Source organism: Lathyrus oleraceus, chromosome 4 (genome assembly GCF_024323335.1).
Source record: "Lathyrus oleraceus cultivar Zhongwan6 chromosome 4, CAAS_Psat_ZW6_1.0, whole genome shotgun sequence".
Classification (NCBI taxonomy): Eukaryota; Viridiplantae; Streptophyta; class Magnoliopsida; order Fabales; family Fabaceae; genus Lathyrus; species Lathyrus oleraceus.
This window is the reverse complement of record NC_066582.1, coordinates 32246743-32318831: the sequence shown is the minus strand read 5'-3', so window position 1 is coordinate 32318831 and position 72089 is coordinate 32246743. Positions and strand designations below refer to the sequence as shown.

General features: G+C 34.9%; 2 protein-coding genes across 2 annotated transcripts; one reads left to right on the top strand and one right to left on the bottom strand.

Annotated features, from left to right (window-relative positions):
• Window positions 1–39941: 39941 nt before the first annotated feature.
• On the bottom strand, window positions 39942–40343 carry LOC127135849 (uncharacterized). The gene has a single exon (XM_051062480.1). It carries the CDS (start codon window positions 40341–40343, stop codon window positions 39942–39944), a length of 402 nt encoding a protein of 133 aa, XP_050918437.1.
• Window positions 40344–58376: 18033 nt separating this feature from the next.
• On the top strand, window positions 58377–59924 carry LOC127138623 (GATA transcription factor 21). The gene is made up of 3 exons (XM_051065105.1): window positions 58377–58672; window positions 58759–59172; window positions 59288–59924. The coding sequence occupies exons 1-3, from the start codon at window positions 58496–58498 to the stop codon at window positions 59651–59653; spliced, it is 957 nt and encodes a 318-aa protein (XP_050921062.1). The 5' UTR covers window positions 58377–58495; the 3' UTR covers window positions 59654–59924.
• The last annotated feature ends 12165 nt before the right edge of the window (window positions 59925–72089 follow it).

Sequence of the window (72089 nt, the reverse complement as noted above, 5' to 3'; positions counted from 1 at the left end):
GACGGGATCCACGCTCTAAAAGAAAGAAAAGGTTGCTAAAACAAACATCACACACACACACTGAAACAAAAAAGGTGGGGGAAGAGGAAGAGGGCTCGCTAGGACATCGCATCCTATGCCTACGTATCTCGCCTGGAACGAGAATCAGAGCTGCCGTAGTTCGGCTCACACACGCCAAACAAGACACACGCACAAAATGGCAAACATGGGACCCGAATGCCAATCGCTGGACTTACATCAGCTTCCGAACCAAACACACCCACACCGGAAACCAGATGCCACTTGATGGACTTATACCGGACTCCAAGCACACAACAAGAGGATACGGAATGCCAATGGCTGGGCTTACATCCGTCTCCTACACACACAAGAAGAAACAAGCAACAAGTTACTAAGGAGTCGGGAACTCGAGCCTAGCAACTGTCAAACAAACACATAAAAAGAAGAAAAGGTCGCCCGGAGAGGCCTCGCGCGGTCTCCTGCCTACGTACCTCATCTGGTATGAGGATCAGGGCGACGTAGTTCCCCTGGACGGGAAAGAAATTCTAACCAGATACAAAGGGAGACACACTACTAGGGAGCTGTACTCGAGCCTAGATGTTATCATGCATCATTGCCCTATGTTATGGTTTCTATCCTAACTTGCACAGGTAGCAAGCTAAACCTAAACAGGCAAAACAATCAAAGCATGCAAACATGATCAAACATTCGCAATTAGCACACACTATATCCAGACAAGGTGGGCTCAATCAAGGGTTAAGTTGCAAAAGTAACATAACTATGTCAGGTGATGTTAGCTCTTAACCCTGACATTGAGAGTCAGGGTGAAGCCAGATGAAATGGAAGTGAGGGGTGTGCCTCACAGCTCTTATCCCTGGCCAGGGAGAGCTTCAGACAAAGGAGTGTGGGTTCAGAAAGTGGGAACCCTTCTACACTCATGACTCTGACTCAACTGATCTTGGGTTAATGTCCCAATGCATCAACACAGTGGTGTGAGCAGAGGGACGACTCAACAAGAATAGCAGGGGATGGATTGCACATCCCTTGGGTTCTGCCAATTGCCTTAATCAAGGTCTTTTCCTGCTTGGGGACAAAGTTAAACAATCACAAACATCGCCTCTTAAGGAGGACTTCAGACAGTTGCCTGGCTAAATAACAAGCCAGGTCTTCCAGACTACATGGAGAAAATAAATTCTACCTCAATTGGTTTATACAATCAAGCAGCAGCACATCAAGTTCTCAAAGAACTATTAGCAACTATTGTACCTGAAATCAATCAAATACAGTCAGTATACCAATCACAAAGTCAAAACAAACAGCATAAGAACCAACAGACAATGTATAATCAGACAATGCACTATGCAAAGCACAATCAACTCAAGTGAGCCAAGCATCCTACAAAATAAACCAAGTTAGTTCATAACAAGCATATAAACCAAACTCAATCAACTTGCATTAATCTCCTTAAAGCATTTGCTTCTTCAACCTGAAAATCACATTCAAACATGAGAAACAAGACCACTAGGACAAGCCTAGGGTCCAAAGGAGGTGAAAAATTCAAAACAGCAAGTGAAAATTAATCAAAACCAAGATTTATCAAGCAAAAAGAGAATCCAATTGGTCTCACATCAAAACTATGCACCAAATCCATTTCATATACAAAACATGTCAAACTATGCACTTTGGAATCACATTAGAGGAAACAGAATGATCACAATCAAATCAATATCAAAACAGCTCAATAAATTCCACGAAAATTCAACCCTAAACAGAACACATTGAATGAGTAGCATATCAAATTTCATGCTATTTGGACTAGTGGAAGTAGGGAAATTAAAATCAGGAAGTCATGGTATGCAAATACAACTTCAAATAAGGCCACAAATCATGTGTCAACTTTAGGCAAGTGTAAAACAGAAATGGCATGAGATAAATGGACCACACCAGAGCCAAAATGAAATTAAACATGTTAATAATCAATCCACAAAGTTTCAGCTTCATGTGATAAGGCATGGGAATTTCACCAGTCATGTAAGTTGATCACTCAAGAACATCCCAAAAATGACTAAACAGCAAAGAAAATTATCAATCAAATAGGAAATGGATCAAAAAATCCTACAAAAAATCATGGTTAAACCTAACATACAGATGGAATCACATGCAAAAATTCAGGGCAAATGGCATTCAATAAGCATGGAAACAAAATTCAAGAAGTGGACATAACATAGTGTGACACACATTGTCACACTCAACTTGATCACATCATATCTATCAATCCAGAAACTCAAAATTAGCAAACTATACATCAAAATCACCAGGAAAGAGTCAAGAATGTGCATATAAAATTTCAAACATTTTGGATAAGGCATCATTATTTTATGATCAAAAGGATGAGCATGATGCACAAAGGACACATTCAAACAATCCCTAGGCATTTAATTTTTCCACACGTGCACAAAAATATTAAAAATCACCATAAAAAAGTACACATCACAAGGAGAATGGTGAAAAAAATCTCATCAAACTTGGATTATTTTTGAAGGAGTTATGAATTTTTAAAAATGAATGATCAAAGTGAAACAAAAATTGAAAAAAGAAATGAAATAAAATGAATTAATATTCAGCAATGGCATTTTTGTAATAATCTGGCAGCGAGAATGAAACGCTGCGTTTCATTTTACTGCATGGCAGCGTGTGATTGGCTCTAAGGCGCGGTAAACAGAATTCAAACGCGAAGCATGGCAAAACAAGATCAAAACGCTTCCTGGACACGAGTTCTTCATCATTCAAAGTGTTCATCACCAGAAAATCCACATGAACAAATTTTCACTAAAATTATCATGCCATATATCAAAATGACCGGCGTTAAACCTAGATCACAAAACTAACAAGCATTCGACCTAACTCTAACCATGCTTCACGGATCGAGCGAAAATAGTTTCACCTTCCAATGTTCAAATCCAAATATCTCATTCAATTCAGCATGGAAATCAAAACCACAAGTTGCAACGTGCTCTACAAACTTAGATCTACACAAGCCATATCATGATTTTAGCAATTATTGAAATCGAAATCTAACCTTTGAAGATAGCAGCTGTTGAATTTGGTGAATTCGAGGTCTCTAATGCCAAAACAGATGATGCTTGATGATGTAGAAGCTGAACGAAGTATGTATTGTAGCTCAACTATGCTCCAGATTGAAGAATCCTCAAGATGCCATGGATGAGTGAGATTTCAACAGTTCCAATTCCTCAATGCTTTGGCCACGATTTGGTGAAACAGATGTACACAAAGTCCTGCAGAAGAGAGATCACACAAGAAACAGCAAAAAGAATGAAGCAATTCAATGGAAAATGGCGAAAAAGTGTGAAGAAGTTTGAAGAAAATTGAGAGGTTTTTGGATGAAAAGTTTGTTAGATCTGAGAAATGAAATGTGATTAGGAGTTTCTGTTATGATTAGAGACTTTATACCATGTGCTAATCCAGTTAATAATCATGATTAAGCAAATTGGAAGTGATTAAGCAAAATGAATTTCCATGAGTTGGCCAAAATGCCCTTTTCACAATGTAGCCAATGCAACAGTATAAAACCAGTTCAAGCAAGTCATATTTGATGTTTATGATGTGTTGGAAAAGGTTTTGTATGCAAATGCCTTGTATTTTGAAAATTGACCTTTTTCCCCACCAATTTTTAAATGGTTCACTTGAAAAATGACATTTTTATGTGAAGGTTTTCAATGAAATGTAATGATGCAACGTGATAGTACATGTCAAATGTGGTTTGCTCAAAGAAAGATCACCCAATTTGGCCTTTCCATTCAAAAGTTATGCCACTTTGAAAATCAACTTTTTCTGAAAATGATTTGATCATAACTTGCCAACCACACATGAGAAATTCATGTTCTTGGACTTTTTGGAAAGGTGAGAGCAAGATCTACAACTTTCATGTTGAACACAATTTCATTTGAAGCATTTTTGGACACGTAATTTTGAGGTGAAAAACTTTCCATTTTTGGCAGTTTCCAATTACACGTCACTTTCTATTTTTGGAAAGTTTTCATCTGACTTTATTTTCTTCATTCTTGATGTTTGAAATGTCAAATGAAATTTTGTTTAGACATGAATGAAGTGTATCTAACCCTCTCCCACCTCCAAATCCATCAATTCAGGCATAGTTGACCACAGTTGACCTTTCTGACTGATAGATGAATCTGGCTATGCACTGATCAAATTGAGCCTCAAATTCCTGATGAAATGGCTCAACGATGAAACCCTAGCTTCCATAAGCTCAATACAATCATGAAATGATCCCCATACCCATTGAAAACCCCATCTCCTTGCCAAGCCCTGACTGGCCCAATGCAGATGATTAGGGTTGACCAGAGGTCAAAACCCTAATCTCAAGGTATCTGATCAAGCATGATGAATCTCTTGGTGACGACAAGACCATGATGATGATGATGTATCATTTCAACCACAACGAAGCTCAATCTCCTTGAGAATCAAAAACCCTAATTTTAATCACACACCCTCAGATGATTAGTGATCAGTCCAAAGAACCCTCAGCTTGCATATCTCAACCTCTTTATCTTCTGATCAAGACTTAGGAGGATGACTTGCTTAATGTAGCCATATGATATGCAACATGCTAATGACCAAAAAATGCAAAGCTAATTCCAAGAGAGGAGGGCAAATTTTGAGGTGTTACACTTGCTTCACACATACACAACCCCACTATCTGGTATTTTATCCGTATTTTGCAAAACACCATCTTTGGAAGAGCCAACAACAACAAGGTCAACGCGAAAGAATTATTCTTCCTACACTGCATCTTTTCAGCCGATACAAAGGTAAACGCCGCCTCTTTCTTACTTCACCATATCCGTACCCTTTGTGCTCGAGGCAGTCAACCTTTTGTGATTGGAGGATTAATAACCACCATCGCACTCGGTTTAAATCTAGGGGACCGACTTCAGAATTTGCAATCTTTGCCACCCCTGTTTCTGGATATCAGTTATTGTCGCTCTAGCCGCTTAATCAAAAATAGGGTAGGCGGGAAGTATTATCTTATGGTGAATAACCACGAAGTCCCAAGCGTCGTTATGCCCAACATTGCACTCACCGATGTTACTAACCCCAACAGATTCATCTACGATTTGAATGCTCCCGAACCTACCATGCCTACACAAGCAAACCCGCCCCCAGACGAGTTTGATGAAATGGAGCAAGGTGATCAAGGTCCTGAACAACATTCGGTCCCACATAATCCTTCTGATAATGTGGCTGGTCCATCCTCCCGACGTCGTCGAAGAAGAAGGCCTGCAACAAATGATGACATCATGGATGCTATTGAACATCAAGCCCAACGGCTTGATGCCATGCATGCGCAGAATAACGAAGTAATGCAACTGATGCGCCAGATGCAACAACAACAACAAGAGAGGAATGCAATAACCGACCAGAGGTTCACTGACTTGCTTAACAGGTTTGATGACTTGGCAGTACGTGAACGATCACCAGGTCCGAGAACAAGAGGACGCAGGCAGAATTGAGTTTGAGTACCATTTTTATTTATTTTTCCTTTTTTTCGCTTTTTTTGAAACATTGGGGACAATGTTTCATTTAAGTGCAGGGGGGAACTTTGTTTCAGTTATGTTTATTTCCCTTTCAAGTATGTTATTTCCCTTGCAATAATAAAGATTTTTTTTTTTTTAAAGTCAAGTCCCTAGTGTGAAATTTTTATTATCTATTCTCCTCAATTTTCTTGAGCCATAACAAAATTCAACACACTCAATAAGTATAAAGGTTGCCTATTTTATAAAACTTGAATGAAATTAAGACAAAATTATTACCACCACAAACACTCTAAAAACCTCAGCATGTAGATCAGTCTAAGTACCTATTATACCAATTCCATGAACTTTTAGTTCTATAGTAACCCCGAGTAGTTTATACGAGAAGTTTGCACCATCTTAATAGCAAACTACGTGGAGAGCCGATGAATACAAGTGAATGATTCCCAAAACAACATATTAAAAATCAGGAAATGCACTAATTAAGTTAGGTGATCCTTACCCGATCATTTAATCCAAAGGTTGCGGACCCTACAAAAACATAGTATGAACGATCCATTGTGAGTTGGTTCAGCGGTTTTTGGTGCTGAACTTGGTAGGGCGGACTACGGTCTGATCCCCCGCAATTTGCAGTAGACTAAATAAAGAAGTTATCCAACTTATGTACCAGAACTTCTAACTAAAAGGGGATCAGAATCGCTAACCGGTTACTCCACTATGTGCGCGAAAAGATAAAGGGCTTAATGTGATTTCGCTAGAATGAAAACGGGTGAAATAAGAGTATTAGAACTAGGCTAGCTATAATAGCATGACTCGAACTGGTTTGCATAAGGTGGGGTTATCTAGTGTTGTTACGGTAGTTTTTGATGTTAAGATTAAACTTAGGTTATTTCTAAACGAGATTTACTTGCAACCTATTACGAAGTGATGTGTGTTTGGAAATTTCATCTGGCTAATAAAAAAAATCGATTTATACATTGTTTCTTGCTTGAGGACAAGCAAAAGTCTAAGTGTGGGGGAGTTTGATAACATGAAACTATATCACATTTTTAGACTTGATTTAATTAAATTATATCGTTATTTGAGTCAATTTATTTTATATTATTCGATATTACTCGGTATTTTCTTATTATTTATTTCAGGTATCATTATTTAAAGCGTGTGTGAAAAAGAAAGAAAAGGGGTGCAAAAAGAGGGTTTTCTAGGAAAAGCAGCAAGCTGAAGCACCAAAGCCCAAAGCCCAGCCCACATTTGGAACAAAGGAGATGGCTGTCACGACCGCCACGAGAACGTGCCGAGCGTCATGCCCCAAAACCTAGTGTTACGACCGTAACACATAGTGTGACGGACGTCACACATTTCCACCCTATATTTTAGGCTTTACGTGCGTAACGGAGTGGATGGTTTCCCCTAAAATTCCTCTTGCACTCGTTGACGCCTTGGAACCATACTGAAGATACTTTTGAGGAAATGGTTATTTTTATTGGTGAATAAAAATAGACCTCACAAAGGCCAATTGAAGCTCTCTCTTCTGCGTGCAATATTTTTCCAGCTTTCTAATTTTCCAGCACTCTAAATTTTCAAGCATTTTATTTTATTTTCTTTTCTAGTTTAATTTCCGAAGCATACAGTTTATTTTCTCACGATAGTTTCTACACCGGAAACTATTGTGTAATTTTTACTGGATCTAACCTTACGTCAGATCATAGTATTTTATTTCCTTGTTTTTACTTTCCTATCTGATCGAGAATTGTGAAGAACAAATCCAACCGACTTGTGGTGGAGTGTTCGAGCACCGAAGCATAGGAGATAAAACCCGGATCTCTAGTATTTTTCCAGGTTCATTAATTAATTGGTTTATTGTTTTACATATGCTTTGTTCCGCTGTTTATATATATATTGTTTGTTTGATATGGCCGTATTTATGCATGATTATTGTTTATGCATGTTTAGTATGTCCGGCTAATTAATTTAGATATCGGTATGTAAAGTAAGCGGAATAAAGGAATCAAAATTGAGTTGGTTTAAGTTTATTTCAAAATATAGTCACTCTTTTTCTGGTCTCAATTTACAAAGTTAATACCAAAGTTTTTGTACGAGAGTAAAAGACATAAAGAAGTTAAAATCAATAGAACGACGGTTTGAGTTTTTAACTGGATATTGTAAATTGAACATTAACTTTAAATCAGGGCGAAAGCAATTTTTAAGGTAAATTAAATTCTAATCATTTTCAAAAAGTATTTTTAAAGGTTAAATGTGAGGACGAGAGTTAAGCATTTAAGTTTAATCATATAATCTAAGTCAACAGAGCGAGAGTTTGAGACGAGGGTGTTTAAACGGTTAGTATTTTCTCAAAAGGAGTTTCCTTAGATTCTACCATTTTCAAAAGTGATTTTAGATTTAACGAAATAGTGAGAGCGCACGTTAAAATATAAAGTCATAGTCTAATTCAACAGAGCGAGAGTTTGAGGAAAAGACTTTTAATTAATAGTGTCTACTGAAAAGACTTATTTTAAAATTAAGAAAAAGACCAACGAAGATTTGATTCCCTAATTACGACGAACTACATGCCAATATCCGTGTTATTTGATATTTAATCTAGATCCAAAATTAGTTTTACTTTTCCCCCTAATCATTAAAGTATCATCCGCCTTAGCTTTACGCAGTAACCCTAGAAAAACGGTAGATCGATTCATTAAGTCCCTGTGGGATCGATATCTTTTAAAACTACGCGATTAGACTGTGCACTTGCAGTTAGTACCGCCGTTAAACTCATAAAGTCGCGATCAATTCCTCCACGAGACCCACCGGCTATACCTACCAACCCCTAGTGGTGGTATAAGCCTGAATTACATTGTGTTTACCATTCCGGTGCTCCCGGACATGACGTGGAAAATTGCGACCCCTTGAAGACCAAGGTTCAAGACCTTGTGAGATGTGGCATTCTGTGTTTCAAGGACGTAGGTCCTAATGTGAAGAAGAACCCATTGCCCGAGTATGGGAAATCTGTCAACATGGTCCAGGGCTGCCCTGGCAAGTACAAGGTCAAGTATGTCAGTCATATTCGACAATCTCTGGTCGAGATGCATAGATTGTTGTGTGATTATAGTCATTATGAGCATGACCATGATAGATGCCGAATTTGTTCTGTTAATCAAAGAGGTTGTCGCCAAGTGCGCAAAGATGTTCAAGAAATGCTGGATGAAGGAGTCATTGAGATCCTTCAAAACAGAAATGTTGACGAAGATGCTGATGAAGTCAACGTAATTTCTCCACTATTCTGGATCCCCGAGCCTGTTATCATCAAGTATGATGGTAGCAAGCAAAAGGCTTCTCCTGCTTTAACCATTAAGCTAGCTGGCCCTATACCGTATTCTTTTGAGAAGGCGGTCCCATATCGCTACAGTGATGTAGCATTGAAGAATGGGAAAGAGGTGCCCCTGCCCTCTTCATCTATTGTTAATATTGCCGACGTCAGCGGCCTGACTCGCAGCGGTCGTGTTTTCTCGGCTCCACCAAAGTCGCAAGCTGATGTTCGAAGGAATGATACTGCTGATTATGCTGAACGCCCGGTTGGGAATGCTGTGAACGCACCGGATCCGACACTTGTTGTTAAACCTGCCTCTACGTTGAAAACTTCTGTCTCTGTTGGCCCGAGTGGCAATGCGAAAGAAGAGTGTGATGAGATGCTGAGGCTCATCAAGAGAAGTGAGTACAACATTGTAGATCAGCTTCTACAGACGCCATCCAAAATCTCTGTACTATCCTTGCTGATAAATTCAGAACCACACCGAGAAGCTCTGCAGAAGGTGTTGGATGTGGCGTATGTGGATCACGACGTCACGATTAAACAATTCGACAGTATTGTTGCAAACATCACCGCTTGTAACAATTAAGGTTTTTGTGATGCTGATCTCCCCGAGGAGGGAAGAGACCACAACCTGGCATTACACATATGTATGAGCTGCAAAGATGACGCCATGTCCAATATGTTGGTGGACACTGGATCATCATTGAATGTGTTGCCGAAGTCCACTCTTGCAAAGTTATCATATCAGGGGCCTCCCATGAGGCAGAGTGGAGTAATTGTGAAAGCTTTCGATGGGTCTCGCAAAACTGTGATTGGAGAGGTTGATCTCCCAGTCAAAATCGGACCAAGTGATTTCCAGATTACCTTCCAGGTTATGGATATTCACCCATCGTATAGTTGTCTCTTAGGCAGACCATGGATTCACGAGGCAGGCGCCGTGACATCCACCCTACACCAGAAACGGAAGTTTGTGAAGAATAAGAAGCTGGTGGTGGTAGGGGGAGAAAAGGCTCTCCTAGTGAGCCATTTGTCTTCCTTCTCTTATATAGATGTTAAGGATGAAGTTGGAACTCTATTCCAAGCTTTATCTATTGTTGAGCCTATTAAGAAGGGAACTTCTTCGTTTGCTTCCTATAAAGATGCAAAGTTGGCCATTGAGCATGGTGCAACTGCTGGATTGGGGAAAATGATTGAGCTGGAAGACAACAAATCCCGAGCTGGAATAGGCTATTCTTCTGGTGTCTTCAACAAGCAAGGGCTATTCAAGAGTGGTGGATTCATCCACACCGGTCAAGATGAAAAGGCTGCTGCCATTCTGGAAGAAGATGAAGAGGATTCTGGCAACTTCATCATCCCTGGAGGGATCTGCAATAATTGGGTCGCTGTTGATATTCCAACAGTTATCCATAAGTCAAAGTAATGTTCATTGTGTTTGAAAACCCTTCTCCCATGCCAAAAGGAGAAGGGATGACATTGTTGGCGCATAAATACAATGATATTTTTATTCAATAAATTCATGTTAAATGTTTGTTTTTCCAATTATTTTCCCTTTTCGCTTTTGCATGAAATTGGTGATCACATAAAACCCAAAAAATAAGAATTAAATCAATCTTTTCATCTGCATAATGATTTGCCTTGTTTGAATTCTAAAATCTTTTATATCCAAAATCGTTATGCAAGTTGATCATACCCATTGAACATAATGATCCAACACCATCTCCCAACTTTGAATTCCCTGTATTTGAGGCGGAAGAAGATGATGTTGAAGAGATTCCTGACGAGATTACCCGTCTACTTGAGCATGAAGAAAAGATCATTCAGCCGCATCTTGAGAATCTGGAAACAGTCAACTTGGAAGTGAAGATTGGGGCACTCCTGGAAGAATTTATTAAGAAGGGGTTGATTGAGTTGCTACGAGAATATGTCGACGTCTTTGCCTGGTCATATGAAGACATGCCTGGTCTAGATACTGATATCGTGCAACATTTCCTGCCTTTGAAGCCTGAGTGCGTGCCTGTGAAGCAGAAGCTCAGAAGAACTCATCCTGATATGGCAGTGAAGATCAAAGAGGAAGTTCAGAAGCAAATAGATGTGGGGTTTCTGGTGACTTTTACATATCCTCAATGGGTGGCCAATATTGTGCCCGTGCCTAAGAAAGATGGAAAAGTCCGAATGTGTGTGGACTATAGAGACTTGAATAAGGCTAGTCCGTAAGATGATTTCCCTCTACCACATATTGATATGTTGGTAGATAATACAACTAAATTCAACGTCTTCTCATTTATGGACGGATTTTCTGGATATGATCAGATCAAAATGGCACCCGAGGATATGGAGAAGACAACATTCATCACACCTTGGGGAACATTCTGTTATCGAGTGATGCCCTTCGGTTTAAAGAACGCCGGAGCCACGTATCAACGAGCTATGACTACCTTGTTCCATGATATGATGCACAAGGAGATCGAGGTATATGTTGATGATATGATTGCAAAGTCAAGAACGGAAATTAAACATGTAGAGCACTTGTTGAAGCTTTTTCAACGTTTGAGGAAGTATAAGCTTCGTCGGAATCCTAACAAGTGTACATTTGGAGTCCGTTCCGACAAATTATTGCGCTTTATTGTCAGCGAAAGAGGTATTGAGGTTGATCCTGCAAAGGTCAAAGCAATACAAGAGATGCCTGCGCCCAAAACTGAGAAGCAAGTCTGAGGTTTTCTTGGTCGCTTGAATTATATTTCCAGATTTATATCCCACATGACTGCCACATGTGCGCCAATATTCAAGCTCCTCCGGAAAGATCAGTCTCATGATTGGACCGAGGATTGCCAAAAGGCCTTTGACAGTATTAAAGAATATTTGTCTGAGCCTCCGATTCCGTCTCCGCCTGTGGAAGGAAGACCATTGATTATGTATCTAACAGTTCTTGAAGACTCGATGGGTTGTGTTCTTGGTCAGCAAGATGAGTCAGGGAAGAAAGAGTATGATATCTATTACCTGAGTAAGAAGTTCACTGATTGTGAGTCTCGATCCTCGATGCTTGAGAAGACATGATGTGCTTTGGCTTGGGCTGCTAAGCGCTTACGCCAATATATGCTGAATCATACAACTTGCTTGATATCCAAAATGGATCCAATCAAGTATATATTTGAGAAGCCTACTTTAACTGGGAGGATTGTCCATTGGCAGATGCTGTTGTCTGAGTATGATATTGAGTATCGAGCTCAGAAGGCGATTAAGGGTAGTATCTTGGCTGACCACTTGGCACATCAACCAATTGAGGATTATCAGTCAGTTCAGTATGATTTCCCAGATGAGGAGATTCCGTATTTGAAAATGAAAGATTGTGATGAGCCTACGCTCGATGAAGGGCCAGAACCTGGTTCCAGATGGAGCATGGTGTTTGATGGTGCTGTAAATCAATATGGAAATGGAATTGGGGCAGTGATTATTACTCCTCAGGGCACACATTTTCCTTTTACAACAAGGCTAACTTTCAAATGCACGAATAATATGGCAGAGTATGAGTGTATTATGGGATTGGAAGAATGTATTGATCTTAGGATCAAGCATCTTGATGTTTATGGTGATTCGGCCCTCGTTGTTAATCAGATTAAGGGTGAATAGGAAACGAATCAGCCTGGCCTCATCCCATATAGAGATTATGCGAGGAGGATTTCAACGTTCTTTATTGAGGTTGGCTTCCATCATATTCCTCGAGATGAGAATCGAATGGCAGATGCTCTTGCTACACTTGCTTCGATGATTGTGGTTAGACTTTGGAATGAAGTTCCCAATATCACTGTGATGCGCTTGGACAGACCAGCTCATGTATTTGCAGTAGAGGAGGTGCAAGATGATAAGCCATGGTATTATGATATCAAGTGCTTTCTTCAGAGCCAGATTTACCTGCCTGGGGCATCTGTGAAAGATAGGAAGACTTTGAGGAGATTGTCTGGCAGTTTCTACCTCAATGGCGATGTGCTTTATAAGAGAAATTTTGACATGGTTCTGCTCAGATGCGTGGATAGACACGAAGCAGACTTGTTAATGACTGAGGTCCATGAGGGTTCATTTGGTACTCATTCCAATGGACATGCCATGGCTAGAAAGATGTTGAGAGCAGGCTACTATTGGCTGACAATGGAGTCTGACTGCTGCAAATATGTGAAGAAATGCCACAAGTGTCAGATCTATACGGATATGATTCATATTCCCCCGACACTTCTGAATTTGATTTCGTCACCATGGCCCTTCTCCATGTGGGGAATTGACATGATTGGCATGATAGAGCCAAAAGCGTCCAATGGTCACAGATTTATTCTCGTAGCAATTGATTACTTCACCAAATGGGTTGGAGCGGCGTCGTATGCGAACGTGACCAGGTAGGTGGTTGTGAAATTTATCAAGAATCAACTCATATGCCGTTATGGTGTTCCAGATAAGATCATTACTAATAATGGATCTAACGTGAACAACAAGATGATGAAAGAGTTGTGTAGTAAGTTCAAGATAGCACATCATAATTCTTCTCCTTACAGACCCAAGATGAATGGGGATGTTGAAGCTGCTAATAAGAATATCAAGAAGATTATCCAGAAGATGGTTGTTACGTACAAAGATTGGCATGAGATGCTGCCATTTGCTTTGCATGGATACCGTACATCTATCCTCACTTCAACAGGGGCAACCCCTTTCTCTCTTGTTTACGGCATGGAGGTTGTACTCCCAGTAGAGGTGGAGATCCCATCAATGAGAGTCTTGATGGAAGCCAAGTTGACTGATGCTGAATGGGTTCAGAGTCGTTATGACCAATTGAACTTGATAGAAGAGAAGAGATTGACTGCCATGTGCCACGGTCAGTTATATCGGCAAAGGATAAAGAAAGCCTTTGATAAGAAGTCCAAGCCTCGTGTGTTCCAAGAAGGTGATCTTGTGCTCAAGAAAGTCTTGTCTTTCGCGCCCGATTCCAGGGGCAAGTGGACTCCAAACTATGAAGGTCCATACGTTGTTAAGAGAGCCTTTTTAGGCGGTGCTTTGATACTTACAACTATGGATGGGGAGGATTTCACTCGTCCTGTGAATTCAGATGCAGTCAAGAAATACTTCGCCTAAAAATAAAAACAAAATAGCTCGCTAAGTTGAAAACCCGAAAGGGCGGCTTAGGCAAAAATGAGCGTCTCGGTGGATTGAAAACCCGAAAGGGCGATCCAGGCAAAAGTTAGAGACATAAAAATGAATATGTATCCCGCTAGATTAAGTACCTCACCCAAGGGAAATCTAGGCAAAAATAAGGGATTTGGCAAGTAACTGCATCCTGACAAGACTTTGTTCTACAAACTGTCATCTGTCAGAGATTCTCGCTCAGTCATAGTCAACTGAAGCTTCAAATACATCGGATTCGGAGTTGGTGGAGGAATGGTCATTATGTTCAATGTAGCCTTTTCCAATATATATCACCAATTTCAAATTTGTAAAGATCTATGGAGTCTTGCCATTTGCAGACTACCATTCCATCAAATAAATTTGAGCTTTTATTCAATTATTTGCACTCTTATTTGTTTCTATTCAACAAATGTTTTGCATGTTTTAATTGAGAAATATCATTGTTTTAAATAAATAAAATTTCATAACTTGTTTTTAAACAAAGTGAACATTCACAACGACAAAAAGATAATTGGGATGTCTTCAGTGCTCTCCCAAAGATGGTATGATTCCCAACAGGGTGAGACATTTGTTCATATTCCTGGCATGCTTGTATCCTCTTTCTCCGGAGCCTTTTATGGTTTTCCTCCTGAGCAGAGTGTTTGGCGAAGATATTCATCCCTCTTTCCTTCAGCCGAGTAGTGATTCTTCCTCCTCAGCAGATGGGTTCTCTTTGGTAGAGCAGTATTTAGTGGTAACCTTGGAAGCTTCTGATTGGTGGTTGTTCCCCACAGAGATCCATCCTCCCCTTAACAATTTCCCCAGAAAAGTTGCTTCTGTGGCGGAGTTTATCTGTGCGATGATCTTGTCCCCAGTTGGAATGGCTGATGTTCATTCCCCTGCAGAGATTTTTATTTCCTGGTATCTCTTGCCCCTCATCAGATTGGATGTTTTCCACTAGGTCTGGCTTTCTCTCTTGAGATGTAGTACCGGATGTTTGTTCATTCGTTGGACCTGTTTGTGTTGGAAATGTCTGTTTGTCAGCATTCATCATACATAAACCACGCATATATGCATAATTTTAACATTCAGATATTCATGTTGCATTCCTTGCCATATTCTTTGTTTGTTATCTCCTGCTAGTGGGTAATATGTTCCTCCAAGCAGATGTTTGTGTCTGATCTCCCCATGAAGAGTCAGCCCCATAAGCAGAAAGTGTTTATCCTTTCTTCCATATTCCCCACCGAGTTATGTCCTCGTGGATGATGGTTGTTTCTGTTTCCTCCCAACACATATATTGGGATGGAATTCCCCATTGAGTTATATCCTCATAGGGATGAGTCTTGTTTCATCGTGCCCCTCTAGTTTGTTCCTAGATTGGCTTCTCGAGTTTTCCTTGCACTTCCCCGTAGTTTCGATGAATGATTGCTCAGTAACCAGTAATTATCCATCTTTTCCTCAGCGGAGTCTGTGGTTTCCTACCCTCATACCGGTAGTTATAAACCCTATTTGTTATCCCCTTTGCAGAGTTAACATTTTGTTCATCCTAACCGATGACGGTTACTCTTCCGTGGTTTTCTACCCCGTATCTGGTAGATGTAATCCCCTCATTGACGGTTATCTTTATCCAATATTCGGTATTGATAGTCCTTCACCCTTTTTGAGTATATCTCCCGGTAACCGATGATATATCTCCCGGATCATAGCCTTTGTCAATGTATCCCTTGCGAGTCATCTTTCATTTGCCTTTTGTTAGCAATGATTGTTTCTCCCTTTGTTTGGTCATCATTTTATACCTAGTTTTTGGTATCCCGGTGCCTTTTCTTTCGGTTGATTTATCCTTCATTAACCCAGTAACCGGTTATGGATAATCTTCCATGTGAGTGTGTTATCTACGTTCTGACGGTAATAGATAATATATCTCATGCGCTCTTTGGTCGAAGTCTTTTGTTCTTCCCCATTCGAGTAAGATTCGTACCCCTTTTCGTGGAATCGAATGCCCATCCTGTAATCGAGTCTGCTTTTAGCCCTCTTTTGGATGATGAGTGTCTTGGGAACATTCCCCAATTCACATTTGGTTGGTCACCTATTATATGCCCAGTAACCGGCATCCCTGGTGTTCCTTCCCTTTTGCTCCCTATTATGACTTTTGTCCCCTGTGGAGTCAGATTTTCCTGAGTTGAAATATATCTTTTTAGGTTTTTCTCAGATGATTTCGGATGTTTGATATCTCCCACCCTTATACCGGTCTTAGATATTCATTCCCCCCGAGCATGTTGCTCTTTCACCCTCATACTGGTGTTCGGATCACATGTCTCTTTGAGCTTATTACCCAGTAGTCGGTAATACCTCATTTTGTTGTTTCCTCAGTTGAGTTTCTCTTTGGATATTGCCCCATCAGGGTCCTTTGTGATCTTTCCCCAGCGGAGTCTCTTAGTGGATCCTTCCAGCCTGAGTCCGGATTTTCATCCGAAGTATCCGTGTGGATAGTTGCGCTGTATTGGCATATTCCCCAATACATGCCTCTTTGAGTCAGCTCGAGTCTTTCCAATTGATTTACTTTCATGGAATTCTGCTCGTGTCTTTCACCAAGCGTTAAGTCGTGACCTGCTCACGCAATTTATCTCCTTTCTTATCCCCATAAGAGTCCCAGAGTCTCTGTCCCATGGAGTGAATTACTCATGTGGATTGTCAGTTTCTCCGGTTTTCTTTTCTTCTTTGTGGACACATATCTCCACAGAGTATTACTTTTTGCATACATACATTTGCATCATGAGGTCTCTCAGGGACCAAAATTCGTCTCTTTGTTATTATTTAAGCCCATTCTACCTCGTCGAGACGAAGATTTCAACCTTCACTTCTCCGGCTAGAATGACCTTAAATAGGGGCATCTGTAAGACCCCAACTTTGACCCTAAGATCCCTCATGGCATCATAACATGGCATTTGCATAGCCTCAAGGATCATAAGCATCTTGGCTCCTTACCTTTGGGTGGGATCTCTCTTGTGAGTGGTTTGAGATCACCAAGCATGCTTGAATTATATATTATTTCTTTTCTCATTTTATTTACTAACCAAAAGCACAAAAATATGTCACTAGCATCTTTTATTTGTAGCTTGAGCAGTCACAAGATCCAAAGCTTCTAGGAGACCCTATGTGCCATGATATGGTCAAGAGGAGATGAAAGCAAGCATGGTAATGGTTCCCAAAGCTCTCATCCATCAAATATGCCTCCCAAGTAACTCAATTCATCATTTTGATCAAAGCAATTCAAGGGGTTTGAGGCTTGTTTCCCAAGGAAACCCTAATTCATCTGTTCATCAACTATGCCTTGCTCATGAAGCAACCTCAGACCATGGTCAAATACAATCAAGGTAAGTTCTTTAATTCATCATTTCAGGCATATTTGAACTTATTTGAGTGTCCTCAATCATCAATTCATCAAGATATGAGATTTGGACTTGAGAAGTTGATCAGTCAATTCATCTAACTATTTTGAAATACACTGAGACCTAACTTTTTATGTGTTATTCAAATGGAGATTATCCCAAGAGAAAAAATGTTCTTAAGAACAATATGAACAACTTTCATGTTCATCAAAAATTGATTTTAAGCTTGGAAGGTCATCATCCATTCCAAGACATTATGGGTCATTTTGACTGAAACCCTAATTTTAGGTCAACTTCCCAAGAACATAACTCATTCATTTTTCATGATTTTGAGGTGAGACTTAATGCATTGGAAATATTATTGTGTCTACTTAAAATGTTATGTTGAGCAAAATTGAAAAATCTCAAAATAAATACATGTGATAATGCAAAACATTATAGGTCACTTTGGACCAAATGCATTGAAATGTGAAAAAATCCAACTTCAAGTGCCCATAACTTCTTCACCAAAAATCCAAATGATGCCAAATTTAAGTCTAAATTTATTGTCTTGAAACGATATACAACTTTCATGTTGAATATTGTTTCATTTGGAGCTTGCATCATTGAGACAGAAGGGCTTGAACATTGACCAAATTTGGAAATTTCACATAGGCATGTTTTGCACCCTACACTTCAAGCTCAAATTTCATTAATTTCCAAGGCCCAAATGAAGTTTTGATCAACATGACATTTGTTCCTTATACAATAAGCTTTCCAACCATTACTCATAAGGTTGCATTTGGATTTTGGACATGGCATTTTCGAAAGCTTCAATGAAATAGTGCATTTTATGAAAATCATTCCAATTGCCATGCATGATCCATTAACATCCAATCTGCACGTCCAATTCTTATTTGGTGATGTATATCTTGCAATTCCATTCAGAATTGGGCCCTCCATGCGCTTGTACAGGCCCATGCATGGAGGCCCTCTTCTCCCATGCACACGAGTTAGCTCATGCATTCAGCCATCTCCATATATAAATACCATGTCATAGCTTCACAATTCTTCGACCTAATGGCGCCTAAACCTCTGCTGAATTGAATCCACACCCATACCAAAGGAACAAATCTCAATTTTCTCTCAAATTTCAGATCTGAATTTTGATTTCCTCGATTGAAATTTCAGATCTAAAGTTCCTAAACCTCTTCACTTTGATCCATAGAAGCTTCTGTTTGCAAAAGGAATCAAAGATCATGACTCATTTCTTCACAATTCAAAGGTTTTGCTCAACTGCATTTTGCTTCAAAACAGCTCGTATATTGTTCCATTTGCCTTGATTTTGAGTTGTCTGAAGTCCTCTGCATAGAGGCATCATTATTGTGTTCTTAATTTTTGAAATCAAGCAAGTTCAGTTGAACACCACCAAAGTTCCACCTCTGATTTCTCTCTCAATAGGGATCTAGAGTGGAATTGAGTGGCATATGAGTGATGTACATCACTCCACCTTTCATTTGGTACCTAGATCGTGCGTTTTGGTGCACATTTGTTCTTCTGCAAAATTGAGCTCTCACCGGAGCTAGTCGGAGAAGACGGTGGCGCTGGCCACCATCTGGTCTCCAGATCCAATCATGGCCATCCATTTCCATTCCCAGATCTAATCCTGGCTGTCCAAACTTATGACTTATTTTAATACGCCATGTGATTCAGTTGACTGAGGAACACGTTGGGCGCGCACTTGTGGATGCTTGGATCTGCCAGCTCAATTAATGAGCTCAGATCCAATGGCTCACGCTTTTCCATCTTTTTTAATTCTGATTTTTATTTCCATTTTATTTTTTAATTCCATTTCATTTTCTAAAATTCATATCTCTTTTATTATTGGTCCAAAAATTATGGGACCAATTGCATTATTTCTCTTTTAATTTCTAGTTTCTAAAAATGATTCTTAATATTTTTTATTTCATCATTTGCTATTTTTTAGTAATTTTCTCTTTTCTGGTTATTTTTAATTCATTTTAAATAGTTATTGATATTCAAAAAATACAAAAATATTTTCTTAACCTCTTTGAATGATGATAGATCTATCAAAAATATTCTCATCAATTTATTAATTGATTTGAGATTTATTTGATATTTTAGTTCAATTAGGTTATTTTTATGCATTTTTAATTGATAAAAAATAGTTTCTGACTTTTAAAAATGCTGAAATTTTTTGACAAACTTTGTTTGACCTTGTTGAACTTGGGATAATTCACTTGGACTTTTCAAAGTTGATTTGAAGTAAGTTTGAAGTTTGATCTTTCTTTATTATTCTAATTCAAGTTTTATTTTAAATATTAAAAATGCCAAAAATATTTTGTTTATTTCTTGACTTCTAATATTCATTTTGCTTCTGTTTTCTATTGTTTGACCTTGATCTTCCCTATCTTTGGTCAATATTTGTTGATTAGTACATTCCATTTCATTTAATGCACTTTAATATTCTTTTTCTTCTTCTTCTTCTTCTTTTTTTCTCTTTTGATCAATGAGTTAAAGATTGGTGGTTAGCATTGATTAGGGAGGTTTAATCTTCCTTGATTCAAATCTAATTCATCTTGATCATGGATCAAGTGAATGACTTTGCATTAAGGATAGATTGCTTTTTAGATCATGCAAAGGACCTAAATCAATACAAGATCATTTCACTTCTTCTTTTTGGCATGGCAAGTTGTTGGAATTTGATTCACTAATCAAGACTTCTAGCTTGTGTTGTTGCCTACATTATTATTGACCGGCCTCAGGTAGTTGTGACTTCTACATAAGTCCAATTACGATTGCTTAACATAGCGCTAAATTTGCCTTATGGCACACTAACTAGTAACACTAACCATTAACCATTAACATTTACTTCTTTCTCTTTACATTTATGCAATTTATTATTCTTGTACATATTATTCATTTGCTTTTCCCCCTTTGCTCATTTGAGCACATGTTTATGTTAATGCAATTTGTCTTTTGCTCACTTGAGCACATAATTGTGTATATATTATTGTGCTTGTATTTTGTTTTGATTGTTATGGACCAAATGCAAAGAAATGGACAAATGGACTTAGTTTCTAGGACTTTCCCTATGCAAATTGGAGTAAAAGGACCTTAATGTTGAAGAAGGACTAGAAGGGCCAAACCTCTAAACTCACTCTTGTCCATTCTTGATTTGCTTCATAAAACTCTTTGGTGTGTGTGCTCTTGTTCTAGGGAATCCTATGAGAGCTCAAATTGAAGAACCATTTCCATTGTTCATCCAAAGTGAAAGATACAAGACACATTGAGGATCTTCTAAGAAGCTTGTTTGATTGTGTTTGATTGCTTGAGCTTACTATTATTTTGCTTGCATATTTCAAAGGACGGGAGCTAATTGGATCATCAATATGATCTCAAGAGAGGAACTCCATTTGTGGTCTTGTTTCTTATCCCTTATCTCTTGTATGATTAGGACTTAGCCATTCTTCTTCTTCCCTCCACTCTAACCCAAGCCAAAACTTTTGTGCAAACATTTAACACTTCTTTTCAAACATTAGAAACCTGAGCCTTATGCTTTTGATTTTCAAACTTTCTTTTCATAACACTTATTTTGAATTGAACTCCTAAGTCAACTTTGCCATATTTTGTACATACTTTTCATTGGTAAATACCACTCATTCAAATGTTTTTTTGGTTTCAATGGCCACCCTCTTAATCAAATTTTTCATAACCTTTAGCTATTAGGTTTGAGTTATCCTTGAGGTAGATGTAATACTCACCTATATCCTTAGTGATGGACAATGAGTCTTCCATGCTTATTATAGGGTTAACCCCTCACTAGCATGTTGAAGCTATCCTCACATGGTGGATTTGTGGTTTTAGGTTGAGTTTTCTTCCTTGGATAACAAAAGACCTTAAGGCTTTTTGACCAATCAATTCGCCAACTCATTTTGAGATTTTTACCCCGAACTATGAGGTTTTGATCCTAATCTTTTTTAAGATGGTACGTAGGTAATGGGTTTATCCATCCAAACACAAAATGTAAATAACTTGTATATTCTCTTCTCATCTCTTCAATCATGTTTGCACAAATAAAATTTTCACAAAATACCAACCTTACAACAAATGTGAAAAGGGCTCCCTAGGAGTACCTAGGATGTTTTGGGTGCTTAAAACCTTCCCATTGCATAACCAACCCCCTTACCCATATCTCTGACATTTTTACTAGTTTTTGATTCGATAAAACTTTTAGGTTTTTGTTCGCTTTCTAACCATTCCTTTGGATAAATAGAAGTGTGGTGGCGACTCGACTTGTATGGTTTACCTTGGATTTAGTCAATATCTCTAATGGTAACGAATACCCCGCTACAAGGCGGTAGTGTTTTTATAATTGTTTCTAGTATCTTCTTGGAACTGAATATTGTGAGCTTCCATTGTTTCAATGGCAATCTACTAGTCTGCTTTCTTTGGAGTTTGTTGTTGTTGTTGTTGTTGATATTGAGTCTGATATTGACCTTGACCCTGTTGTGGAACATTCCCTCTTTGATCTTTCTAGGAGAAGTTAGGATGATTCTTCAAACCCAGTTTCTAAGTGTTGGAGTAGGGATTATTCTGCTTCAAAAAATTTATCTCTTCAATTTGTTGAGGGGCTACAAAGCAATACACAATGTGGTGAGGTCCATTACAATTTTCACAAGTGATGGTCTGAGAAGGTTGAACTTGAGCTACCTGTTGAGTACCTTTATTCATAGCTTTCAACTTCTTTCCACTTCAGCAACTACTGTATCTTTCAATCGGATTTTATTAGTTTCCAGCTTCAGATCTATAACTCCCTCAGGTTTGCTCGTACACATATCATACAACTCTAGATGCTCATTTGCAGTTATCGGTTCAATGATCTTTTTAATTCCGGTGGCTGTTGAGAAATTTGTTGAGCCACCGGTTGCTGTATCAATCAATTGTTTTGTCTTTATTTTGAGCCCGTTAACAAACATATGTATCTGTTTGGTCTGATCCATATTATGAGTTGGGAAAGCTACCAGGACCCTTTTTAATCTTTTGTAGGCATCTCCCAAAGACTCACCCTATTTCTGTTTGAAGTTTAAGTTTTCATACCTTTCTCTCAGAAATACCAATGATGGAAAATACTCATTTAAGAAAGTCATTTCCATCTCTTCCCATGATGTAATACTACCGGTTGGGAGAGAGTAGAATCACTCTTCAGCCTCTTCATCTAAAGTGAATGGGAGCATTCTTAACTTCTTTGCTTCATTAATTTTCAAAGTAGTACTCATGGTCAGAAATCTCTGCAAGTGTTTGTTTGCATCTTCATTTACCTTTTCGGTGAAATGTTTTCTTTCAAGTTGATTGATTATGCTAGGATGCAATTGAAAATTAGTCACATTCACCGGTTGATTGACAATTGTTAATCTACCACTCGATGCATTTGTACCTCCATAATCACCAAGGAGTCTTTCCGGAGGTGAAGGTGGAATTGGAGGAACTTCCGCCATAGTTTTTGTTTCTAAATCTAAATCTGAGTGAACCGAGGGAACTTCTTCTTTGGAATTCAATCTAGCCGCTCTAGCATTTTTGAGTCTCTGATGAAGGGTTCTCTCGATTTCTACATCAAAAAGGAATTCAGCTGAGGGATCTCCTCGCATAAATAAATTAGATAGATTAGTGAATGAAATTATATAAATGACAGAAAAATAATTTTATTGCAGAGCAACAAAATTTTAATTAAACTAAAATCAAACTCTATATTTTGGCAGTCCCTGACAACGACGCCAAAAACTTGATAGGAAAAATAGCAAGTGTACTCTTTTTCCTTTTGTAGTAATAAAGGGGAACTTCCTCGAATGTCGATCTCAAGGACTGCGTGTTAATATCGAGTTTAAATAATTGTTCAATTAAACAAAAACTAGTATTGGGGTTTTAGATTCAATCTTATAAAAATAAGGGCAAATAAAATAAATAATACTATAAAATAAGGGTTTCAAGGAAAAAGGAACATGCCAGGGAAGGTGTATAATTTGTCCCTGTAACAACTCTGAGTCACTATTGCATCAACAAATATCAATTAATTACTATCATCTCTCAAGGGTATTTTCTCCCAAGGCATTGGTGAGAAAACATTTAATCATTCAACCCTAATCTCTATGTCCAAAGAAAATTACTGGTGAAATTAAGCCTAATTATATCAAGAATCATCTGGTTCATACAGGGTATCCCTAGTCCTAGGTGATATCTACTGCAGAGTAATCTTATGAAAACCTCATCAATGGCGACCAAGCCTAATCGATAATCATACATCAATCTCAATTATTCAGAAAGAGAAAACATTAGACACATCAAAAGATTACGGTAATTATGAAAAACAATATTGTCATTGCAATCGCAAACTCAAAGTCATTACAGATATAAATTAGGGACACCCCCTAGCATTGGGGAATTTAGCTACTCATATTTTTCAAAATAGATTCAAGATAAAAATTAGACATTACAAGTAATTGGATGACTTGGATCTTCAATTGCTTCCGCTCATGAAAATCTCCCGCTCTCTGAATTTCTTGATCTCTCCAATTCTCAATCGTCTGACAATTCTTCGTTATCTGTTTTCTCCTGGCCAAAAAAGTATCCTTATTTTCTCGTAGAAACTCTTCTAAAATAGTGAAAATCCCTTAGCATTGGTCGGAAATCCCCATAATGCCCTTGCTGCTCAAGTCTTGATAAAAGCCCAAAAACTGAAATAATTAGCGCCTAGGCTGACACGGTTGGCCGTGTCACGCCACATCCTTGGCCATCATCTTCTGCTTCCATCTCAGGTGGGATGACACGGGTGGTCGTGTCACACCCCTGTCTTCCTTCTCTTGCATCTTGTTTAGGCCCTCATCCTGACACGGCCCATGTCAGGTGACACGGGTGGCTGTGTCATGCTTCTTGTAACTTTGTAATTTATTTCCTCAAACGTCGGAATTCTCGAATTTCTTGCACTGAGTCATTTGGGTCTTCTACTTGGACCTGAAGAGGATCAAAACATACAACCAAAACATAAAATCCAGAAAACACAAAATAAAACTAAAAATTGATAAAAAGCTTAATTAACTTACAGAAAAAAAATTGACTTGAAAGGTAACATAATATGAACAAAGTATTCCAAAATCCTTGGCTTCTTATCGAATGAGTGATGAAAATACAGTAAAAATTCAGCCAACTTACCATACATCTATAGCCGTAGTATATTCTGAACAGTTCAGTAGTAACTCAGGGGCTCTATACCAACGGATCACGAAATATTTTGTCATGAAGTTTGTCTCAAAGGTTGTTTTGGCAAGCCCAAAGTCACATATTTTGAGATCACTGTTTGCATTGAGGAGTAAATTGCTTGGTTTTAAATTTCGATGCAAAACAATTGTAGAGTGTATGTACTTGGAGTAGACTTCAAAAATGTTTCCTAAGATGTTATACTAAATGTATTTTCCGTCACGGATGAGAATTCCTTGAGGTTTTGGGTTATCGGAATCGGCTTGCAGAACCTATCAACAGCCTCAACTTTCTTTCTTATTTCAGCTTACCAGAGTACAAGGTAGGTATGTTTTGGAAGTGAATCATGCTGATGTTTCTTCTCCCTAAGATGATTTTCAGCTTCAACGCATTCTGAAGCACATCAATTTTGTATCCCTCCTTAAACTTCGCAATAAAATGATGGAACAAAACCTCTTCAAAATCCCTACGACCAAGTGACCTATCAAATGTATGAGCCAACACTTTCAGCTTTCTCTTTTTGTACCCAGCAATGCACACCTGCATACTAGCATGGCCACAAAAGCCACATTCAGCTGACCATTTTCAGGAAGATTTGTTTTATAAATCCCATATGCCAATGCAGTAGCAGTAGTTTCATGAATTGGTAGTTTGGTTTTAACATTAAATGTGTGGCAAGTTGATTTTGCTTTGTAAATGTCATGACTGTATGTATTGTAATATTTTGCAAATGTATGAATATTAGATCCATGTTATGGTTTGGTGTATATCTTGGCATGTACATGTTGGTTCAAGAAATGCAAAAATGATCCTAACTTAAAGACCAAATAAAATTAGGACTTATGGATTGCGAAATGATGAGTTGACTTTGGTCAACTGGTTGACCAAAAAGTCAATAGTTGACCAAAAGTCAACTTATGCAAAAAATGATGTAATTCTTATAATTTTTCAAGATGATGTTTATTGGACCATGTACTAAATGTGATGTAATATCTTTGGTTTAAAAAGTTCTAATGATACAATGAACCAATAGGATCTAATTGACCATTTTCCAAATTCAATGCAACCAAATTGCAAACAAGTGTTTTGAATGAATGAATGACATTAAGATCAAATTACCATGAAACGATTTGACCAAAATAGACCATGAAGCTTTGGACCAAATGAACTTAAATGAAACTTGCCACACAATGAGACTAATGAATAAGAATGGGATAGAACTTGGACTAGATGATGATGATCATGAAAACCAATGGATGAAATGCAATCAAAGGGTGGAATGTGAATGAAGTATGCCTGCAAGCATGCCTTAGACCACACATGTGGCAAGCTATGAACTAGGGTTTAGCTAGGACAAAGTTCAAAACCAAGCAATAATCAAGAATCTCAACTCAAGAAGTGAATAACCCACACAGGTAATACACCAATGTCATGAACCACAACCAGGGTTTCCAACCCTCCTCAAAGCAAGCCATACAATTTACCAACCTAAAGATCCAAGACTAGGGTTTCAACACAAACACAGAGCTCCACAAGCAAAATCTCAAACCAAGGGCCTACCATTAGGGTTTAAAAGTCAAGCCAAATATCCACAAAGTCAAGCACAACACCCCATAGAATCAAAGCCAAGAATTAGGGTTGAGATGCCTTTATGAATATCATGGTGCAGGCTTCAAGAGTCAAGGTCCCAAAGAATCAAGCAATTAGGGTTTCAACCCATATGATGAGGAAAACCATAATCTTCAAGCAAGAACCTGATTTTTATTAATCATCAACCTTGAATATATGATGCTTGTTAGCAAGTGCTAACCATGAATTAAAGATGCACATTAATGAGTCATGAATGAATCTCAAGTCAAAAGTCAGATGAAAAGAAAAAAAGGAGGGCAAATTTTAGGGTACAGTAGTGGCATACTTATTGATCTTTATCCAAGTTGGAGCCTTTCTCATGGTGATGAAAAGTTCTCATATTTATGGGTGACTATTTGAGTATTCTCCTTAAAATGAAAAAATGTATTTTCATTAAAATGAATAAAAACAGACATTTTTTTTATTTTACCATGAACTACGAGGTTTTGATCCTCTATTGTACTTTGTTGGTACGTAGGCATGAGACTTCAAAGGTCTTGGCTAACACAAAAATTAAAAAATATTTCTTTTCCCATCCCTCCAATATTTTGCAAACAACACCATTTTTAAACCAAAATGTACATATTTTCAAAGAGGTTCCTTTAGAGTACTATAGATATTTAGGGCGCTAATACCTTCCCTTTGCATAACCAACCCCCGAACCCTTATCTCTTTTTTTATTAGTTTTTTGTTTAAAACTTATTTGGGTTTTTTCATACGTTTTACCTTTTCATTTGGAAATAATAAAATCACGGTGGTGACTCTTGCTTTGTGAGTTAAGTTAATCAATAGCTTAATCTCAAAAAATTTACCGCTATGGGATTCTTTGGCTTCTTTGTATGAACATTATTCATCATCAAGTTTATCCCATGTTGCCATGAGACATTTCTTGAACTTGCTCTGAAACTTTCCTTCAGAAGGCTTCGTCTAAATCATTTGTCCTTTGGTTAGATAGGGATAATCATTTCAGAAGTGATTAGGCTTGTTGCAATTGTAGCAGATCTTCTGACCATCATCTCTGTTCTTGGAATAGAAACCTTTGAAGTTAGAGCGTCTACCAAAGAGTCCCTTGTTACTCTTGGTTAGCTGTTGAAATCTCTTGAAAAGTAAGGTCATTTCCTCTTTAACAGAATCCCCATTAAAATCTTCTCAAACAAAAGCTTATTCTGGTTTTTCTGTCTTTTGAGAATCTAGAAATATGATCAGACTTACTTTTAAACAAGAAGATCAAGATTAAACCCTGATTCCTCCAGCAAGAACATTTACCCCGTGAGCCAGTCTTAAGGATTGAGAAATCCTTTCATATTCACAAAGCAAATGACTTAAAACGGAAAAGGTTTCTTAATTTCTTCAACAAGCACACTTTTCCCACGAGTCAGTCTTAAAGATTAAAAATTATTTCATACTCATAAAACAAGTGACTTAGAGTAGAAACAAGTTTCTTGATCTCCTTCTACTAAACTTTATTTACCTTCTATAGTTTACATTTTGTAACTACTTCAACGAAAGTTGAGTTTCTACTTGAGTAGCTTTTTCTCATTGGATGTTTTCTTTTTCACTATTAAATGCAATAAGCACAGCCAGAATCTGATACCAATTGAAGGTGAGAAAAATATACAAGAAGGGGGTTAAATTATGTATGCCAAAAAATCTCTTTTCACTTATGATTCTGGAACATCAGATTTTGAACCACATTCAGAGTTTGATAATAGAGTGAGTAATAACAATGAAAGGTTTACTTCCTTTTCTTAACTCTGTTTCAGAACCTAAGGTGTCAAGCTCAGATTCTGATACAACTAAGAGGCTGAATCAAATCAGAGTCTGACTTCAAAGTTTGTTGCACAGCGAAATATAAATGCAAAAGTAACTAAATAGGCACATAATATTTCTTGGTTCCTCTCAAACTAAGAGTAGTCCAGTCCCCTTGTAACACAAGAGCTTTTAACTATAATTAGACTGATTATAATTGCTTAAGCCAGGAGGATAAGACTTCTTTCTCAATCAACCTAGATCGAGACTTCCTACTTTTCCCGCAAGCATCAGACTTCATTGCCTGAATAACCTATTCAGGACTTCCTGATCTTCCTGCAAGCATGAGACTTCAATGCTCAATCACCCTGATCGATACTTCCGACTCTTCCCTCAAGCATGAGAATTTAATGCATGAATAACTCTTTTATGAATTCATACTCTTCCCACAAGCATGAGACTTCAATGCTCAAGCACCCAACAAGAGACTTCTTTGCTCAAGCACCCAACAAGAGACTTCTTTGCTCAATCTATCAGAAAAACACTTAATCTGAGCATAAAGGCTGGAGTCTTTATATTCTCTTAACAAAAGAGTCTGGTATTAACCTTGTATTTATGTGTGCGCTTCTTGGTTAAACAGATACACAAAGGTTACACACTGTTAAGCAGAATAAAAGTTGATTACTCCTAAGTGTGGAAGATTGAAGTTTTCAATCTTCTTCTCTTCAAGCACAAATTTCCTTTTATGTTGGTCCTTTCTGTTTTGATGATATTCTTTGATCATTTTTACTCTTCTCTCAAGCACTTAACCCCTGTGGTTATATTTTCTATTTAATGTGTGTTTCTTTTATTTCTGTTTTCTGTAAAAACATACTCTCTCTCTCTCTCTCTCTCTCTCTCTCTCTCTCTCTCTCTCTATATATATATATATATATATATATATATATATATATATATATATATATATATATATATATATATATATATATATATTTCTCTCTCTCCCTCTCTCAGTCCATTTTGTGAGTTGGTATCACAGTCATGTGAACACAATCATGGATTCTTCAACCCCATTCATTCTTGGTTAGAGCCAACCAAAAGTTTGAATGTTTTCAATCTTCTTCTTAAATAGATACTAAGAATAGATCCATTGAAGATTGAAACTACTAATGGTATAAGTAGTCATTAAAGATCTTTAGTCATTGTACAATAGAGTGAGCTAAAAACTTAGCTAGCATAAAAAATTTCAGAGGAGGAAATCAGAGTTTAGAATAGTTGAAGAGATCAAATCCTGACAATGTTACTTTATCTTGATTGACATAAAGTAGTGTACTGTGTCCACATGATCTTATTTAGATAACTTCTGGCCAAAGACTTCTTATAGACGTTTGTTAAAGGTTTCTCAGGTTCGTTTTTATCCGTATACTTAACTTCCTGAATCATAGGTTTTTTATAGAATTAGTTAAAGCGTGATCAGAAGCTAAAGTATGTCTTCAGAACCTAGTTTGAATGAGACTTCAGAGTCTGGAGTTCACATGTTCTGAGCTTTCCTTTATCAGAGTCTTGTTCATAACTAGTCTGGATGATTACTTTCAGAGTTGATGACTTGGTGTAGACAAATTCCTTTGAAGCAGTATCTTCAGAATTGTTGATGAAGCTTGTTTAGAAGATACAAAGTCATTCGTTTATAATAAAGTCTGCTCGCTTCAAACGATTCCAATCTTCAGATCTTTTATGATCTTTATATTTCAAGTAAGTTAGGTTCAACATCTGAAATACTTGAGTAACCTTTTTAGAGTTTCAAAGCTTGGTTTTGATCCTTCAGATTCATAACAGTTTTGTTTCCCTTTAATGGTTCTTCTTAGTGATTAACTGTATTTTTATCAAGTTTAATGTCTTTTGATCCTGCACACTAGAGTAACCATTAGTAAACCCTATTTTTATTTAAATACTTTGTTATCATCAAAACCTTTTAAGGGGATGTATAAATCTTGTTCTAACAATCTAAGAACTTTGTTAATCAAATCCTCATTTAGAATATTTTTCCCTAGAGTTCTCATTTGATTCACAATATGAATAAAACAGTTTTCTATATCTTGAATATATTCCTCAGGTTCCATTCAAAATCATTTATATCCAAGGATAAACGTGTTCATTATAGCTCTTTTTACCTTGCTAGTACTTATCTGTTGTCGTTCACAGGTCAAAAACGAGTTAATAAACGTAGTATACAAAAGCCACACTTGAGTCGTATCGCAAGGATTGTTGATAATTTTAATCAATCGATTGAAACAAAAGGAGGGGTTAGGTTTTTTCATTATGATTATCATTAATAAAATTTGATTATGAATAATATTAACAAGTTAATCTATTGTTTAGGCATGTAGTTGGTTGGATCCTTGAACCTATATGGCATTCATTGAAATGGCAATTGTCCAATATGTGTCTAGAAATTCTGAATACTAAAATTTGTTCGTTGCTAAAATTGGAGATTCTGTACAGCCATTTGCTTTACAAGGTCCTCTAATGAAGGTCTGCAAGTTGTAGAGGTAGTAACTTGTGGAGTGTTCTGTGGTGGTGGCAGCGGTTGCATCAACTATTGTTGACTAGGTTGTTATTGTGTTGATGGATTCCCATACCAAAGGTTTGAATGGTTTCTCCAACTAGGATTATACATATTAGTGGATAGATTAGGGATGTTGTACCTATACTAGTTGTTGCTATGAGGTTTGTAAATGTTTGTTGCGTATGCTTAAGGAAAATCAGTAATTACACCCTCTTGCAAGGTAGGACATTTATCTGTTGGGTGTTTAGGAGAAGTGCAAATGCCACATAACCCTTATGTTTAAATTTTTCCTACTGCTAATTGTTTCACCAGTGAAGTAAGCTCATCAATTATGGTTTCTAAAGCCTTATTGGAAGAAGAATCTTGAATCTCATTTACTCATTTTGTCTGAACCAAAAAGTTGTTTTTGGTTGTGAATTGTTGGGATTTAAGTGACATGTTTTCAATTAAGGTTTTAGCTAGAGATGGGGTCTTATCATTAAGTGCTCCTCCACTAGCAACATCCAAAATGTTTTTGTCCATAAGTAGCAATCCCTCATAAAAGTATTGGATTAATAATTACTCATAAATATGGTGTTGAGGGCAACTCAACACTAATTTCTTGAATCTCTCCAAGTATTTAGCCAACGATTCCATGTCAACCTGTCTAATATAACATATTTCTTTTCTGATCGAAGCAGATCTTGACGCAGGGGAAAATATTTCTATGAACATTTTTTTTAAATTGTTCCAGCTTGTAACATGATTTGGCTCAAGATAATACAACAAGTCTTTTGCAGTACCTTCTAGTGAGAATGGAGAGGCTCTAAGCTTGACATGACCCTCGGTGATTCCTTAATACCTCATTAGTGTAGAAAACACAACCTATAATTCTTTTAGATGCTTATGCAGATCATCACCTGCAAGATCACTAAATCTTGACAAAAAGTGTATTAAACCATATTTCAATTCAAAAGGTGTATCAACTTTAAGATACTCAATACATAGTGCATTATAATTCACATATGGTGCAATAAGTTCTCTTAAAGTTCTTTGTTCATCCATGTTATAATAATTAAACTTAAAACCAGAATCAACCAAATTATGAGAAAACACAGAATCAAAATCACTATTGCTAATGGGTGCGGTAGAAGTCATGCATCACGAGTCAGCAATGCAACAAATATTAAATTACCATCAATGTCCCTATTGAGAAAAAGAATGGAAAAATAGAAAAGTGATTATATTAAAATCTAAAAATTATTAAAATATGATTAGAAATCAAATAAAGAACCTTAAAAAATGGATTTTTTTGGAAAATACAAAATTAGAAAGAAAAAAATCAAATGAAAAAGAAAAATGAGAAATTTGTGATTTTAAGGGCAAAGTCCCTAAGAAGTCCCTTCTAAGGGAGTACTATTTGTTGATTTATTTTTCCTGATTTAATGGATTTTTTTTTAGAGATTCAAAATAGTAGCTTATTGAGTCATCTGATAGGCTGAACAACTTGCCACTATACTACAACCATGAAAGTCAACAAAAACAAAAAACAAAAAACAAAAACAAAAAAAATAAAAAATTGTTAACAAAACTCTTTACTAGGATTCTAAAATTGGCTAAAAAAATGTCCACGGCAACGACACAAAATTAATTTGCAGTCACACACAGATCAAAAATGAGTTAAAATAATAGTATAAGGTAGCGACATTCAAGTCGTATCGCAAGGACTCTTTATTAATTTAACCGACGGAAATGATAAAAGCGTTTTTTAAGGTTTCAGAACTGAATAAAAATAGATAAACTAAATATGAATATGATGAACGAGTTAATCTACCAACTCAGTTTCCTACTTATCATCGATTATAATAATGCCAATTCCCTAAGCGGATTCGGTTCCTATTGGTTACGACATGGATCAAATAAGCGCCATTGAAACTATGTGAATTACGTACCTATTTGCCGAATTAAACATACAATTAAAGATTACGCGAAATAACGGAAAAGCTAAGTCAAAAGCAATTAAGTTAAATAACATGCATCACTCAAATTTAATTCAATCTATTCTAAGAGTCGAATTAAGCAAACAAAATTTATATAAAGAATTGAAAAGGAAACAAAATTGAATTGGAAATTACAATTACCTCAAAGTCTTGATAGAAACACGAATCAGTAGATCAACCTTATGATTTAGCTTTCCATGGAACTCTTAATGGCATTCTATTCTAATTTGGTGAAAACTGTGTTTTTTTCCTAGCATTGAGTTTTAGTTTAAATAGTACAAGAAATAAAGCTCTAAGAATACCCGACCAAAAAAATATACATTTGGCCTAACAAACTAATTATTTTATTAAGTCTGAGACAAAATTCAATAAATTGACTCTTCTTCACTCCGAATTGGCTTCTGACATTAGCATGAAACTTGTAGTTTTTCAATATTTTAAAAATCGGACCGAACCGGCCGGTTCAACCGGTTGAACCGAGAATCGGAGATGAATCTAGTTGGGTTAATCTTTCAAAACCGTTAGTGGGTCAAAATCGGAGTAAAATCGGAAAAACCGGATTGAACCGTCCAAAACCATTCGAACCAAAGAACCGGAACCGGTTTTGTAAAAAAATAAATTAAATTGGCCATTTTTAATTTTTTTATTATAAATTTTAATATGTCAATATCAAAACTTAAAATACATTCCCAATCACAAAAAAAAATCCATAATTTTTTACAACCAAACAAACTTCTACGTTTTATCACTCCATTATAGTTTTTCTTTCAACCACACTTCATCATCATCACGCCGTCTCTTTCAAACATAGTCACGATATCTAACTCAATATTGATTGTCGTTCAAGTCAATATTGTTTGTTGTTGTCAATTAAGATTTATTTATCGTAATTTAATTCAAATTCATTTTTTTTGTTTAATATAGTATATTATATTATTTATTTTTGGTATTTTATATTATTTAATTTAGATATTCTTAATTAATTAAACTTTATTTTAGTTACTATATTTTATTATTTTAATTTTGATTTGAATTAATTTAATTTATTTTATTGTAATTCTTTAATTTGGTCAAATTGTTCTTAAATGAATGTTGAAAAATGAAGTGTATAACTATGTTATGTTATTATATGTATTATCGATATTGTTATATTAAATTTGTAATGAATTTTTGAAATATTTATTTTATTAAGTTGTTAACATATGATTATATGTGACATATATATGAAGTTTAATTTTATATTATTAGTTTATTCAATAAACGGTTCGACCGTAGGTTGAACCAATTGAACCTTAAACCATAAATTTCAGCGGTTCGATCTCCGGTCCGGTTTTTAAAACATTGAATTTTTCCTCTAAGCTTTTCAACGCATATTAGAACGCGTCAAACGACATAGCTCAAGTTATGATTTTCACAGTGAAAAGTTTCAAATTACTATTTATTCAGAAAATATGTAATGAAAATAAAATAAAAACAAAATTAAACTAAACTTATAAAACATACTAAAAATACTAAAAATAACAAGAGAAACTATATAAATCTCGTAGCAAAAAGTAAAAGAGTGTGCATCAAAATGCACTGATCAAGTACCTTCACTGGTAAGTTGAAGGGTGTCTCACATTCCTTTTGTAAAATTACAATCAGAAACACGAAAAAAAACTCATCCATGCCTATAGCAATATTGATGCTAGTTTTTGCTTTCAAATTGTACTGCATATTTTTCTTATCCGCTTTGGTTAAGATTTCTCTAGGCTTTTTTTCCACAACAACGTCAACAAGATGTGTGGAAACAAAATACATTTTTTTATAAAAGTTCAGATGTCATAATACATCCCCTTTATAAATACTCACATCTTCTCTATCTAATAAGCATACCCATCTCTATTAAAGGAAGAAGTTTTTTTAGTGAATCGTTTGAAGTCATCTCTACCTCTGAGACAATTAGTCTAATAACAGGAGTTAGACTTTGATGTCACTTGTTGAAAAGGAGGCTCTAAACACAAAAGAGGATGGTCAATTGTGATATTTGGTTTTAACAGTTTTTGCAAAATATTGATTTTAAGTTAATTAATTTTAGGAAAAGGGGTAGAAGTAGAGATTTTGGCAACAGAAAAATAAAAAACAGAAAGTAAAGAGATAGAGTTAGAGAGATCACACCAGAGATTATATGTGTTCGGTCTTAAACCACGCAATCTAATTCAATCCCCAAGAATTTCCTCTTGAGATTTTCATTATCAACAACTTGAGCTTTTACACAGGTTCACCCCAACAACCTTTCTTACACCAAGCTTTTTGCAGGTTTTGATAGCAACCTCTAAGTCAATTACAAATACACAAGAGAACTAAGTTATTGAATAAAACACACAAAGCAAACTAACAAAAGTACACAACTCTCAAAATAAGCTTTTCATTCTCTAGGCATTAAGATAACATGTAGTGAATAAAAGTGTTTTTGGAAGGAGAAGGAGTGAGACAGGAGACAGATAGTTCACAAAATTCGTGTTTTTAAAGTGAGCATAACACTTCTTTAATAAGAAAAAGATTTAGATAAAAAAGGAAACAAATCATGGTTCTGATTTCTCTTTAATCAATTAGAAATTACAAACTAATATATTAGACAAAGTTAGAAAAGGAAACCCTAATTCAGGTTCACTCCTTATTCGATTTTTTTTTTTGAAATTTTGTTTTTCTCATAGAAAGATGTCTGACACAACGCGTATAACAAGTTCATTACGTATCAGACAGAATAAAAGTAAAATATAAATAACACAGGAATTGGTAACTCAATTCGGTGCAAAATCACCTACGTCCAGAGAAAGTTAACCCAATGAAAGAAAATTCACTCTTAATAGTTGGAAGTACAAATTGGTCTTAGATGAACTCTTATAGTTCAATGCCTCTTTTCCTAATACTATCCATGAATTTCTATTCAGGAATCTCAATAGAAAGAACTCCACCCTTAATAGTTAGAAGTATAATTGGTCTTATCTAAACTCGCTTCGTCCAGTGAAACTTTCCTAGTACTACCCACGAATATTCGATCAAGACTCCCCCTGAACCTGGGACACCTCTTACTTTCACTCAAACATTCTCCTAAGTATTTGGACAATAACAAAAGTATAAGAATGATGGAACAAAGTTATAACTCAAAATAAACTATATTCCTTTATATAGGAATGTCATTATCATATAAAGCTCCACAATACAAAACAAAAAGGACTCAACTAAAACTCATCTATGGAGTAGATTTTTTCTCTCTCAATTTCTTATTAGAATAATATATATATTGATCATATGTTCCCGATAACAAAAGAACAACAAGATCAATAAAACAATATGCAGAAATAGAATTAGAGATTTTACCTCCCGCCATTATTGCAGTGTTGTGAGTGCACTGCCTTTGATTCTTCCAAGCTCTTGCTCTCTCAATATAGATGGTGTATTTCTTTTGTGATGAGAGAAAGCTTTGGGGACCAAAGACTATTTATAGGCTTTCTACCATCAAGAATTTAAAGCCATTAAAACTCATTACCACCAAATTAAATGGTCATATCAATTTACATTAAAACCAAAATAAATCATACCCTTTTCAGAACCAAAATCCCAAAAGTATGGACCACATTAAAATTGGTTTTTTATTATTAATAATTATTATAATAAAAATAAGAAACTGTTACATTCTCCCACTTGGTCCATAGAACTGATTATTGGCATAAATGAGTCATGGAAAACTTACTCAAGAAATAAATATGTGAATCATAGAGATAGTCCCTCTTAAAGCGAGTAGTCTCATCTATGTATTACAACATGTCTATTTTCAAGTATATATCTGTAATGTGGTAACTAACTTGATGAATAAACCAATGTTTACTCTTGGTCCAGATGTAACATATTTTCTCAAACTGATGTGCGCATGAAAATGAGAAAATATCACAATATAAGAGTTTTATTAATAAACTGTATGTATACAATCATAAGGAGGACCCAAGTCCCACGTTCTCTTCATGATCCTTTTATTTTATTGGTGGCATGCCCTTAGTCAAAGGATCAGCGATCATTAAATCAGTACTAATATGATTAATAACTACTATTTTATCTTTAACTCTTTCTCTAATGGCTAAATACTTTATGTCGATGTGCTTGCTTCGACTTCCACTTTTATTGTTCTTAGCCATAAAGACAGCTGCTGAATTATCGTAAAAAATCTTCAGAGGTTTAGAAATAGAATCCATGATTCTAAGACCAGAAATAAAAATCTTTAGCCATACACCATGAGAAGTAGACTCAAAACAGGAGACAAACTCGGCTTCCATAGTAGAAGTAGCAACCAAGGTTTGCTTAGTACTTCTCCATGAAATAGCTCCATCAGCCATCATAAAAATATATCCCGATGTTAATTTGCGAGAATCAACACAACCAGCAAAGTCGGAGTCTGAATAGCCGATCACATCAAGATTTTCTGTCTGCCTATACATTAGCATGTAATTTTTTGTTCCTTTAAGATATCTCAACACCTTCTTTGCATCTTTCCAGTGATCCATACCTGGATTACTCTGATATCTTCCTAAGATTCCAACAGCAAATGCAATGTCGGGCCTTGTGCATACTTGAGCATACATAAGACTTCCAACAACAAAAGCATATGGAATGTTCTTCATTTGTTCCTGCTCAAAATCATTCTTAGGACATTGATTCAAATTAAATCTATCGCCCTTGACAATGAGTGCAACACTTGGTGAACAATCTTTCATTCTAAATCTCTCTAAAACTTTATTGATGTAGGTTTCTTGTGATAGACCCAAAATTCCTCGAAGTCTATCTCTGTGGATCTTAATGCCAATGACATAAGATGCCTCACCCATATCCTTCATATCAAAGTTTTTAGAGAGGAATTGTTTCACCTCATGCAGAAAACCTTTATCATTGGTTGCAAGTAGTATGTCATCCACATACAAAATGAGAAAACAAATTTTACTCCCATTGACCTTCTGGTATATACATTGATCCATGGGGTTTTCAATAAACCCAAATGAATCGTTTCATGGAATTTAAGATACCATTGACGAGAGGCTTGTTTTAAACCGTATATGGATCTCTTAAGCTTGCAAACCAAATGCTCACCACTATTAGAAGAGAAACCTTCAGGTTGTTTCATATAAACCTCTTCCTCTAAATCACCATTAAGAAAGGTTGTTTTCACATCCATTTGATGCAACTCAAGGTCAAAATGTGCAACTAATGCCAAGATGACACGAAGAGAATCTTTCTTAGATACAGGATAAAAAGTATCAGTGTAATTGATTCCCTCCTTTTGAGTAAATCCCTTAGCAACGAGTCTGGCCTTTAATCTCTCAATGTTGCCTAATGAATCTTTCTTGGTTTTAAAGACCCATTTACCACCAATGGCCTTTGCCCCATTAGGTAACTCTACAAGATCCCATACGTCATTTTTTTCATGGAATTCATTTCATCATTCATGGCATCATAACACAAATTTGACTCTTTGCAACTCATGGCTTGTCTAAAGCTCTCAGGATCATTCTCAGCTCCAACATTATAGTCAGATTCTTGTAGATACACAATGTAATCATTAGGAATAACTGATTTTCTTGTCCTAGTAGATCTTCTTAATGTTTGATCAACATTTTCTTGTGGATCTTGTTGTTCAACTAATTGTTCATCATCTTGATGACCAACTTGATTTACTGGATCATTACTAGCTTGTGGAGTCTCGATGATTGGTTTATCAACATCCATTTGAACATGAGGGATGCTGTAAATAGTAACCAATCTATTACTTGAAGTGGAAGGTTCATACTCTATATGATCATGCACAGAAATTGAATTTTTGATTTGATCGCTCCCACTAGTCAAATGATTTTCAAGAAACTTTGCATTTCTTGACTCCATAATCCTAGTTGTATGAGATGGACAATAAAATCTATAACCTTTAGACCTTTCGGCATATCCAATGAAATACCCACTAATGGTCCTCGGATCTAGTTTCTTTTCTTGTGGGTTATAAATCCTCACCTCAGACGGACATCCCCAAACGCGCATATGTCGTAAACTCGACTTTCATCCTTTAAATAATTCAAATGGTGTCTTTGGGACAGTCTTGGATGGAACTCGGTTTAGAATATACACAGCCGTCTTTAGTTCTTCATTCCATAATGATTTAGGAAGATTAGAGTTGCTAAGCATACTCCGCACCATGTTAAATAATGTTCGGTTTCTTCTTTCTGTAAAACCATTTTGGTTCAGAGATCCGGGCATGGTGTATTGGGCAACAATCCCATGTTCTTGAAGAAACTTAGCAAATGGACCAGGTGTTTGTCCACTCTCAGTGTATCTACCATAGTATTCACCACCCCGATCTGATCTCACTATCTTTATTTGTTTTCCACACTGGTTCTCAACTTCAGCCTTAAAGACTTTGAAGGCATCCAATGCTTCATATTTATTGTTAAGCAAATAAATATTCATATATCGTTAGTAATCATCTATGAAAGTGATGAAATATTTCTGACCATGTGCATCCATATCAGGACAGCATATGTCTGTATGAATTATTTCTAATATACTTGAACTTCTATTGGCACCTTTCTTATACATGTTGGTCTGCTTTCCCTTAATGCGGTCAACACAAGTTTCAAAGTCAGCAAAATCTAGAGTATTAAGTACCCTATCTTTTACTAACCTTTTAATTCTCACTATGGAGATATGTCGTAATCTCCGATGCCATAACATAGAAGAATTCTCATTAATATTACACTGCTTAGTGCCAGTTTGAACATGCATTGAACTATAAATGGATTCGATTTGTACATTAATACGATAAAGACCATCAGACAATATACCATTCCCAACCCATTCTGAATTATAAAATAATTCAAACAAGGTGTCTTTAAAATTAAAGGAATATCCAAAAGGTACAAGTCTAGAAACTGAAATCAAGTTTCGTGAGAAACTTGGTACATAAAAGGTCATTTCTAATTTCAAAACTAAACCATTATTCAAAATTAAATTGCAAGTTCCAATAGCTTCCACATGTGAGCCCATCCTGCTTCTTGATAGGACAGTCCGCTCACTTCCTGCGAGTGCTTGTCAGCAATGCACTCTCACTTTGTTCTATTACAAGCCTTTCTTCTTCCTGAACACACATGGTCATTAATTCATTGATTGACCATTTGTCTTTATGTGTATTGTAGGAGATCTTGAAAGGCCCATACTCAGACGGAAGAGAGTTAAGAATATAGTGCACCAGGAAAGAGTCAGACATATCAACCTCAAGTTTCTTAAGTTGAGCTGAAATGTCACGCATTTTCATTATGTGCTCACACACACCTTTCACACTGGTAGTCGGTAGGAGGAAAATTTCATAATTAATGTGCTTGCCAAAGCCTTTTCAGAAGTTACGAACTGATCGTCAATGGCTTTCAGCAAATCACAGACATTCTCATGTTGATCGACAGAACCACGTATTCCACCTGTGACCTTAGTCTTAATGAACATCACACTGAGTCGGTTGGATCTCTCCCACCGCTCATATAGTGCGATTGCAGCTGGAGTACTTTCATCTGTAATTGCGGGTGGTTCGTCTTTCCTAATAGCATAATCTATGTCCATCCATCCTAGATGGAGGAGAATTCTTTCCTTCCACACCTTATAGTTATCTCCTCTGAGCTCGGGAATATCACATCGAATATCAGAAAAATTAGCAGGTTGAGAAGCTAAAAAGATAAACAACATTGATGTCAAAATTTGAGGCATAAATATTATCCAAATTGTATGTATTATCAATATAAGCATACCATAAAATAAATCTTGCAACATAAAAATTACCTGTGGGCTAAATTTTAATGTAATAAGATTTATTTATTTTTAAATTGTGATAGATTTTTCAAACCTCACACTTTACGTGCATGATATAATTTTGTTTTTCTATCCAAAATTAATACTTTATGATAAAACTATCAAATTATGTACCAATTCATAATTCCTGTGGACAAGTTATTAAAATATTTTGACATTTTATCCTAATTAATCATAAAGATATAATAAAAATTCATGTAGGATAAAATTCATTATACCACGTATAATTAATTACAATTTTATGTCTAATAATTTATGTGATCTCAAAACTTTAAAAAAATAATCTCAATTAATTTAAGGATGTTATGGCTAATCCAAATTAATCAAAATTATAACGATAACTAGATATACTAACTCAATTATATGAGAGAACAAAAATAAATAAATAAGATCTCTTATTCAATTGTTTAACAAAATAATAACATTATAAATCAACTTTAATTTATGCATAAATTTAATTCAAAGATTAAATAATAAGGCATAATAATCAGTAAAAATGAAAGCATATGGATATGAACAGAATTAAAATACATGTTTAACAAAGCAGTGTAGCGGTAACATTCATTTTATTACTGTTCTATATATATATAGGTGTATTCACTAAGGAGATGAACTCCTTATATAATAGCTACGATCCAACTCCAAAATAATTTTGAATCTTGAACAAATATAATATAATATTTATTTGATATAAAACATAATTAAAACTTCTCAAGTAAAAGAATTCAGAATAAATCTCTTGATTAAACCAAATTCAATATTGTTTCCTTTAAACTAAAAAGAACTTAATCAATTAAATCTTTGATCGGGTATAAAAGGAAACAAATCTCTTTTAAATAAATCAGCTTCAAATCTTTTAATAAATGCAAATTCAAACATCTTGTTTTAACCATATTCAATTAAGATTTTCTCCAAATAAATATATGGTTTAATCAAATATTTGACCAAATAGATTTCGATTAAAATGGTTCTTTCTAAATTCAACTTCAGCATACTTTTGGAAGGATTAAAACTGAACAAATCTTGAATAAAATCTGAAGTGAAGCAGAACTCAATCAGTGTAGCACACACGCTACACAATATTTCCACACATCTTGTTGAACAAGTTGCTTATAACCAAATCTTTCTTTCAAGCAACTTCAACAGAAACTTTGACTGAACAAACCTTTTAATAACCTTTGAAATCAAACACATAACCAAATGAGACAAGATGTGCTCAACAACTTCCACTACATCTTGCTTTCCATTTTTCCTCTAAAAATAAGTCAATATAAATTTAATAATATTCTTCATAATATATTAGGAGGCAAACTCGATCCTTATTTGATTAGAAGAAATCTTTAATCGATTAGACGACGGGATTAGCTTTCCCAGTTAGTCAGAATAACTTCTTAATCAATTAAGCACTTGTCAAGATTGGTGTTTAGAATAAATGTAAAATAGATGAAGAGATTAAAAAGTTTTTAATGTGTATGTGCACCGCCTTAATAATTTAATACTTACTCTTGCCTATTTTACATATGAAATACTAAAAACCTTAAGTGCAAGATCAAGCAAACTTTCAGATATTTAGTTCTTTTAATGTTGATTTTTGAAATTGATTTGTCCTATTTTTTTGCTCTTAACATTAGACTTGATCAACTTTACATTTTTGATAGCTCCTTGTCTAACGATGCTTAGGATTAACTTTGCCTTGTTTAATTCTCATCATCAAAACCTAAGAAAGTTTTAACCTGCAGAACATATAGAATGACATAATGGTATCCTTGTTAACATAGTCATATTGCTTTGAATTGGAAAGTGAAATATTTGTATAAATAGTTGATAGTGACAATTCTTGTCTAAATTTATCTAATTCAACCTTTTGAACATACAACAATGCTTTTATATCATAATGAGTAAGAGATTCATGTTTGCCATATAATTGCATCACTAATGGATTGTATATATGTTAATACCTCAGGATTGGCATTAATTTTAGAAAACAAATAATGTAATCACCTCTGTTGCTTTAATATGTTGGGTTGAAGAAATTCAACATCTGGACCAACATGTCATGTACGATGTCACGACGTCAGGTATGTGACATCGCACATGTGTAGGAAACTGAATTAATTAATTCAGTATATGTTCTGGGATCAGCAAGGATATCTGGTGAATATCCTAACTCCCAGGTGGAGGTCTTGAAGACTAAATCAGAAGATATATAGGCTCAAAATATGGAGATATATATGGAGAGAGTTTAGGAACTTGAAGACCTTGTTTGTAGCAGAATTTTTCTGCTGAAGTTGCAACAGCAAAGAACAAGTCTGCTGCAACTTTCTGAAGGCCCAAATCCAGTTGGGTGATTAGGTTATAAATAGCTGATTGTAATCTAGTTTTTGTAAGCCTCTTAGAATGAATTTTTAAGGGTGTGTGTAAGGTAAACCTCCCAATCTGTGGGAAGGTTACCATGTGTCTCTCAGTGGTAAACCTGAGAGTGTTTGTCACTCAAAGCCTGTAGGCAAGAGTGATTATGTTCTTGAATGAAGCTGTGAAGCAAGTTCAAGGTGTTTGCACATTACATTGTATTTGTAGTGATAGGAATGGAAACTGGAGGTTTCTATCTAGGAGTTCCTAGGTATAGATTGCATTGGGTAGGGATTAAGTGATGAGTTGTAAACGGGGGAGTTTAACTCTGAATTGATACTACTAATAGTGGATCTTCTTCCTGGCTTGGTAGCCCCCAGATGTAGGTCATGTTGGACTGAACTGGGTTAACAATTTCCTGTGTTTGTTTTCCTTCTGTATGATATAATCATGTCTGCCATAACTAAGCATGTATTCCAGTCTGTTCATCAAGATAATAGCAGACCTGATACATAGCCTTCTGTTGGAATGTCAATCAGAATGTTTTGACATTCATCAACAACAGCACATACTGTTTAATAAGCTGATGAATTCAGTTCAGTATGTAGTGAAGTCTGGTTTTAAAAAGCATATCAGACCTGGCCAAAAGAGCAGTGTGAAATTGTCAAACTGGATGTCTTGACAGTTCTTCCAGTAAGCTGATACTGAAGTAGAGACTGGTTGGTCTTTTACAGTACAGCAAATTTAGCAGTCTGTGTTCAGGAACTAAACAGACTGAGCATATGGTTCTGGGCTTGGATGTCAGACGGAATGTTGTGACATTCATTCCTGACAGCATATGCTATATTGTTGGATGGTTAGTTTTTCTGTTTCAGGATTTTTCTCAGGCTATTCTCCAGGAATCCACCAGCTGATCTAAAATCTAGGAAATACAAGTACATGACCAACAAACTGGAACAATGTAACAAATGATGTCCAAAACAGGATTGAGACATCGTGCTGATAACTGTGTAGGAAAACAACAGTAGTGAATGTTATGGTGCACATAACTAAGTGTTCCTCCATTCTAGGATGACATAGAAGGAGAGGATGTGACACTGTGAAAGGGTGCACATTAGTACAGAGTGTAATAACTGTCTTGCTGTATTAGGTACAATGTTAGATCAGATGTCATGACTTGAAGTAGAACATCTGAATACTGACTACACCAGAATTTCAATTGGTATTAGAGCAGGCATCCTGTTCTGTCTCTGGATGAGATCCATGGGTGATACTTTCTGGTAGCTGGCAAGGAGTTATGTTAGTACTGATGCTGGAACCTGTGTAAGGTTCTGTAATTCCCTGAATGGTCCCTTGAAGTAGGTGGATGGACTGTTCATGACAGGAATGGTGTGTACCTGTCTCTGGAGGTTGGCTATTGGCCTGTGTGTGGGACAGCTGTGCCAGTACTAAAACACATTCAAACCTGGTATGGTCTTGGAGGCCAATCTGGTGAAGTGTGTGTTCATAGGTTGAGTTGTATTATGATTTCCGCTGCATAATACATGGCAAAACTCAAACTCTGATGTAGTTTCCCCTCATGTGGATGAAAGGCTGCTGTGTTCAAGATCTCATCATAATCTACTGAAGATGTCAAAGATACTTGAGTCCCCTCAAGTCCACTCATCATGACGTTCTCACTTCAGGATGGTAAGAGTCACTTAATCACTGATTCTCTTACTCTCTTGAGTAGTGTATATGAAGACCTTGAAGACCTTCAAGGAAGGTTTGTTCTAAGGAGGTGGAACCAATGTTCTATGTGATGTTAGAACATGTTGTTCAACAAGTATGCAGCTACTGGTTGAAGAGCAGATGTTTTTAGGGTCCAAACAATGGGATAATTCTGTTTGGAACCTACTCCTGACCTGGAAGAGGAGACATCTGTGTGTGCTAAGTTGACAAACGCAGGGTCAACTGGGTGTGTGCTCAAGAAGGTCATCCCTAGAAGTTGAGCTGGTTGAGATGTGACATTGTGCAATCTCCTGCTGTTTGGCATATCCCTGCAGGTTGATCAGGATTGGATAGTTGTTCCCTGAAGTACTATGGTGTGTTGGAAGACAAGTCTCCTGGATGTTAGCAGTCAATAATGGGGTAACCTGATTGTGATATCATTTAAGGGGGTTGGAACCATGAATCTTGTTATTCAAACACCACGTTCAGAAGTGGCAGTTCTTACTAGGAGTGAGAATATGAAGATTCATAGGTTGGTTGAGGTAATATGCTCTGGCAATGCATATCTACCATTGACTGGTGTTGTTTGTCTCACTAGTACTTATGGTCAGCTGAAGTCTGATTGGTCTGATTGGAGGAGTTAGTTGCCACTGGTAGGGATAGTGTATGTCATGTGGAGACATATGTGTACAATGCATGGATATTGGTGTGGAGTATCCATGATTGTTAAGTTGAGGGGGAGTCTTGGTTAACCTCCTCAAGTCTGGTCAGCCTAGGGTCTGGTTGGCTGTTGACCTGTGTCACATGGGTTCTGGTGGTTGTGTGTCACATTTGCAAGGAAGAATTCATCTCTCTCATTCCTAAGAGTGAATTTAATCTGGGAAGACTTTCAAAATTGTCTAGGTGCTTGCAAGCAGAAGATGTTGACACAAGAAGAGTATTTTCAAAGTATTCTTATGGTGGAAGTATCTGAAGGGATGATTGGGAAAGGATTTAAGATCAATGTCTACTTGTGCCAAGTGCAAGTGTTTAATTGATTATCCTTGGAGCTCAAGATAACTGATGTTCTTAAAGATGTTGGAACATCACTTCTTCAAGACCCTGTGCAGAATCACAGGAAGGACAGTACATTGGCTTATGATCTATCTCTTTGGTGGCAGCAAAAGCATATGATCTCTGAAAAGGTTTCCTGGTAAGAAACATGTTCAGCCTTGGTGTGTACAAGAAGAAGAAGGCATCATAGTCTTGATGGTGGTTACTTGGATCAGTTTATTTCTGATCTAGGTAAGGAAGTGCATTGGCTAATGCACACTGTGGAGTCAAGAACAAGTGACAGCATTCTTGACATCATGGAAACAGCCTTGCTTTAGGAAGTAGAATCCTTGGCAGAGCTGAAGGGTTAGGTTCCAACTAATCCTTCTGAAGACTCATACATCAGAGTGTCTGATGTCTTTAGAGAAAAAGCAGGGATCCATCAAGGTGTGAGCTTGGATGACTTAACTGCAAACCTGCAGGATGGAGGTTGTTTACTCAAACTTGGTTCCACAATCAAGTCTATGAGAACATTGAACTCTTGCTCTGTGAAGGGAGGAAGTTCTTTCAAGTGGCAGAAGAAGGAGCTGAATTCAACAGCTGGATGTCAAAACACAATGTTGTGACATTTGGTTCAACATCAGATTCTTAGTTGGTGAAGTGGCACATCAACTTGAGATAGAAAGGTCTACAGGGTTGTAGATTGGATACTTCAAAAAGCTTGAAGTTCAAGTCTCACTTGGAAGGTCAGAATATCTTTGGGAGAAGTCTGATAAACTTGGGGAGGTCAAAAAGCAGCATTTGACTTTTTCATATGAGAATTCATGAAGGAGGTAATCAACCAGTGGCAGTTGGTCTATCTCAGAAGTGAGTTCGAAGAATCAAGGTAATCAACATAAGGCAGCTGATTATTCTTGAGGAAAGTCTGAGACAAATTACTTTTGAACTGAAAAGTATTAAGTTGAAGACAAAAGGAGGTGTTCTCTATTCATCTCTTGGAGCTTGTGGTAGAAGTTCTGAGCTATCTATGGAAGACTGTCTCTGGTAGTGGGATGAGAGTGTATATATCCCAATGTATGTCTGGGTTCCTCTGGCTCAAGCTGAGGACTCAGTAATAGCTGAAGTCTATCAGATAGTGCTCCTTGTGATGCTGTGAAGGAAGTCCCAGCTGATGTTAAAACATCTTGTGAAGTGATCTTCTGTTCTGGTTAGAAGAGAAATTGACACAGAGTGTGGATGTGTTCAGCCAAGAGGGTTGGACAGAGGGTGCGCTCTTGAAGACATGAAGATGCGTCTTATATTTTCCTTTCATCAAGTGGTCTGGAATCTCTTTGAATCAGGAAGTAGGTGAAGGTCCAACCTTGGGATGTTGGATATGATCATGTGTGACCTCCAAGAGAGTAGGTTGTCCATGACAGGGGGAGTTGTGCCTTTGTGCTGCAAGCAATCACCAAGCTTGTGGTCTATGTGCTCTCAGATGACTAGGTAGTTATCAGGATGCTGTGATGTATGTCAAGGCTGAGTGAGCAGAAGAATGTCTGACCGGATGTCATGACATTGCCCTGGACATTGCTGTTAATTCCTTCTGAATTATAAAGTCATTAGGAATTATAAGGGTGATGTGGCTAAGTCTGATAAACCAGAATAAGCCTGTTGGCTACAGCGGTGTGGTACAGGGGGAGTAACCATCAACTGAAGTGTGAAAAGTTGGCTGTAGCAGTGCTAGGTGTCAAGTATCTACTGGAGGTATGACAGAGGTCTTGTTGAATACTGGCTGAATGCAGGAATGTTAAGACATCGCGTGCAACGTGTCTGACTGCATATATGGAATGGTCTCCATGCACTGGAACGGCTGTTTTGGAAAAGAAACAGTCAAGAGCTATAAAAGGTATTCAAAGATAGTCTGAGATTTTGGTGGTGATTCTCTGACTGTTTCTCAGCAAAAATAAATGCATCTTGACCAAGCATTTATTTCTACCGGAAATTCCTAGGCACGGGCTGGACTATTTAAAGGATGCAATAGCCCTCTTCCTCTCACAAGAAAAACACTCCATTCTCAGAATCATGGGGTATGTTAAGGTTTGGGCAAGCTGCGCCTGGATCTGGTTTTGTGAAGGGTACCTTTACAAATGTTTAGCTAAAAAGGGGGAGAGAAAGATAGTCCTGGGGCTGAGAATGTACCAGAAGCAAGCAAGCCAACAGCAAACAGAAGTTGGCATCAGGCACAAAATCCACCAACTGCACTTGTGTCTTGTGATCTGAGTTAAGAAGACAGTTGTGCCTTGTGATCTGAGTTACATTGTCTATGTACTCAGCATTACATATTCTTCTGGAAGCTCTCCGGTTGAGGGGAAGGGTTCTGGTACAACTGAGTATTGTCCCTCTTCTTCCTCATGTACACCAACATTGGTGTTCATGGTGGGGGAGATAATAACAGAGGATTATTTGTTTTAGCTAAAATTTGCCAAAGGGGGAGATTGTTAATACCTCAGGATTGGCATTAATTTTAGAAAACAAATAATGTAATCACCTCTGTTGCTTTAATATGTTGGGTTGAAGAAATTCAACATCTGGACCAACATGTCATGTACGATGTCACGACGTCAGGTCTGTGACATCGCACATGTGTAGGAAACTGAATTAATTAATTCAGTATATGTTCTGGGATCAGCAAGGATATCTGGTGAATATCCTAACTCCCAGGTGGAGGTCTTGAAGACTAAATCAGAAGATATATAGGCTCAAAATATGGAGATATATATGGAGAGAGTTTAGGAACTTGAAGACCTTGTTTGTAGCAGAATTTTTCTGCTGAAGTTGCAACAGCAAAGAACAAGTCTGCTGCAACTTTCTGAAGGCCCAAATCCAGTTGGGTGATTAGGTTATAAATAGCTGATTGTAATCTAGTTTTTGTAAGCCTCTTAGAATGAATTTTTAAGGGTGTGTGTAAGGTAAACCTCCCAATCTGTGGGAAGGTTACCATGTGTCTCTCAGTGGTAAACCTGAGAGTGTTTGTCACTCAAAGCCTGTAGGCAAGAGTGATTATGTTCTTGAATGAAGCTGTGAAGCAAGTTCAAGGTGTTTGCACATTACATTGTATTTGTAGTGATAGGAATGGAAACTGGAGGTTTCTATCTAGGAGTTCCTAGGTATAGATTGCATTGGGTAGGGATTAAGTGATGAGTTGTAAACGGGGGAGTTTAACTCTGAATTGATACTACTAATAGTGGATCTTCTTCCTGGCTTGGTAGCCCCCAGATGTAGGTCATGTTGGACTGAACTGGGTTAACAATTTCCTGTGTTTGTTTTCCTTCTGTATGATATAATCATGTCTGCCATAACTAAGCATGTATTCCAGTCTGTTCATCAAGATAATAGCAGACCTGATACATAGCCTTCTGTTGGAATGTCAATCAGAATGTTTTGACATTCATCAACAACAGCACATACTGTTTAATAAGCTGATGAATTCAGTTCAGTATGTAGTGAAGTCTGGTTTTAAAAAGCATATCAGACCTGGCCAAAAGAGCAGTGTGAAATTGTCAAACTGGATGTCTTGACAGTTCTTCCAGTAAGCTGATACTGAAGTAGAGACTGGTTGGTCTTTTACAGTACAGCAAATTTAGCAGTCTGTGTTCAGGAACTAAACAGACTGAGCATATGGTTCTGGGCTTGGATGTCAGACGGAATGTTGTGACATTCATTCCTGACAGCATATGCTATATTGTTGGATGGTTAGTTTTTCTGTTTCAGGATTTTTCTCAGGCTATTCTCCAGGAATCCACCAGCTGATCTAAAATCTAGGAAATACAAGTACATGACCAACAAACTGGAACAATGTAACAAATGATGTCCAAAACAGGATTGAGACATCGTGCTGATAACTGTGTAGGAAAACAACAGTAGTGAATGTTATGGTGCACATAACTAAGTGTTCCTCCATTCTAGGATGACATAGAAGGAGAGGATGTGACACTGTGAAAGGGTGCACATTAGTACAGAGTGTAATAACTGTCTTGCTGTATTAGGTACAATGTTAGATCAGATGTCATGACTTGAAGTAGAACATCTGAATACTGACTACACCAGAATTTCAATTGGTATTAGAGCAGGCATCCTGTTCTGTCTCTGGATGAGATCCATGGGTGATACTTTCTGGTAGCTGGCAAGGAGTTATGTTAGTACTGATGCTGGAACCTGTGTAAGGTTCTGTAATTCCCTGAATGGTCCCTTGAAGTAGGTGGATGGAGAGAAACCAAATGAACAAAGCCTAGTCTTGCACAATCAGATGGATCATTATGAGGGGGAAGCATTTACATCGGGACAAACACTCACCTAAAGTTCAAAGACTCACCCAAACAAGTGAGAGAAATACCACATATTCATCAAAAATCTTAAGGTGATAGGTGCATAGGTCCTCTTACTTATAAAGTGCTCAACCTCCACTTTTCTAAGCAATATGGGACTTAGAACTCATATTTGTTTCTAAACATAACTCACACTTGTTTCTTAATAATATTCCCCTTAAATGTGAGTCCATCCACTATGTTCCCCATCAAGCGGAAGCTCTTCCATCCACATGTTTGTACCTCCGTTGAGAGACACCATTATCTCGTTATGGGCACTTCAACAGAACACGTCGTCTGACCACCATGTCAGGATGACTTTTGACACAAGTAACTGGTCCCTTACTCGAACCATCGGCTCTGATACCACTGATAGTTCATTACGAAGAGGAAGCATTCACACTGGGTAAACACTCACCTAAAGGTCAAAGACTCACCCAAACATATGAGAGAGACACCACATATTCATCCAAAACCTTAAGGTGATAAGTGTATGAGTCCTCTTACTTATAAAGTGTTCAACCTCCACTTTTCTAAGTAATATGGGACTTAGAACTCACACTTGTTTCTCAATACAATTCACGGCTAATATTCACGGCAAGTGATTTTAGCATGGCAATCAGCTTTGGTTTTGAATTTCGTAGGAAATTGAGGGTTAACCACAAATTTGTGCATTTTACTGATCAAGACAACGCCTTTTATCTGTTTATTCCACAAGTGGAAGTTGTTATCATGGAGTTTTATGGATAATTTTGAGTCAAACACATTGTTACTGGAGGAGTTAAACGAGTAAATGAAGCAATGATGTTTTGGGAAAGCTGTTGAGCTTCTTACGAATCTTGATCAGAATGATCACTTTCAATCATAGAACTATTGAGAAGAAGAGCTCGATGCGATAAAGAAGAAAAATCGAGCGTTTGTGAAATTAAGAATGACTAATTCAAGCTTCGTCAGAAAATAAATAAGGAAGCTTCGAAAATCTTGAAAATATGTGAAAATAACAAAAAAAAATTGAAGTTCTTGGAATAAAATGTGGAAGGTGAAAGATCTAAAAGAATGATACCAGAAGTGTGTATCATTTCATTTACCATCACATATACAAATGACATCTCACTTATTATGATACGCCATTAAATTAATTATACAACCTATCTCAACTGTAATTAATCCTACTATTTCTAACAAACTCTTAACAGCTTTATATATATATATATATATATATATATATATATATATATATATATATATATATATATATATATATATATATATATATATATATATATTATTCTCAATAATTGATATATAAATTTTGAGCTGATACAATAATTTAAAGGAAAAAAATTAAAAGAAAATTTGAAACTTCTTTCAAAATGTGTCGCTTAATAATTGAGAGAAGAATTCTAAAAGTTTATTGTTGTCACTATTTTTTCGTTCAATCATTAAAAAAAATAGTTAATTTTAATTATTTAATAATATTTTGTTTTATCATTTTACTATTACAAATAAACTAATTTAACCATTAATTTTATTAAATATTACAAACTAAATTAAATTCATCAGTTATAGGGCCAGTTTGTTTTAGCTTTAAAAAATGGATTTTTTTTTTGTATTTTTGAAAATGAATTCTACAAAAATGTTTTTCAAAATATTATAAGTTTTTCTAAATTTGTTTTTTATAAATTAAAAGATTGAATTGTTCATTCTATAACATAAATATACATTATTGAAGATCAAAACATAGTCAAAATCACAATTTTTTCAAAAAGTTGTATCTTAAAAATGATTTTTATGAAAAGCTATTTGAAATAGCTTCAAAATTAATTGATTTTTTAAAAATTTGATATCCAAAAAAAGTTTCGATAAAATGATGAAATACATAAAATAACATTTTAAGAATAATTATTCAAACAAAATTTTCATTTGAAACTTTTATGAAAAGTTTCTTTGTATAAGATGAACTATCATTCTTAATTTCTATATTATTAAGGATGAATTAATTTGAACAGTTGAAAGAGACTGATTTATTACTTTTTTTTCTTTTTCAAATAAATTAGGCCGATCAGATGTAAATTGATCAATTATTTAATTTCGATCGGGCTTAAATAATTTATTTGGATTTTTCGAAAATCAAACTCAACTAAAATTTATTTTATTTATGCTCATTATTAAGGTTCATAATATTTGTTAAGTTATTATATTTTTTTATCAAATATTGTATATTCATAAACATTAAAGACATAAAATTTTGAATTTTTTTTTAAAATAACCATGTTTTTCAAAAAAAAATACGAAAATAACCAACTTGGCATTGGTGCCTGCATGGCCCTCCAAGAGGAGGCGCCAATACAGCTACAGCCGGCGCCTATGTGTTTCTTTTGAAAAGAAAATTTAATTTTGTAGCCAACAAGAATCATACAAACAACCTTTGGATCAATAGTGAAACACATTACCATTGCACCACAAACCCTTCATGTTAATTTATTTCATCATATATTTAATATACCATGTATAATTACAATAGATTAATAAATTAATTAAACTTAGTTGGACCACGTGCATGAAATTCTGAAACAACACAAACAACAACAAGTAATTATTTTTATTAACTTCCAATATTCCAATACTATCTCATACAAATTGCTATTTCCATTTTAAATTATATGTTACTCCTATTTTGTAAAATATTTTGTTTTATATCTTAAGTTGTTTTGCAATATAAATTAAATATTAATAAGTTTTTCTTATCATACTATCTACTATTTATATTATTCTTTTATTTCATCATTTTTTCATATCATTAATAAATGATATATAATTTATTTATTTATAAAATTAATTATAATCTAAATTTGTGTGAAATATCATAAAGAAATTATTATTTAGGACGAAGAAAGTATCTCATTTAAGTTATGCACGATTTTTAAAAAATAATTGATAGTATTTATTTTATTATTAAAATAAATCTGATTTATTATAATGTTTTATTTTTAAAAAATATATTGTTCTTTTTTCATTTTATTAAATTTTATCTCTATTCTTTAATTTTTAAAAATATTATATATTAATATATTCAAATTAATATTCAATTATTTTGTGTTTTATTTTATAATGTATTTATATTTTATTAATTTTTTATATATTAAATATTTAAGTATTATTTTATATAACTTAGACATGTATTAATATATTATATTATTTATAAAAAGTAATATAATATTTAAAAATATATTATATTTAAAATAATATAATTTTTCAATTGTATTTATAATAAATATTATGAAGTTTTATTTGAATTTTTGTGTAAAAATTAATATAAAAAATAATATGTTTAAGGTTGAATAATTCAAAAAATTTAAAGAGGGGTAATAAATTTTAAACGCATAATACAATGTAAACAACCCTATAAAATCCAAGATAATTTGAATTGGTGTATTTAATATCGAATAATTTATTTTTGATGTATTTAATATCGAATAATCCATTTTTTGTGTATTTAATATCGAATAACCCGTTTTATCAGCTATACATACTCGGTCGAAAGGTGTTGGATAGTTTTATAGTGATTATAAATAAATTATATAAATATTAAAGAATATAATTCATATATTTAAGATATTAAAATTTAAAATAAAAATTTAGTGTCTTTCTCTTATGATCTAAGAACAATGGCTCATTAAATATATCATAAAACAAATTAACATGAAGGGTCTGTGGTGCAATGGTAACGTGTTTCACTATTGATCCAAAGGTTGTGTGTTTGATTTTCTTGTTGGTTGCAAAATTAAATTTTCTTTTCTAAAGAAACACATAGGCGCCAGCTGTATTGGCGCCTCCTCTTGGAGGCCCAATGCATGTGCGTCAATGCATCTGGCGTCTCCTCTTATTTTTTTGGGGTGCGCCAACTCCCCCGGCGCATCCTCCCCCAAACATGGTTATTTTGGAGAAAAAAATTGAAAAGTTGGTTATTTTCGTTTTTTTTTTTTAAAAACATGGTTATTTTTAAAAAAAATCTAAAATTTTGAATAGTATTCTATTTGTGGTTTAAAATATTATAATGACCAAATTAATGTTAAATAATATTGAAAATGTTATTCTATAGTAATAATTTATTTACATTGGACTATCTAAAATTTGATGGTTTTTTAATAAAAAAAATTAAAATAAATATTTGTGAATTTTATAAATAAATAAAAAAGCTATTTCATTATTGGTGCTGATCTTGATCCATTGTTCTTTTATTGATAAGCTTCAAAAGTGGATTTGTTATCTTCCGAGGGGCCAAGAGAGAAGCTGCCATGGTGCTAGCAAAGATAGGTTATCTTCCGAGGGTCTATAGGTTCCCTTTTTTTTAATTCAATTTAGCCCTCAAGGAGACTATAAAATATAAAATCTAGAAAATCTTACATTTTGTTGTTTCAACTACGGACAAATTTACATCAATTATTGCTGTTATGTTTTAAAATACAGATAGAAACTATAAGAAAGTTTTTTTAGCCGATATATGAAAAATAAAATGTCCATACATATACTACTATGATATTTTTAATAAATATTATCATTAACTTATGTGTGTCAACTACATATCATATTGAGTAAAAAAAAACTACATATATAATTCATTTTCATTGATTATCAGTAACTTTTAAATAACAATTTAAGTCTTACTTTTTAAAACAATAAACTTTTTTTATTTTCAAACTTAATGTGATGGTGTGTAACTGTTTTGGAGTTATATAAACTTTGATATTACAATACCTTAAAGAAAAATAAAATAAACATTTAACATTTCAATTTATTAATAAAATTATGAATTAAAAAAAGCCTCATTTAATTTGGAGTTGTCTAATTTGTTAAAAAAAATTAATGTTTTTTCTTATATTTTTTATGTATTTATTTATTTTTAATTATTTGACTTTTATCCATATGATCGGCTTTTATTGTCACAAAATTTATAGATCTTATCTTTACATGACAAAACCACTTAAATTTATTTTTCACCATTTTTTATATTATAGTTGTTACCTCAACATTCTCTGCAATAATGTTTTTTCTAATCTTATCATGTTTAGTCTTACTAAACATTCAACACAACATTTTCATTTGTGTTACACTTACTTTATTTTCGTGTTGATTTTTAATTATTCAACATCATATCTCATACAACATCGCAAATCTTATCGCAGTTTGATAAAAAAAATCTTGCGGCTTGAACACTACCTTTGCGTCACATAAAATCCTGAAATCCTCCTCCATTTCAGCCACTCAACTTGAATTCGATGGGTTACACCCCCTTCTATTTCTCAATCGTTTTGTATTACGAACCTAAAATATTTAAACCGTGTGACTTATGGGATAATATGGTTTCCAACTTTCACCTTTGGGTTACAAACACTTCTCATTTTGTTGAACTTGCATTGCATATACTTCGTCTTACTTCTGCTTATGCGAAAGTCATGCGTTTCTAAAGCTCGTCTTCAACCTCTCATTTAAATTCTCTTTCAACTCTCCTAGTTGGACTATATCATCGGCGGAAAATAGAGTTGAACCTTGATGCAAATCTATTGTAATGGAGAAATCTGTTTTCTTTCCACATTGTATCTGCACATTAGCTGGTATTCCTTCGTAGATATTTTGGATAGTTCAAATCAATGTTTTAAAAATCGGACCGAATCGCCCGGTTCAACCGGTTGGACCGGGAATCGGAGATTAATCTGGTTGGGTCAACCTTTCAAAATCGCTAGTGGGTCAAAACCGGAAAAACCAGGTTGAACCGTCCAAAACCATTCGAACCAAAGAACTGAAGTTGGTTTTGTAAAACTGTTTGGTTCAAAAAATCATCAAATTGACCATTTTTATAAAAAAAAATTAATATGTTAATATCAAAACTTAACTTACATTTCAATCACAAAATAAAATCCGTATTTTTTTAAACCATACGAACTTCTAAGTTTTGTCATTACATTATAGTTTTTCTTTCAACCATACTTCATCATCATCATCATGTTGTCCTTTTCAAACATAATCACGATATTCAACTCAATATTGATCGTGGTTCAAGTCAATATTGTTTGTTGTCAATTAAAATTTATTTATCGTAGTCAACTCAAATTCGTTTTTTTTTGTTTAATGAAGTATATTATATTATTTATTTTTGATATTTTATCTTATTTAATTTAGATATTCTTAATTATTTGAACTTTATTTTAATTATTATATTCTATTATTTTAATTTTGGTTTGAATTAGTTTAACTTAGTTTATTATAATTTTTTAATTTGATCAAATTATTCTTAAAGTGTAGAACCATGTGATGCTATTATATGTATTATCGATACTGATGTATTAAATTTATAATGAATTTTTGAAATAATTATTTTATTAAGTTGTGAATATACGATTATGTGTGACATATTTATGAAATTTAGTTTTATATTATTAGTTTATTTAATAAACGATTCGACCGTAGGTTTAACCGGTTGAATCAATTGAACCTTAAAACACAAGTTTAACCGGTTCATTCTTCGATCCGATTTTTAAAACATTGGTTCAAATATACGTAATCCTAATCCTTTTTTCTAGGACTTTCCATAAAACCTCTCTCGACACTATATCATATATCTTCTCCAAATTAATATAAATTAAATATAAATTGTTTTTGATCTTGATTAATACACCATCCATATAATTTTAGATATACGTGGTCAAAAAGACATATATATGTAGTAAAGATGTATATTATTTTAAATCTAAACCGGTTTTTGACTTGAGCGACATAGTTGTTATAGTTTGTAATTATGTCCATAATTTTTATGAATATTTGAAGAGAAATGTGTTTACCAAATGAAACTCCATTTGTAATAAGAAAAGTATGATTCATTTTAAAAACTATTCTTCTAGACATATGACAATTGTGCAAATCCCAAAAACAAATTACTTATCCCCTGACATTTGTGCATATGCTTATCCTCTAACTAAATGAGTACATAATGTACTTATTTCTATTTGTGTATAACCTTGATGATTGATGTAACTCTATAGAAAAATAAAATCACTCCATGAAGACTATATCACATGTATCTGAAAAATCACTGCCATATTACACTTATGAAGATGGAGACTGCATCATGGTCCTATGCATGAAATAGAAACCAAATTAAACTTGAAAATTAATTGACTCTGTCCACACTCCCCTGAATTATTCCGTCGGGATCTGTCCATTTGTCTGCACAACCATTCAATGATTTTTATTTGCATGTCCATGCAACTGTCAAACCCTAAAAGCAAAAAAATGAAAAGTGTGTCAACTTTACAGTGAAATGTTTTTGCTGTAAAAACATTTGTGCTCTGTGGATAAGGTTTTATCATACGTATGGGGTCAGTGAACTAGCATTCCACACAATTCATATATTTTTGTCCTTGTTCTTTGTCTTCTTTGCCTCTCATATCAACTCACGTGAATCTCATACTCCACTTGTTACTTTTTTTTCTTGCAAATTTTTAATTTTATTCATTCACTCATTCTTTTTTTTCTATGCATATCATATTTTTCTTTGCATAACATAAAATTTCTTAGATATTTGAGTTGCTATACATGCATCTAATAATAAGACAAAACAACAATTTTTTTTGATGTACAAGATCCTCACGGAGCAAATTCAAATTCAGTTGTTAATCATGTAGAAACTTTTTATATTTTTACACTTGTCCCTATGTTTATATTATTTTTATTTTTTCTTTTACCCTTAATCACTTTTACTATGATTCACTATAACAAAAAAGATAAGAGAGGGGGAAAATTGTACAATCTCTTCTTTCTGCAATACCACATGGATAAGGCAAAAATGATTTTAACTTCTTGAAAGCAAATCATTTTTAGAGGATAAATAGAATATTATCAATTATTCTTAGTATTTAAAAATTGTTTTAACAATTATTTTTTTTTAATAAATATTTTTTAAATTTTCTTTAAAAACTGTTAAATTATAAATATCAATAATTTATTTACGAGTCAATACATTGTTAAAAATTGAATTTTAGACTAGCAATTTATATTTATTTAACTCAACTAACACATTTATTTTTTATTTTTAAATTTAATAAAATTATTATTTTTTCAACTGTGTTTTTAAATTATTACTCTCCACACTATTCTCAACGCAATGATAATTCCGTTATCATTTTTCATTTTATATTTTTATTAGTTTTTGGACTGATTTTTTAAAACTTTTTTATAAACAATTTAATATATTAACTGTTAGTCCAAATCCTCTAAGTCTTTTTATTCCTTCACTTGTGAATTTTTTAAACTTTTGTAATTAAATAGTTTAATTTTCATGTAACATTTTTATGACCAAACATCAAATTAATAATGACAGGTCATAATTTTAAGGAATATAATTTTATGAATGGGAAAAATACTAAACCATTTAGAGGAATATATTTGATTATATATGATGAAGAGTATCCATGTTGCCACATATATCTTGTGATCCTATTCTCTCCCTCTCTTCATCTCTTATATATTAGTGGACAAAAAGATCAAACAATACCGTTTCAGTTACCTCTTCTCTATTTTTTCTTTGTATGCATCATGTTACCACCACCTTATCACCTTATGCCTCTAGATCTTAATCAAGATCAAAACCATAATCATCTTTCTTCTTCTTCTTCTTCATTTTCTTCTCCATCATCATCTTATCCTAACCCGCCGGAACAAGTTCGACAAGAACCGTCTTATTACTTCGAAACAAAGCATGATCCTGAAGAGGTAAAACATATATTAATCCTTTACGATGATGTTGTATCTTATTATTATCCTATGTCTTTTTAATTTGATGATGTGGTTTTTATTAGGTTGAGAAGACTATTCCATCAAGTGGATCATGGAATTCTTCAACTCCAGAAAACCATGAGAGCGGTAGAATTAAACACAAGCTTACAATTCGTTGGAAGAAAGAAGAAACTAGTACCGACGAAACTCGTAATATTCGAGCTGATGATGATCAAGAGGATGGTGCTTCAATGAAGTGGATGTCATCAAAGATGAGAATAATGAAGAAGATGATGGTTTCTGATCCTCAAACCGGTGATATTAAGCCGATTAAGTATGAAGATCACCAACAACAAGTTACCGATAACAGCAGCAACAACAGCAACAATAATTACTCGACTCATCTCAGCTATAATAATAGCCCTACTATTAGGGTTTGTTCTGATTGCAACACCACTAAGACCCCTCTCTGGAGGAGTGGACCAAGAGGCCCCAAGGTATGTATATATATCTATATGTTTTGTAATTAGAATTTTCTAAAAGCTTCAAACTTAACTGCTTTGTTTGGATTGATGGAAAAAAAATTGCTTATTATTTTGAAAAATTCAACAGTCACTTTGCAACGCGTGTGGGATTAGACAAAGGAAGGCGAGGCGCGCGATGGCATTGGCTGCAGCGTCTGGAAACGGAACAACAATTGCTGATCACGAGACATCTTGTGCGAAGAAGAGAAAAAAGCTGCAGAAAAAGAAGGAGAATAAGTCCAAAATTGAGTTTGAATGTTCAGCGCATATGAAAAAGAAACGCAAGATGGAAGCAACAAAAGCGTCTCAAATTAGTGGAAACAAGTTCATCAGTTTCGAGGATTTGAGATTAAGCTTGAGCCAGAATTTGTCTGTTCAACAAGTTTTTCCTCAGGATGAGAAGGAAGCTGCGATCCTTCTCATGGCTTTATCTTATGGACTAGTCCATGGTTGATTGGAGAGGTTTATGTTATGATTATGGTTGACTAGGTTTTTGATATTGTTATATTTATCTTAATCAAGAGTTATTAGGACTAGTTTGAATTTGATTTGATTAATTAACGTTTGTGTGTATGAGAAGAAGGTGCAATAAAGATAGTTTATAGGATAATAATAATAGCAAGGAAAAAGAACAAATAAGTTGCATTGTTTGTTGTAACTTGATGGTGGGAGAGAGTTATCTTGTGAGTTGTGATCTTAATTATATAAATGTTTGATTTGAATTAGCATGTGAGTTGTAATCTTATAAGTTTGAATCGTTTTTTCTATTAGTTAAAATTTAATCAATTAAAAATGAATAAATAAAATATAGCATGTTTAAACTTGTGTTCCTGTCCTAAAATATCTCTGCACAACTATGAATTAAGTTGATTTAACGAGAACATGAGAACAAGATTATAAACTTGAATAGTTACATGGTAGTAAAATAATAATACTATGTGGAATGAGAAAGCAACTTGACAACTTTTTGTCCAAAGTTTTATAATAAAAAATATTTGACCTATGAGAGAGGTTCTCTTGTCTGAAACACGACAGTGATGATTCAGGTTTGAGGTGCAGCTTTTATGTGTCTAGAGAGATCCCTTTATGAGAGTACCGTTTATTTAGGTTTTGTCTGCTTCACAGAAGTAACAAGGCAAGTAGTAGCTAGTAGCTAGCTAGCTACTAGCCTAGTTGACTCGACTCTTCATTGTTCATGGTACTACAAAAATGGTGGTAGACAAGAGCGACGCAACTCAACAAAACAATATCAAACCTTATCATTAATGTTCAGATGATGATTTTAGTCGGAGACAACTCTTACAGTGGTATTGTACTGCCTCTGATTCAATATAAAAAAATGCTCTAAGGTTTTACCATATGTATGCTTTAAGAAAATAATAATAAATGAATTAATATAATAATTTCTCTAACTTGTTTAATATGAAGAGACTAGAGAGTTGTTAAAGAATTCGGAATAAAGAATTATTTAATGAAAAAGTGTTTGAACTAAAGTGAAAAAAAGTAACAGAAAAAGAAGAAAAAGTGTTGCATTATTTTCTTCATAAATACTTCCTCCGTCCCAATAATATAAATTAAAATTGTGTTTTACTTATATAACACAAATAAATAAGTGAATGATAAAAATAATCAAAAAGTACTGTAAAAAAATTAATTAATAGAAGTTAAAGGAATATAAAATGACTAAAGATTGACAACCTATGGTTAGGGATGTTAAAATTAACGGATTGTTTGATATATCCATATTTATTTAAATTTGTTATTAAAAATCGATATATTGATTTTAATCAAATTCATCTTTTGGACCTATTATTAATATAATTTTAATCAAATTCATATTTTGGATATTCATATCCAAAATAAAAATCAAGTTAATCTATTTTTTAAAAATCACAAAAACATTTTTTTTTAATTTAAGAAAATATATAATTTTTTTCTAAAAGTAAAATATATATATTTAAAATAATTTTATTTTTCAAAAAACAAAAAATATGATTATTTTTATTTTTGAAAAAAAAATTTCAAAAAAATATTAAATCAAAGTTAATTATGGATACAACTGATATATAATCATTTTTTAACAAATGGAATATGATTATAATAATTGATTTTAATAACTAATTACAAAAAATAGATTCAAATTGTTTTTCAAAATAACCATGTATTTCAATTGAGTTTTTAAAATAACCATAATATTAAATAAAATATCAAACTAACCATGTGTCATACTAAAAAAGAGCGTGAGAGGAATAAGGATGAAGATGAAGAGGGAGAGGGAAGTAGAAACACAAATTGATCGTGAGAGGAAATTCATCTGATCAATACCATCCATTCATTTTGGGAGATAAAATGTACATTTCATCAATCCCCTAAATCCAATGGTTTTGATCAAACAAAAGTCAAATGAACCATGACCAAGACCTAAACATAAAGTCAAACATCACAAGACCATAAAAATGGCTCAACAATATTTTTAAACATTTAATCACATTAAAAATGAATTAAAATACATTTTAATTTGGACAAAACCTCAAATCCCTTCAAAACACCAAATAAATGGTCAAGGGATTTATCCTAGGTCAAACAATGTCAAAGGACCTTAGACAAAAAATTTCATGATTTTTAGAAAGTCAAAAGTATTTTTAAATAATTAAAAATATGGACAAAAAACATTTAATTCATAAAAAATATCAAAATTAATCCAAAAAATAATTTTAATTCAGAATATGGAAGAGAAAAATATTTAAAGATTTTTGGTGAAAGTCCCATATTTTTTGGATTAAAAATGAAATTTCTATGAATTAAGTAAAATAAGTGGATTAAATGGAAATTCAAAAAATACATAAAAAAAACAAGGGTCATCAGATCTCCCTCAGTAATTGAGGTGGCAGATTTGATGACCAAGCACGCGTTCCATGGTGAACCTGAGTCAATGCATCACACACGTGGTAATCAGAACCAAAGGCTAAGATTAAAATATTTCAAATGGATTAGATGGTTTGGAAGGTGCCAACGCACCACCAGAGCCCTAGCTCTGGTCATCTTCTCCGCTGGACCTCACCGGACCGGTCCACCACAAACCATCACAAAAAAGAAAAGTAAGGACATGATTTTAAAGGAAAAATGCTCAGGAGCTCTAGTCTGACCTCCATTTCATCCAATTCTAAGTATATTGAAAGATACATGGATTTGAAAGGAAAAATGCGAAGGGGAATTAAAATAAATTATGTACGTTAGTTGTAGTATAAAGTAAGCAAGTGGAAAAAATAAGATAAACTGACTTTGTTGCGAAGGGGAATGTGAAGTTGTTTTCGTTGACGGGGGCGAGTGACAACATTCTCGAGAAAACCCATGCTTGGAGCAAAAAGGCGTAAGAATAAAACGAACAAGTACCCTTTTGTGTGTTTTTACATAAAGAACTACATATACCGAAGTTAATCGGTTTACAATAAATAGAGGATCAAATTTTTCACATTTGAAAGAGAGAATAGAAAAGAAGTTGCAGTGGGGTCCGGTGGCACAAATCATCTACAAAATTCCAAAAAAGATTGTCGAGAATGAAGTCAAGTTTTTTCAGCTAAAGGTATGAGATGATGAAGATGTTCAAAATATGTTTTTCATTCATGAACATTCCGAGTTCAATAATATTGAGTTATATATTTTACTATAACAAAATTGGTTGTCTCAGATCGTTGATTCGTCACAAGTTTTTTGCGAAACTGACGATGATGAACAAGCCAAAATCGATGTTGTTGAAGAGAAATAATAATAATAAGATGATGATATATTGGTTGATTAAATGGTGAACAATGACACTGTCGACCATGACCAAGAGCCATTACCTCCTGGTCATGTGTATTTTCTGCTTAAACATGTGACGAAGTTGAACTTGGGTGCAGCTGAACCATCGTCAAATATATTTTACAAATTGTATATGCAGACAAAAGGATCTTTAAAAGTGGGAGACAAGTTTCGCACAAAAGAAGACTGCGTGAGAGCTATTAAAAAGTATCACATGTAAATTTCAGCTGATTATACCGTCGATCAAACTTATGTGACAAGGTACTAATCAGTCTTTCATAATATTGGCCCTGTAAAGTTCCCATGCAGATATCAATCAATTCACAATCAACTAGCGATGGATGCACCCTTGCAACCAATTCTCTCCCTCGTTGCACATATTCTTTAAAAGAGTCATTATCCTTCTGATCCATACTCTAGAGTTATGTACGGTTCTGTGTCATGTCATTACCGTATTTGTATTGCTTTGCGAATGCTTCGGCCAACTCAACCCAGGGCGTATGCTGCTGCACTCTAATTGCATGTACCAATCTAGAGACGCTCCTGTTTGATTGTCCTGAAAACAATGGATTACGAGTTTGTCATCTATGGCTTAAGCAGCCATTTTTCTGCAATATATTTTCATATGCATATTAGGACATGTGAGGCCTTTGTACTTCTCAAAATCTGGTGCCTTGAACTTTGGAGGAATCACCACGTCTGGCACTAGACACATCTCCAAAGAACTCAAACAGGTTAAGTTATGTCCTTCCAGGATTCTTAGCTTTTCTGCCAAAGCATGACACATCAGGATAGCCTCATAATTTTGAGCAGTAGTAGGAATGACCACTAGAGCAGCCCCATTATAATTTTGCATTTCAAACTCGTCTTAGAGCTCCTCGTCAGTGCGAGGAATGGGGATTTGATTGACGATGGGTGGCCCTTGTACAATAAATCCATCAACGACTCCAGAGGTATGTACAAGCTAAGGCACATGAGTTCCCTAAGGTGGGAAAGTGAAACCAGAAGGAATACCGTAAATCACAAGATCGGGAATAGGACTTGCAGATCTTAAAGGTGAAGTAGGCCTTTGAACGGGAGTGTCATTCCTTGCGGTGACGACAACACGAATCTCATATTCTCTTCTGGACATATCCAACGGAGTCTCAAGAATTTGATCGATCTTGCTTTTGACGGAGTCTATTACCTCTCTCATGGAAGTTTTCTCTTGTTGAATTTTATCCATCATTCTTCTCGTGTTTGCGCGGGTAGCGTGTTAACATTGAGGAATCAACTTAGATTATTAGATATTAAGAGAAATGAAATGAGTTTTTCTTTTGAGCAATGAAATGTACAACGCATATTTTAATGCATGTGGATGTGAAAATGTTTTTATGTTTATGTTCATTTTTATTTTCAGGGAATCATTTAGATTCGTTGTTATTTAGCAAGCATTCAAAGAGATCATGGGAACAAAGAAAGAATGAGACAAAAATTTGGTACAAAAGAGCCAAAATCTTCATTCATTCAATTCAAAGTAGAGTACAAGGATTGAGTACAAAATATTTTCAGAAATAAAGAAAAGTGCAACACAAAGGTCAAACTGCAGGCTTTCGTCTTTTGAGCTCATCCAAATCTTTTTTGAACCTCTTCATCATGTCTTCACAGAGAAAAACAAAGTTGATCACTGAAGGAGGAATGTTGTTGTCATCTAGGTCTTCTATAACACATCTTAGCATTAAAGTTATATCTTTGGTTAGTGTAGCGGTAAATTCGTGACCATCAAGCTATGGATAAACTTGTCGTCAGTAAAACCAGAGTCGCCACCGCGCTTTTATTGTTTCAAAAGGAAAAGGGAAAAATACGAACAAAACCCAAAGATAAGAAGTTTTCAAATCAAAACTAATAAAATATCATAGATTACAGGTAAGGGGTTTGGTTACACAGAGGGAAGGTGTTAGCACTCAAAGTGTCCTAGGTACTCCTAGGAGCCCTTTTTTGTGTGCATATATTTTTGGGTATAAATGATGTTTGATAAAATAAAGAGTGTGGGGATGAGAAAAGAATTCATTGATTATATTTTTGTGTTTGACAAGACCTTCGGTCTTATCCCTACGTACCAATATAAAAATGAGGGATCAAAACCCCATAGTTCGTGGTAAAAATTTCAAAGAAGTCAATGAATTGATTTTAACAAAAGGTTAAGTCAAAGGGCACAAAAGGCCAAAAATTTGAATGGGGTTGTTAGTTCTTTTTGTCTTTTTTGAAATTTTAGTCAATATGGTTAAGTTTATTTACAAGTTTGATTTAAGAAAAGTTTGAAAACTCAGTGGCCTAAGGCCAAAGTTTCTAATCATTAAAACATTTCTAAGTTTGAAATCACAAGCAAATAAAGTTTTTGAAAAGAGGGAGAGATTTTGAAATTTAAGAAGTGGGAGGAGATGAAGAGACTATCCTAAGCAAAAATTAAAAGTTAAGAGTTGAAAAGATTTGGCCAATGGGATGCAATCCAACAGACAAGAATGTCATATAGAAACCCATTTTCCTTTAGACTTTGATCAAGCAATAGACAATAAGCAATGAGCAATATCCAGACATCATAAAGACCAAGGCATCAAATAAAGATAGCCATATCCAAGCAAGCACTCCAATAGTTAGCAGTCTTTAGTGTCTTCCAATGTATCAGATGAAATATTCCTTGATCAACTCAGAACAAAACATCAGACATAGATATTAATAGCAAGACAACAATTAATCATAAAGATAAAGTAAGAGATGAATCAGGGGCACTCAAAAGTCTTGTATCAAATGAAGGCACAGTCAGAGGTAGCTCAATCTCATATGTTGGCATTGGCCAAGTCCTTTAGCATAGGGAATGTTGCCTAATTCTAGGTCTAAAAGCTCGGATAAAATCCAACAGTCCACCAAATGTTTTTTAGGGTTTTTGTTGTTATTATGTGTTTTAGGGTCCTAAGACCACAAATAAAATCAAAACACACAAACAAATATATACAATCACAAGATATGGCTAAAATGAGCAAAGTGAAAAAGGATTTAAATATAAACAAATTGCATAAAATGTAAATGGCAATGAATGATAAATGACTGAAATTTAAATTACATAAAGTAAATGACTTGAAAGTAAAAGCAAAATGAATAAGAGTTAGTCAATGGTTAGTCAAGTTTTAGTGTTGAGTTTTAATTGATTAAGTTATTCTTTGGAGAACGCTCAACCATTCATTCACAAGTATGAATCCTTGAACCAAGACATCTTCAATGAGAAGGACTCCAACTTGGGTAATTCAACAAGTATGCCATTAGGTCTCATGAAAGGAAAAAAGATCAAGTTTCCATACAATGACATGAAGAATGTGAGACTTACAATCTCACTTACTAGAATATTGTGCCTTTGGGGGTCAAATTTAGCTCTATGTTAAGCAATCGTAATTGGACTTATATAGAAGTCACAACTATCTGAGGTCGGGCAATAAAAATATAGGTGTTAATGCATGTTATAGATTTGATACAAAGAATCAAACTCCTAAAATATACCACACACTAAAAAAGATGGGGGGGGCATATCTCAGTCAGACTTGTATTGATTCATCTGACATAAGGTCATTGATGAATCAATTAGCATTTAGACATTAGAGATTTCATTGGTCAAATGAGGGAATGAGGAAGAATAAGGATGAAGATGAAGAGGGAGAGGGAAGTAGAAACACAAATTGATCGTGAGAGGAAATTCATCTGATCAATACCATCCATTCATTTTGGGAGATAAAATGTACATTTCATCAATCCCCTAAATCCAATGGTTTTGATCAAACAAAAGTCAAATGAACCATGACCAAGACCTAAACATAAAGTCAAACATCACAAGACCATAAAAATGGCTCAACAATATTTTTAAACATTTAATCAATTAAAAATCACATTAAAAATGAATTAAAATACATTTTAATTTGGACAAAACCTCAAATCCCTTCAAAACACCAAATAAATGGTCAAGGGATTTATCCTAGGTCAAACAATGTCAAAGGACCTTAGACAAAAAATTTCATGATTTTTAGAAAGTCAAAAGTATTTTTAAATAATTAAAAATATGGACAAAAAACATTTAATTCATAAAAAATATCAAAATTAATCCAAAAAATAATTTTAATTCAGAATATGGAAGAGAAAAATATTTAAAGATTTTTGGTGAAAGTCCCATATTTTTTGGATTAAAAATGAAATTTCTATGAATTAAGTAAAATAAGTGGATTAAATGGAAATTCAAAAAATACATAAAAAAAACAAGGGTCATCAGATCTCCCTCAGTAATTGAGGTGGCAGATCTGATGACCAAGCACACGTTCCATGGTGAACCTGAGTCAATGCATCACACACGTGGTAATCAGAACCAAAGGCTAAGATTAAAATATTTCAAATGCATTAGATGGTTTGGAAGGTGCCAACGCACCACCAGAGCCCTAGCTCTGGTCATCTTCTCCGCTGGACCTCACCGGACCGGTCCACCACAAACCATCACAAAAAAGAAAAGTAAGGACATGATTTTAAAGGAAAAATGCTCAGGAGCTCTAGTCTGACCTCCATTTCATCCAATTCTAAGTATATTGAAAGATACATGGATTTGAAAGGAAAAATGCGAAGGGGAATTAAAATAAATTATGTACGTTAGTTGTAGTATAAAGTAAGCAAGTGGAAAAAATAAGATAAACTGACTTTGTTGCGAAGGGGAATGTGAAGTTGTTTTCGTTGACGGGGGCGAGTGACAACATTCTCGAGAAAACCCATGCTTGGAGCAAAAAGGCATAAGAATAAAACGAACAAGTACCCTTTTGTGTGTTTTTACATAAAGAACTACATATACCGAAGTTAATCGGTTTACAATAAATAGAGGATCAAATTTTTCACATTTGAAAGAGAGAATAGAAAAGAAGTTGCAGTGGGGTCCGGTGGCACAAATCATCTACAAAATTCCAAAAAAGATTGTCGAGAATGAAGTCAAGTTTTTTCAGCTAAAGGTATGAGATGATGAAGATGTTCAAAATATGTTTTTCATTCATGAACATTCCGAGTTCAATAATATTGAGTTATATATTTTACTATAACAAAATTGGTTGTCTCAGATCGTAGATTCGTCACAAGTTTTTTGCGAAACTGACGATGATGAACAAGCCAAAATCGATGTTGTTGAAGAGAAATAATAATAATAAGATGATGATATATTGGTTGATTAAATGGTGAACAATGACACTGTCGACCATGACCAAGAGCCATTACCTCCTGGTCATGTGTATTTTCTGCTTAAACACGTGACGAAGTTGAACTTGGGTGCAGCTGAACCATCGTCAAATATATTTTACAAATTGTATATGCAGACAAAAGGATCTTTAAAAGTGGGAGACAAGTTTCGCACAAAAGAAGACTGCGTGAGAGCTATTAAAAAGTATCACATGTAAATTTCAGCTGATTATACCGTCGATCAAACTTATGTGACAAGGTACTAATCAGTCTTTCATAATATTGGCCCTGTAAAGTTCCCATGCAGATATCAATCAATTCACAATCAACTAGCGATGGATGCACCCTTGCAACCAATTCTCTCCCTCGTTGCACATATTCTTTAAAAGAGTCATTATCCTTCTGATCCATACTCTAGAGTTATGTACGGTTCTGTGTCATGTCATTACCGTATTTGTATTGCTTTGCGAATGCTTCGGCCAACTCAACCCAGGGCGTATGCTGCTGCACTCTAATTGCATGTACCAATCTAGAGACGCTCCTGTTTGATTGTCCTGAAAACAATGGATTACGAGTTTGTCATCTATGGCTTAAGCAGCCATTTTTCTGCAATATATTTTCATATGCATATTAGGACATGTGAGGCCTTTGTACTTCTCAAAATCTGGTGCCTTGAACTTTGGAGGAATCACCACGTCTGGCACTAGACACATCTCCAAAGAACTCAAACAGGTTAAGTTATGTCCTTCCAGGATTCTTAGCTTTTCTGCCAAAGCATGACACATCAGGATAGCCTCATAATTTTGAGCAGTAGTAGGAATGACCACTAGAGCAGCCCCATTATAATTTTGCATTTCAAACTCGTCTTAGAGCTCCTCGTCAGTGCGAGGAATGGGGATTTGATTGACGATGGGTGGCCCTTGTACAATAAATCCATCAACGACTCCAGAGGTATGTACAAGCTAAGGCACATGAGTTCCCTAAGGTGGGAAAGTGAAACCAGAAGGAATACCGTAAATCACAAGATCGGGAATAGGACTTGCAGATCTTAAAGGTGAAGCAGGCCTTTGAACGGGAGTGTCATTCCTTGCGGTGACGACAACACGAATCTCATATTCTCTTCTGGACATATCCAACGGAGTCTCAAGAATTTGATCGATCTTGCTTTTGACGGAGTCTATTACCTCTCTCATGGAAGTTTTCTCTTGTTGAATTTTATCCATCATTCTTCTCGTGTTTGCGCGGGTAGCGTGTTAACATTGAGGAATCAACTTAGATTATTAGAGATTAAGAGAAATGAAATGAGTTTTTCTTTTGAGCAATGAAATGTACAACGCATATTTTAATGCATGTGGATGTGAAAATGTTTTTATGTTTATGTTCATTTTTATTTTCAGGGAATCATTTAGATTCGTTGTTATTTAGCAAGCATTCAAAGAGATCATGGGAACAAAGAAAGAATGAGACAAAAATTTGGTACAAAAGAGCCAAAATCTTCATTCATTCAATTCAAAGTAGAGTACAAGGATTGAGTACAAAATATTTTCAGAAATAAAGAAAAGTGCAACACAAAGGTCAAACTGCAGGCTTTCGTCTTTTGAGCTCATCCAAATCTTTTTTGAACCTCTTCATCATGTCTTCACAGAGAAAAACAAAGTTGATCACTGAAGGAGGAATGTTGTTGTCATCTAGGTCTTCTATAACACATCTTAGCATTAAAGTTATATCTTTGGTTAGTGTAGCGGTAAATTCGTGACCATCAAGCTATGGATAAACTTGTCGTCAGTAAAACCAGAGTCGCCACCGCGCTTTTATTGTTTCAAAAGGAAAAGGGAAAAATACGAACAAAACCCAAAGATAAGAAGTTTTCAAATCAAAACTAATAAAATATCATAGATTACAGGTAAGGGGTTTGGTTACACAGAGGGAAGGTGTTAACACTCAAAGTGTCCTAGGTACTCCTAGGAGCCCTTTTTTGTGTGCATATATTTTTGGGTATAAATGATGTTTGATAAAATAAAGAGTGTGGGGATGAGAAAAGAATTCATTGATTATATTTTTGTGTTTGACAAGACCTTCGGTCTTATCCCTACGTACCAATATAAAAATGAGGGATCAAAACCCCATAGTTCGTGGTAAAAATTTCAAAGAAGTCAATGAATTGATTTTAACAAAAGGTTAAGTCAAAGGGCACAAAAGGCCAAAAATTTGAATGGGGTTGTTAGTTCTTTTTGTCTTTTTTGAAATTTTAGTCAATATGGTTAAGTTTATTTACAAGTTTGATTTAAGAAAAGTTTGAAAACTCAGTGGCCTAAGGCCAAAGTTTCTAATCATTAAAACATTTCTAAGTTTGAAATCACAAGCAAATAAAGTTTTTGAAAAGAGGGAGAGATTTTGAAATTTAAGAAGTGGGAGGAGATGAAGAGACTATCCTAAGCAAAAATTAAAAGTTAAGAGTTGAAAAGATTTGGCCAATGGGATGCAATCCAACAGACAAGAATGTCATATAGAAACCCATTTTCCTTTAGACTTTGATCAAGCAATAGACAATAAGCAATGAGCAATATCCAGACATCATAAAGACCAAGGCATCAAATAAAGATAGCCATATCCAAGCAAGCACTCCAATAGTTAGCAGTCTTTAGTGTCTTCCAATGTATCAGATGAAATATTCCTTGATCAACTCAGAACAAAACATCAGACATAGATATTAATAGCAAGATAACAATTAATCATAAAGATAAAGTAAGAGATGAATCAGGGGCACTCAAAAGTCTTGTATCAAATGAAGGCACAGTCAGAGGTAGCTCAATCTCATATGTTGGCATTGGCCAAGTCCTTTAGCATAGGGAATGTTGCCTAATTCTAGGTCTAAAAGCTCGGATAAAATCCAACAGTCCACCAAATGTTTTTTAGGGTTTTTGTTGTTATTATGTGTTTTAGGGTCCTAAGACCACAAATAAAATCAAAACACACAAACAAATATATACAATCACAAGATATGGCTAAAATGAGCAAAGTGAAAAAGGATTTAAATATAAACAAATTGCATAAAATGTAAATGGCAATGAATGATAAATGACTGAAATTTAAATTACATAAAGTAAATGACTTGAAAGTAAAAGCAAAATGAATAAGAGTTAGTCAATGGTTAGTCAAGTTTTAGTGTTGAGTTTTAATTGATTAAGTTATTCTTTGGAGAACGCTCAACCATTCATTCACAAGTATGAATCCTTGAACCAAGACATCTTCAATGAGAAGGACTCCAACTTGGGTAATTCAACAAGTATGCCATTAGGTCTCATGAAAGGAAAAAAGATCAAGTTTCCATACAATGACATGAAGAATGTGAGACTTACAATCTCACTTACTAGAATATTGTGCCTTTGGGGGTCAAATTTAGCTCTATGTTAAGCAATCGTAATTGGACTTATATAGAAGTCACAACTATCTGAGGTCGGGCAATAAAAATATAGGTGTTAATGCATGTTATAGATTTGATACAAAGAATCAAACTCCTAAAATATACCACACACTAAAAAAGATGGGGGGGGCATATCTCAGTCAGACTTGTATTGATTCATCTGACATAAGGTCATTGATGAATCAATTAGCATTTAGACATTAGAGATTTCATTGGTCAAATGAGGGAATGAGGAAGAATAAGGATGAAGATGAAGAGGGAGAGGGAAGTAGAAACACAAATTGATCGTGAGAGGAAATTCATCTGATCAATACCATCCATTCATTTTGGGAGATAAAATGTACATTTCATCAATCCCCTAAATCCAATGGTTTTGATCAAACAAAAGTCAAATGAACCATGACCAAGACCTAAACATAAAGTCAAACATCACAAG

Coding starts and splice junctions, on each gene's coding strand:
- LOC127138623 (XM_051065105.1), top strand. CDS start 58,496: ATGTTACCACCACCTTATCACCTTATGCCTCTAGATCTTAATCAAGAT. Junction 58,673..58,758: donor CAAAGCATGATCCTGAAGAG/GTAAAACATATA, acceptor GGTTTTTATTAG/GTTGAGAAGACTATTCCATC. Junction 59,173..59,287: donor GTGGACCAAGAGGCCCCAAG/GTATGTATATAT, acceptor AAAATTCAACAG/TCACTTTGCAACGCGTGTGG.
- LOC127135849 (XM_051062480.1), bottom strand. CDS start 40,343: ATGTTGTTTATCTTTTTAGCTTCTCAACCTGCTAATTTTTCTGATATT.